The sequence below is a fragment of the Clinocottus analis genome, unplaced genomic scaffold, assembly GCF_023055335.1.
Source record: "Clinocottus analis isolate CAN_PGR_092001 unplaced genomic scaffold, fCliAna1.0.p SCAF_44, whole genome shotgun sequence".
In the NCBI taxonomy this organism is placed as follows: domain Eukaryota; kingdom Metazoa; phylum Chordata; class Actinopteri; order Perciformes; family Cottidae; genus Clinocottus; species Clinocottus analis.
In genome coordinates, this window is record NW_027176198.1 from 699,075 (window position 1) to 766,684 (window position 67,610).

Here is a 67,610-nt window from a genome sequence, read left to right on the forward strand (position 1 = left end):
CCTTTTCGTGGTGCATCATGGGAGTTGACGGCTCCTCTCTGTGATCACCAGATTCTTAGCCGTCAGACACCGAAGTGACTTCATGTTCCGTCCTCGACTGGAGGAAAAAAGATGCGACTGCTTCCTGTCGCGGCGCCCGTCCACGCAAACCCGCCTCACCTCGGCCTCGCCGGTCGGCGCGTTGCGGGGCGATAAATCAGCGGCAGCAGGACGCTGGCAGCCAGCGGCGCGAGGTGCACTCAGTACACTCTCCCAGACTGCACTGGGGCGAGGTCCCACCATGCGCTCATGCCCGCAACGCAACGGCAGCCAAACCAACTCATTAGTGCAACAATCCTCACCACGCACTGGTCTGCGCGCGTGTGTGTGTGTGTGTGTGTGTGTGTGTGTGTGTGTGTGTCGAGCAAATGAGAAAGAACAGGGTGAGATTTCATGTTGTTCTGCAGGGTTTGTCATCACGAGCTCAGAGCGCATTATATTGTTACAAATATCTCTCGTATTCCAACTACCTGTAACATTTTCCGATCTGCTAATATTTTCCATGATATTTTCCCACATTCGCTCAATCACTCCCAACACATTACCCAGTCTGCGCTTGCACAATATTTATTCACGCTTTTTTTTTTTCATAAATACATCCAAAGCGAGCGCCCTTGTTTAATGTGCACGTTAACCTTTATGAAAACAGACATGTTGAGCGCACGAGCAACACCTCGCCGCCGCCGCGAGGACTTTAATGAGGAATGTTCTCTGGCGAGCGCCGCTCGGTGGTCCGTTTACTGACACTTCTCTCTGCCTTTCTGTCCTCGTTAAAGCCTTAAAACGTGCGAGCGGCGCGGCGCCGGCGCTCTGCGACACGACGCTCGTTAAGGAGCCGCCGAAGCGCCAATGCAGCTCCACGAGGTCTGAACCTCAGAGCCTGAAGAGAGTCAAGAGAGCCTGAAGGAAGCAGCTGGGGGGAAGCTGGCTTCACGGCGCCGGTTCAACGAGGGACGGACTCTTTGTTCATGTCTTACAAATATGAATATTTAGTGTGTTCTTGTCATTTTCACCTGATCGATGTGACGGCTACGAGGTCAACGGCCTGAAGCCTCACAGCTCGTTGCAGCCTCATGCAGCTCATCACAGCGCCAGAAAACCATGAAATTCAATGAGATTTTATCTGTAAATATCATTTATTGACTGGACCTCTAACATCAGCTGCAGCTATTGATTAATAACCGATCACTCAGCCGCTTCATGGATGATAAAGAATTACTTTCCAAGAGGTAACTTATGAATTTAAACAATGATGACACGTGAACATCGCCAACAACTTTCAACCTTGTTGGCGATGTGTATATATATGTGTATGTGTATGTGTGTGTGTATATATATATAAATATATATATATATATATATATATATATATATATATAATAGATGTAAAAACAGTTTTCAATATATTAAAAATATATTAAAAAATATATATTTATTTATTTATTTATATATGTTAATATATATATATATACAGTATATATGTATTTATTAAATATTTTTACATCTATTATATATGTATATAAAATAGATATTAAAAATACACAACATATATATAATATATTAAAATATATATTTATATATAAAACATGTCTATAAATACAGAAACTCATCTCCCGTGCGGTGCAGAACGTTCAGACTTCACGTTCAGGCTCCTCCAGTTCTTCTCGTCTTCATCATCGGCGTGAAGGAAACATGGCGTCAGCGCCGCGCGCTTCACTTCCTGTCCACGAGACGTTTACTGCTTTGACCTCCAAACAGTAGATCTTCCCACAGCGCAGCGTCGTCTCATTATAAATAACTTATGATCCACTCCGGCCACAGAGTCGTTCTTGGTAAGAGCGTTTTAATCGCGCCCTCGTCTTTGTGTTTTATCTCCGTGATTACGGAGGTTTCGGAGCGTAAATCACTCCGGCTGCAGCCTCTCGCGGCTGGACTCCATTATTTGGCTCAGTTGGGTTGATTTTAATTGTTGGGACAAGCGAACGAGACACAACGTGGAAACGCATTTTCCTCTTCCTGTGGCTCGAGCTGCGCCTGTCGGCCGGCTGTATTGTTGGTGAAAGTCTTTTCTTCTCTTTAAAGTCACGTCAGCGTCTCTTTATTCACTCGTATGTATTTCTTGGCGCGAGCGCAGCCGAGCAGCGAATACCTCGTTGGTTTAGTCACCGGGCAGAAGAAAGAAATGATTTCTGCTGATGGTTTACGGCCCGCGGGGGCAGCGATCAATGACCCGCCGAGATGCTGCGAGAGGCACTTGACATGCAACACGTTCACGACAACTTGCTCTGGATGCAGCGCAGGAAACAGCTGACGGCTCGCTGCCGGAGGAACAGAAGGACGAGAGGCTTCCAACATTAGTCAACATCGAGAATTTAAACCAACGTGAGCTAATCTATTGGCAACCAGCCATTGCCAACCAGCCATTGGCAACCAATCCATTGGCAACCGAGATAAGGCAACATTAGTTGGGCTAAATAAACGTACCTGGAGGTAAGTTAGCGTCCACTCAACACCAGATATTAATGTTGCTGTCGTCCCTTCCTCCTTAAAGTCCTACTCTCTCTCAACTCTACGTATGAAAGCAGATTCATGTGTGCGGGTTCAGTTTGTGTGTCGGCCAGGTGCATTCTGGGTATTTCAGTGACACCAGGTGGGCTCGGGCGTCGACCTGGTGTCTTGCAAGAGTTTCCACACGTGCAGCTGTGAGCGCAGCACGGAGGATCCATCAGAGCGCCGACCAGCAGCCTGAAAACACCTCGTGAGCTCGACACAAACCGAGCTGATGTTTATCGAGCGGAAGCTGTTTGAATCACTGCAGCCGCGTTCAGGAGAATGAATCCTAACGGCCTGGAAACAACGCCCAGCCAGCTTCCCGTCAGGCCGGTGCAGCGCCGCTGCTTTCCACCCAAACCGCTGATTGCATCGCGGGCCGCTGACTGCAGCCTGCAGGAAACACGGCCGGGCCTCCACGAGGACGCCGGCTCGCTGCAGAGCGCCCGGCGGCTCGTCGCCCGGCGGCTCGTCGCCCGGCGGCTCGTCGCCCGGCGGCTCGTCGCCCGGCGGCTCCTCGCCCGGCGGCTCCTCGCCCGGCGGCTCCTCGCCCGGCGGCTCCTCGCCCGGCGGCTCCTCGCCCGGCGGCTCCTCGCCCGGCGGCTCCTCGCCCGGCGGCTCCTCGCCGGGTTGCATTGCCGCTCTTACCTCTCGGCGTTCCCGTCCAGAAAGCGGAGACTCTGCAGCGTCTGGCCGCCGGCCGGCGTGCGGTTCAGTGTTCGCAGGAAGCCGAGCTGCTCCACATTCTGGCGGGTAAAAAATAATGAGAGGCCGACGGGGACGGAGGCTGCGGTGGAGAAACGCCGAGGTGAGGGAGGGGGAGCAGAGAGGAGAGCTGGAGGGGAGACGGGCGAGGAGAGAGGAGGAAGGAGAGGAGGAAGGAGAGGAGGAAGGAGAGGAGGAAGGAGAGGTCGCGGGTGACGGACGGGCCGCGATGACGTCTGTTAATCCTGAGAGATTATTAATATGCCGGTAAGGAAGTGAACCACCGGCTGTCAGACGACTGAAGAGCTTCTGCTCAGATTGAAGCTGTTGGAACACGTTCAGTCGCTTCTGTTGCTTCACCACAATCACACAAGCTGGTCGGTTGTGTGAGGAAGTAAAATATATATATATATATAACTATATATATATATATAACTATATATATATATATATATATATATATATATAGTTATATCAGTGTTGGTCGTTTGGTAAAAACTAAACGGTGACAAACATGAACTGAAGCAAAATATATTTTGGTTGAATTAAAACATTTTGTGACTTTTGTGAGTTTCAATAAGTTCACGACGCCCAAGAGCAAGTTTTTATTCATAGATTAAATGAGAAAAGCATGATATATAAATATATAAATAAATATATGAACAAATTTACAAAACCATCTCTTCACATCTTCAAATCTTTTCGTTCTGCAGAACTCAACCTGCTCTTCTGTCGTACCGACCAATCGCATCGTGACATCCACCTGTCAATCAAACCTTTGGTCTGAGGTGTGTGTGTGTGTGTGTGTGTGTGTGTGTGTGCAGCCGTCCAGACCTTTTCTTGGCCGGCGTTGTGTTTTGGAACAATCTCTCTCTCCCCGCTGACATCTCAGGACGCTCTGCTCCTCCTTCTTGTTCTCTAAAAATATAAACAAACGGAGGAAAAACATTATTTTATTTGTGCTTTTTATTTTTATTTTTCCTCGAGGAGGTAAACGTTGCCGCAGTAAAGTTTCATGGAGGTCATGATCGCGGCCGCGTGGCGCTGCGGGTCGGCGGGTCGAGTCCGGAACCGATCGCCACGTCGACCTCCGACCTCCTGACATGTAAATGCATCGCGCCTGGCTCGACAGGCCCCGCCCCCCTGCAGCGGAGGGGGCGGGGCCTCTGCATAGTTTCCACTCGCTTGTTACACAAATAATTAAGGGCATGTTGTTTGAGGGGTCCGGCTCAGCTGGGCTCTGAGGGACCACCGAGCCGGCCCGCCGCCGCCGAGGGAACCGTGGAGGCCGCGGACCGGGCGCTCGATTCCCAAATGTTACGTTTGAAGCTTCGGGAAAGTCGCTCTCTTTGTTTTTCATTCATTTCTTCACGGGTTCGGGATCGGGGTCACGACCCCGGCGAGGCAAATACCTCCAGGACGCCGCGTGTTCACTCGTTCCATCCGGGGCGAGACGCTCTGGTTCGGGCGGCGGCGGCGTTCTGGAGGGAAGAGCGCTCTGCTGCTAGTTAGCATCCATGTGTAGCTCCGGAGGACAAGAGCCGGACCTCACACACACACACACACACACACACACACACACACACACACACACACACACACACACACACACACACAGACGCTGATGGCGGCGAGAGGCCAGCGAGCCGCTCGGCATCCGCGTTGCGTGTCTGTTTTCTTCTGCTTTCATAAACTCGTGCGAGTGAGCCGAGGCGCGTTGCCGCCATGTGTTCTCTCCCCTCCTCCTCCTCTTCCTCCCCCTCTTCCTCTCCCCCCCCTCCCCCTCCTCATCCCACGCCACACATTGGCGAGCGTGGACGTCGGCGTGCCGGGTGGAGGCCGCTCAAACGGAGCCGCTCGGCCCCCGCGGGGCGCCGGCGGACTCCTCTGGCTACTTTACCCGCAAATATGTTCCCCGTCCCGTCTGGCGGGAGGACGGCTGCTTTCAACTTGCATTTGTTTTCCCTCCTCGCACGTCTTCCAGCGCGCCGCTGGAACCGACGCCGGAGTCATCGCTTCCGAACGCGTTCGTGTTTGTTCTTCGTCGTCTTCTGGCCTCGAGGGGCTCTTCCTCCGTTTCCTCACACGAGCTCCTTCGTGCAACGCCAGAACTCCAGAAGACGACCTGCAGACGACCTGCAGACGACCTGCAGACGACCTGCAGACGGCCTGCAGACGACCTGCAGACGACCTGCAGACGACCTGCAGACGTCCCGATGTCGCCGCCACTCGCTGGACGACCACACAGCCGGGCGGTTAGGAGGGGAACGCTGATCACATCCAGATGCCTCTCTCTCTCTCTCTCTGTCTCTCTCTCTCTCTCTCTCTCTCTCTCTCTCTCTCTCTCTCTCTCTCTCTCTCTCTCTCTCTCTCCTCTCTCTCTCTCGTCTTTCAGGATCGGATTCTTTTTCAAAGCTTCACGTTATCAAATATTTTATCAGTCGTTTTGGAATTCCTGCTGAAGAGAAAAAGTTTTCTCCAAGATGTTTAAATGATTCTGTCGTCGGTCCACCTGCGACCAGAAGACTTCTCTTTCTCTTTTCTTTCTTTCTCTTTCTCTTTTCTTTCTCTTCTCTTTCTCTTTTCTTTCTTTCTCTTTCTTTCTCTTTCTCTTTTCTTTCTCTTCTCTTTCTCTTTCCTTCGCCGCTGCAAAGCTTCACTCGTGTCCTTCTTCTTTCTTCCCTCCCTGAAGTGCTTCCTGGCCCGTGAGGTGTGCCGCCATGGATCGTGTTTAAAGCTGCCTGCTGGGAGCTCGTTAGCCAAACACACTAATTACATGGCAGCCAGCATGTTAGAGCCCTCTGGTGAAACACACACACACAGTTAGACACACACACACACACACTCAGTTCGACACACACTCCAGTGAGTGGACTCCGTCTCCATCGGGGCGGTTCTTAAACGGCGGCCGGACAGCTGGAGCTCCTCACGAGGAGCGAGTTCCTCCTCTTGCGTCCTCACGTCGCTCGCACCGCGAGGACGGCGACCTCGCGCCGCTCGCCGCCCGGTCGCTACTGAGCGTGTGCAGCTCTCTGTGTTTCACGGTGAAACCAGGAGACCCCCTGAAGGGCCGCGTGTCGGCGGCCGAGAGGCTTCAGTCCAGCCGGGGTTTTAGTTTTGGACATTTCACGTCGAGGCCGGGGGCTCGATGCCGCCCGGTGGGGACGGTCTGTAGGTTAAAGCTGAGAAACCCAAAACGCCTGGAAGTCGCTCCGGGACGAGATGCACGAGTGTGTGTGTGTGTCTGTGTGTGTGTGTGTGTGTGTGTGTGTGTGTGTGTGTGTGTGTGTCTGTGTGTGTGTGTCTGTGTGTGTCTGTGTGTGTGTGTGTGTGTGTGTGTGTGTGTGTGTGTGTGTGTGTGTGTGTGAGTTTGTGTGTGTGTGTGTGTGTGAGTTTGTGTGTGTGTGTGTGTGTGTGTGTGTGTGTGTGTGTGTGTCTGTGTGTGTGTGTCTCTGGGCCGCACACGCAACAACAGCTCTTGAATTCCTCGCTCAGAGGAATGTGGATTCAATTAAGTTCGTCTGAATGACTCAGGAGCGCTCGGCCTTCTGATCACTATTGTTTTGACCCTGAATTCCTTCCTGTGTGTTCAGCGTTAACTCTGGCAGCAGCAGCATTAGCAGCAGCAGCATTAGCAGCAGCAGCAGCATTAGCAGCAGCAGCATTAGCAGCAGCAGCATTAGCAGCAGCAGCATTAGCAGCAGCAGCATTAGCAGCAGCAGCAGCAGCATTAGCAGCAGCAGCATTAGCAGCAGCAGCATTAGCAGCAGCAGCAGCAGCATTAGCAGCAGCAGCATTAGCAGCAGCAGCATTAGCAGCAGCAGCAGCAGCATTAGCAGCATTAGCAGCAGCAGCATTAGCAGCAGCATTAGCAGCAGCAGCATTAGCAACAGCAGCATTAGCAGCAGCATTAGCAGCAGCAGCAGCATTAGCAGCAGCAGCATTAGCAACAGCAGCATTAGCAGCAGCAGCAGCAGTAGCAGCAGCAGCATTAGCAGCAGCAGCAGCAGCATTAACAGCAGCATTAGCAGCAGCATTAGCAGCAGCAGCATTAACAGCAGCATTAGCAGCAGCAGCATTAGCAGCAGCATTAGCAGCAGCAGCAGCATTAGCAGCAGCAGCATTAGCAGTAGCAGCATTAGCAGCAGCAGCATTAGCAGCAGCAGCATTAGCATTAGCAGCAGCATTAGCAGCAGCAGCGTCATTAGCAGCAGCAGCAGCAGCTGCAGCAGCAGCATTAGCAGCAGCAGCAGCAGCAGCAGCATTAGCAGCAGCAGCAGTAGCAGCAGCAGCAGCATTAGCATCAGCAGCAGCAGCAGCTGCGTCATTAGCAGCAGCAGCAGCAGCAGCGTTTTAGGGATTCAGGTCGTGCGTCCTCAGAGAAGCGATTCCTCCTCCTGGTACTTTTCCTACGTGCAGGCCGAGCTTCAGGCCGAGCTTCAGGCTGCAACACAGGCCGCGTGTTGTCGGCGGTCGGCATCGGGTTGTTGTGTTTCTGTGTTTCTGTGTTTCTGACATTCAGGCGTTGTGTTGCCAGCACACAGGCACGCCTCGAAAAACACTTGTGGTTGTTGTTTTGCGTATGAACACACAGCTGTTTAGCGTCAACAGCGTCACGTCCAACAACACGCTTTGTTACATTTGGCTCTCTGGATTGACTCACTGCAGCTTCCGTACTCGTGGTCATTCATCCGGCGACGTGAGAAACCACTAAACCGTGTTTGTGTTCGAGCTGACGAGTAAACAAGGAGAATCACTGCAAACAGCACGAGCACCAGAAAACCATTTCTAGAGCTTTCTGTTGATTGTTCTGCAGCTTTTCAAGCTTTCAGTCGTCGTAGGAACCCCAAATTAATTACAATACTGGTGTTTATTGTTTGTATTTGTTCAGCAAAGTCTTGGGAAAAAAATGTATATCTGCAAAAAAAAAAACACTTTTAAAATATATTTTGATGGTAACTATGAACATCCAGCATGATGTGAGCCAGATTCCCCAAAAAAGCCTCCTGGAGCGTCAATAAGACACCTTTTTGGAAAGATTAGGACCTAAAGAATCAGAACCTGCAACAAGAATCACAATAAAACAAAGTCTTGTCCTGTTAGGAAGGAGCTTCAGTCAAAAAACTGTGTCGTTCGGTTCAAAAATGAGAAAAATTAAAGCCATAAGATTGTCTGAATGGGGCATGCTGGGTATTAAAATGGGAGGATTTTCACGCTGTTAGCTTTGGTGAGTCATGGTCTGAAGAGTTATGACACTTCCTCCCTTTCAGAACAAGAGCTCGTGAGCGGTGGGCGGGCCTCAGTTCCTCCTCCGTCATCCTCCTGAACACTGTTTCCTGTTGCAACCCAACATGAAAGAGAAGAAGAAGAAGAAGAAGAAGAAGAAGAAGAAGAAGAAGAAGAAGAAGAAGAAGAAGAAGAAGAATGTCCAACGTTCTCGCAGCACGACGTTCACTCGATGCCGCTGGCAGGAGAAGACAAACATTTTCTTTTCATCCAGAAAATGACACTCCTTTTACATTCTCTCCATCCGGTGTGGATGCTGGAGACCTTCACCTGACCTTCACCTGACCTTCACCTGACCTTCACCTGACCTTCACCTGACCTTGGCCCTCCGGCCTCTCACCTCCACATGATCCCTCACAGCTGACTCCGATAACAGCGGAGCTAAAAATACTTCCGGGGGGTTTGAACCCGTCAATCAAAACGCATCTTTGTCTATTTTCTAATAACTGGCGATCAAAACAATCCGACTCTCTGAACCTTTCACGTCTCCTTCTCCACGCTTGTTTTTCCATCGTCCAATCTCGCCCGATCGGAATCATTTCTGCACTTTTTTCCTCCGTTTCCTGTTTGGGTTTTCTGGCCTCGCCGCGTTAACCACCTCAATTACTCAAAGGAGTGTTGTTGAGCGTTGGAAGGGCTGTGAGGACGAGAGGAGGCTGATAGCATGACGGAGGTGCGTGAACGGATGATTCTGTTGTTGCCGGGGGAAAAGTACAACAAACAAACCGCTGGAAAAAGATGTTTGCGCTCTTTTCTCTCTCTCTCTCTGGTTTGAGAGCAGCAGACGTGATCAATGACAAAAGGTGTTAAACTTTCTGGATTTCCTGGTAGAGGGAATATTTGGACGGCGGACGTGGAAAAATCGGGCTCTTTTTTTCCACTCGGCTATCACACCTGATTTATTTGAGATATTCCTGGAAGGTCTTGCCCACGTCGGGGGGCCGTGAATCACACCCCGGAGAGACCGAGCGTTTTTCCAGATATTATATTGAAACCGCGAAGAGGAAACGGTTATGATTAAAAATAATAATAAAACGTACAATAGAGGAGGAGGAGGGAGGGAACGCAGCCAAATCAGACCCAGCTGGAGCGACGGCGAGTGGTTCACACAGCGGCCCTGAAACGGACCAGCGCTGCAGAACAAGCCGGCCGGTTACAAGTCATCGGCTTCACCGGGTCCATGCGATGACTTTGGAGTCGTGGTCGCGTCGTCCAGAGAGACGAGGCGCTTTGTTTTGTCCACTAAACGTCAGAGCAGCCCGGTCAGCTGTTCAGACACCTGAAGACGTTCAGGACTCGTGTGACGAATAAGAGCTCCAACTCGTCACGGTTGAGAAGCGAAAACCAGCCAACGTTTTGTTCTAGAAAAAGCTAAAACGATTGATCGATTGGTTGAACCGGTTGCTTGGATTTCATGTTGATTGACTGGATTAGTTGACTGTTTGTTCTCCAGGTTGTGTTTGTTAGTTTATCAGAGCAACGGAGGAAACGAGGGCAACGAGATGGACGAGATGGACGAGATGGACGAGATGGACGAGATCCATGAGGTCAACGAGATCGACGATCAATATTCTCTGTCTCTCCATCGGTTGGTTCAGAGGGAGGAAAAGGTCCTGAGATGACTCTCCAGACTCCACACGAGACCAAAGACCAGCTGAAGAGATCCAGGATTCAGGATGCTGGTTTTTAAAAAGCTTCATGGACCAGGAACATCCAAGAGGTTCTCAAGACGCTCGTTCAAACGGTTCTGCTCCTAAAAACAGCCAACAATGACAAACTGGGTGTTTTTTCTTCCTTTGCTGAAAGTGACGTTTCTGGAGAGTAAAACATCAAACGCATAATGAGCCGCACGCTTTGCCGTCAGCGCAGCAAAGCGCCGGCCGCTCGCTGGGCGTCAGCGTCTCTTTGTCAGCTTCCCATCAGCACTCGCCGAGGCCGGAAGCCGCCTGGCGGCACCAGACGGTCAGTTCCACCCGACTGACTCCTCCAGGAAACGAAAAGGAACCGCGGGCATTGATTCCCAGGCATGTGATTGGAGCAACGCTGCACTGCACCCTGGGAAGTGGCGAGTGGACCCATTGTCCTGACGGATGAGGTCCTGAACAACATGACCTCATTCCCTCTCTGGGGAGGAGGCGGCACACCGGCTTCTGGGTCCAATATTCTGACACAGCAACTACGAGGAAATACTCAAATCCTACATTGAGAATAAATCCACGCTGACGAGGAACCACAGGAACGGAGGAAGGTCTTCATCTCGGCCTCAGGACGCTTAAACGAAGCGTTCGTCCATTTTATTTCAGAATAAAGAGAGACTAACTCCACCAGGAGTGCAGAGGTCAGACATTTGACCTTCAAGGAGGCCGGGACCCGACCTCTGATGTGACGAAGTGGAGAAATTATAGTGATTAACAAGATTATAACCACGACATGCAGGGGAGGAAAATATTAATATGCAGGCATCGTCACATGAAGCTATTCGGTTAGTTTATTTAAAACTTGCACCGCTCTGATGGAGGCCGCCGTCTCTTCGCTGTGTTCAGCAGAGGGAGCAGAGTCGCTATCGAACTCATGATTCATGTTGTCCGTGCGCTCAGCGGCCGAGCGGAAAAAGCTGCCCTTGTTTTCCAGATCGAGGGAAAAAGGAAATCAACTCGCGACCTTTCACAGCGGAGGGAAATAAAATAAAGACGAGGACGAGGAACAACACAAACAAACAGCAACACAACTGAAGTAACAGAGACCCGTTTATCACGTGACCTGTCCACCTCAGAAGGACATATTGTACTTTTTACTGCATCTCAGAGGTACACATTGTACTTTTGCCTGTACTACATGAACGTAAATATGTGCGACAAATGAATAAGTGAATTTCTTTAAACTTGACTTCTTTAAGCGTCGACCTGCACTCTGACCTGGTTCTATTTGGGGGTCAAAGGTCAGAAGAAGGATGTTCAGCGTCGTGTTTCTCTGGGATCGGACTCCATGAGCTTCACCGTGACATGATTTGAGTTTATGGAGGTGCATTTGTGTCTTTTTCACCCCAGCAAATTTCTTGTTTGTAAGTAAATTATGTTGAAAATCTTTGCTCTAAAAAAAATACATTCCCAAAAAAAAGAAAATCTCCAAAAAAAAAATCTCAAAAAAAATACATTCTCAAAAAAAAATTAAAAAAATTTAGACAATGTATTTTTTTTTGAGAATGTATTTTGTTGATTTTTTTTTTTTTTAGATTTTCTTTTTTTTGAGAATTTTTTTTTGAGATTTTGTTTTTTTAGAGAAATTTTTTTTTTGAGAATTTTTTTTTGAGACATTTTTTTGAGAGAGTATTTTTTTGAGAATGGATTTTTTGGGATTTTTTTTTTTGAGAGCTTTTTTTTAAAATTGCGAGCAAAGATTTTTGAAAAAAAAATACCTACAAACTTGAGTAAAAAATACACCGATCTACCTCCATATATGTTCGTTTGGACATGTGAGGAGCGTCCGTGTCAGAACATTCACGTCAAAGCCGTCGTGTGTTGTAGATCCGATGGAATCCTCCGTCGTTCAGTCGTCGTCTCGTTTCCTGGGATCTTGTTTCCCATCCAGCGGCCCGGCGGGCGGCTCTGAGAGAAAGTATCCTCGCATGTGATTGTGGTAAATTCCTCAGCGTGACGGGCGGGCATGTGCTTTGGACCCCGATCCGACTCCAGACTGATTTATTGGAAGCGAGCGATGACTCAGATTTTCCTTCATGTGCGAAGAGATCCGCGGCGCTTCCTCCGCAGAAGGGTGGTCTCCTGCGTGTTGTGCGAAGCCGTGTGATCGGTGCGACGGCTGCGTGGCCCGAGCCCAGATACAGTTGGATGTGTTCAGCTCTGTCTCGACTCAATTACTACGGCGCAAAAGGCTCGCTGGAATGCCGGATCCAGGGAGGCGATCGGGGGGGTGGACGCCGGCTCAAAAGAGGCGCCCGAGCAGCAGGTAAACAATCAAAGTGCTTTTGGAGGACGCGGGACCGGGACTCGACCCTGAGCTCAGCTGCGAAGGCCCCCGACCTCCTCGGGCCTTCAGGGAGGAGGAGGGGGGGAAGGTCAGTGCCAGGGGCCGAAACCAGTTCTGTGACCCCCCACCACCCTCTCTCTTTGGGGGCTTGTTGTCTAGCCTCGGGGTAGGCAACTGTATCAACACCATCCGGGGCTCCGCGTGGTCTCGTTTCAACCCCCAGACCCCTCTGAGCGGCCGCCACGACCGACTGCGAGCGTCGAGCAAACACACGGGGAACAAACAGCAGACGCTGAGTAGCTATCGCTATCGGGGTCAGGGGGGGGGGTCAAAGGTTGAAATGCAGGCGGCACCGACCCGGGTGTGTTTTTGAGAGGTGTAAAACGAGAGGTTTTCTAAAGGGACTCTGGCGCTCGGAGACACTACCGCTGTCGTCCACAGGGGGCGACAGAATACACCTAAAGTCCCCTCATGAAAGCTCCTTCTGCCTGAGAAGATAAATGACATAATGTTTTGATTTGTGTCATCGGACGCAGGCGCCTGTCGAACTATGATGGACGGCGACATGTTTTCTGAACATGGCCCTTTGTTATAATCCACATCGAAATTATTGGACGCCGATAGTTGACACAACACCGGCCCCGGGGCCGCGTGTTTCTATTGTAAGCCTGCAGCGCTATATGTTCAAAAGGAAATCTGTCAGCGTGGGCAGTATGGTGACAATAGAAACGGCACGCTGGCCTTTGCCGGTAAACACACAAGCCGGAGTGACGGGACGGCACCTCGTGTGTTTTGGCAACACGAGGATCAGCGTGCGGCATCGGGCTCCTTCCACTGCAAATGTATTTTGGTGACCCTCATGTGGGGCTTCAGAGCGTGCAGGAGGCCCGAGCTGCAGCAAAGCTCTGCTCATGTCTTGTGTTTTATTGTGAAAGGTAAAACCTGCTCTGCAGAATGCATTTAATTACCTTAGAGCTTTTATTTTTGGGTGAAAGGGACTTCTTGGGATCAGGTCATGGAATTCCTCTTCACACCAGAGCTGCGAGTGGATCACCAGAGGCCGACCCCTCTGGTTGTATAGAAGTCTCTGCTTCATGTGTTAAAGCTGCATTCTCTCTCCTGACCACCAGGGGGCGACTCCTCTGGTTGTATAGAAGTCTATGCTTCATGTGTTAAAGCTGCATTCTCTCTCCTGACCACCAGGGGGCGACTCCTCTGGTTGTATAGAAGTCTCTGCTTCATGTGTTAAAGCTGCATTCTCTCTCCTGACCACCAGGGGGCGACTCCTCTGGTTGTATAGAAGTGTATGCTTCATGCGTTAAAGCTGCATTCTCTCTCCTGACCACCAGGGGCGACTCCTCTGGTTGTATAGAAGTCTCTGCTTCATGCGTTAACGCTGCATTCTCTCTCCTGACCACCAGGGGCGACTCCTCTGGTTGTATAGAAGTCTCTGCTTCATGCGTTAACGCTGCATTCTCTCTCCTGACCACCAGGGGAGACTCCTCTGGTTGTATAGAAGTCTCTGCTTCATGCGTTAACGCTGGTTCCTTACACAACTGCTGCCGCCTCAACGGGTCATTAAAGTTCCAGTATTCACCACAGACCCCATTTGTTTGTGTTCTCGGGTCTATTTTTTGCGCAGTGGTTGCGTGTAAACTCGTAGCCGTTTTGACAGTTTGGTTTCCTGTTCTAAAAAAAAAATCACACGACCCGCTCCGTGACGCGAAAAAGAAAGTCCCACAGAGCAGCCTGACGACGAGACGATGCAGATAGCCTGATGATGGAAATAACTCTTGTTATTGGACAGACGCAACGATCCAGAAGGTCATTAGAGACGCGTGTCATTTATTGTCTGATCCCGTTTCCATTTCTAAACCTCATCGATGTGCGAAAGAAAACAAAAGTATGATTTCCGTGAGAACCTCTCAAGGTCGGTATAATCAGAAAACGCTGCTCGCATGAGTCTCTCATTCAGGGTGTTGTCTTAATCAAGTTAATACTGGAAATATTACAGTCCATGTAAATGTTTGTAATGTCTGTGTACGGACGCCAAGAAAAGGTCTGATTTTTGGCCAGGTTTTTTTTTTTTTTTTTTTGTCGTGTCCAAGACGAGGCTTTGGGAAGTCGTTAAAAAAAGCACAGAATATGATCTATTACACGGAGGAAAAGCTTTGAAAAGACGCTCCGACAATGAGACAATAAAATACTTAGAAAGAGAGAGAGAGAGAGAGAGAGAGAAAGAGAGAGAGAGAGAGAGAGAGAGAGAGAGAGAGAGGGAGAGAGGGAGAGAGAGAGAGAGAGAGAGAGGGAGTCTGGCCTGCCGCGTTGCGTTATTCAACACGTTTCCTCCTGCTCTCACAGCTGTGCAGGTCATTAGCAAACAGTTGCACGGGAACCTCGGCTGCTGCCAAGAAACCTTCTGCTCGCAAACTCCTGCTGTACGTCCCGGGGTCACGGCGGGCCTCCAGGCCTCTGACACCAGAGCTACCGGCGCCGACGGATCCCAGAGGCCGGACGGGATGGGAGAAGGCACCGGAGGAGAGGCCGGCCTCCCGACCGGGAGCTCGGGTCAGCTGCCGGCTCGAGGTCCGGCTCCGGTTCCCTCGGGGCCGGCGGCCCACGGGCATGAAACCCCACCGTTCTGTCCGACGGCCCGTTGTCCTGAAAACAGACGGCCGTTGTTCCGAAAAAGGTTCCATTTCTCAGAAAATATAGAAACAAACACACCTGCGCAGCACATGGCTCATTATTGTGCAAGATGACGTCGTCGGACCTTCCCAGTCACAATATTTATTCCTCCTGTTACGGCACAGCGGCGACTCGCCTCTGATTGGCTTAAATTCTGTAACCGAATCTGAAGCAATTTCACTCCTCACGATGAAACCCAACAAGCCAAACCAACGTGTCGACCTGTCAATCACCTTGTAGCCCCGCCCCTAATGCGCCCTCTGACTCGAAATGACTATAAGTTACCCTGGTGGTCAGGAGAGAGAATGCAGCTTTAACGCATGAAGCATAGACTTCTATACAACCAGAGGAGTCGCCCCCTGGTGGTCAGGAGAGAGAATGCAGCTTAAACACATGAAGCATAGACTTCTATACAACCAGAGGAGTCGCCCCCTGGTGGTCAGGAGAGAGAATGCAGCTTTAACACATGAAGCAGAGACTTCTATACAACCAGAGGAGTCGCCCCCTGGTGGTCAGGAGAGAGAATGTCCGAGGAGACCAAGTTAAAAACCAAAAATACATATTTGAAAGAAACATTAAAGATTCTAGAAACTTCCGGCGTGAGCTTCTTGTGTCGTGAGTCTTTTGTCTTCTTGTTTTTGGTCTTTTGGACACCACATGAAGCTTTTTGGGTCAGAAACCCGACGCCCTGCGACAGCGAGCGCTCGGGCATCTGGAGCTGCGCTCGCTGCTCTCTCGTGTGTCAGGTTTCCATCTTTGTTTCTTTCGCTTCGCTTTGCTTGCATCTGTACGGAAGCCGACCGTCAGGGAACGGCATTCAAGACAACAGGAAGGACTCAGAGTCCATGGAGGGGTCAGGCCGGCCTGAGGGCAGAAGCAGGTGTATCGCCGCCCTGTTTGGTAAACAGCGAGCTGCGATCTCTCCGCCTTCCCGTTCCGCTGTCTGTTTGAGGGTAAATACCTCCATGTGGCCCCGCAGAGTAAATAAAGCCGCGACGGAGCGCCGTTTGCTCCGGGGAGCCGGACCGCCGGACGAGCGCAGCGCTCCCATTGGTCCACAGGAAACGTCCCGGCGTCCTCGTCCATCACCGCACCTCATTACGGAGAAATCCAAACAAACCGATGTTTGGGTGTTTTTCTTACACCCGGACTCACAGATGTGTCCGGTCGCATGCGAAGTGACATAACGTTGACGGCACATGCGCCTTCGCGGTCAGATTACACTTATTTTCCATGCTGCTCATCCCTGTGATGGATTATCCGCCTAACTCGGCTGATTATGAAGCCACGTTCAATGCATTTTAATCGCAGGCCTTTGAAGTGGACTGAGCCTCTTTATCCTGGTGCACCTTGCAGGGTGGCGGCGGGCGGAGGGGGGGGCGGTGTTTTAGTGACAACGAAGGACAAACAAGGCGGTCGCGCTGCAAGCGACTTACTGCAGCGAGGAAAGAGTGTGCGTTTCATTAAGGCGTCTTAGATTTTCCTAAAGGAAGGAAAGAAAGGAAGGAAAGAAAAGAAGGAAAGAAAAGAAGGAAAGGGGGTCGCGTGCGTATTTGGGCTACGATGCATGAATTAATCTCCGCTGGGAGTCTGCTTGGAGGGTTGAGGAGGAGGAGGAGGAGGAGGAGGAGGAGGAGGAGGAGGAGGAGGAGGAGCGAGCACAGCCCGGAGCCTTCCCCTCCACCCGGAGGAGCTCTCTACCTGACCTCCTCGTCCAGATGATTACCTCCTGAGAGGGAAAGAAACATGGAAAACTCTCTCAGTGGAAATAAAACATATATGTTCTCATGAAGTCATCCAGCGAGTTAACGTGTTTGGATTTAACTTAAAGGACATTTTATTTGATTAAATTGCCGTTCCTATACTGGAACTTTGTCGTCTCTGTTCGAAAAGCTCGTTTCTATTTCAGTTTAGGCTTCGAGGGCTGAAGAGTGTGTGAACTTCTGGAGTCCAACCAGCTGCAACCAGCCGAGTGAGAATTCACTTCATGAACGAGGAAAAAACTGACAACGTATCGAAAATCTAAACGCTCACTTTGTGGCCAGAAAACTTGTTAAAACGTACAAAAGTGACTCAAAAAAGTCTCTGCTTCATGTGTTAAAGCTGCATTCTCTCTCCTGACCACCAGGGGGCGACTCCTCTGGTTGTATAGAAGTCTATGCTTCATGTGTTGAAGCTGCATTCTCTCTCCTGACCACCAGGGGGCGACTCCTCTGGTTGTATAGAAGTCTATGCTTCATGTGTTAAAGCTGCATTCTCTCTCCTGACCACCAGGGGGTGACTCCTCTGGTTGTATAGAAGTCTATGCTTCATGTGTTGAAGCTGCATTCTCTCTCCTGACCACCAGGGGGCGACTCCTCTGGTTGTATAGAAGTCTATGCTTCATGTGTTAAAGCTGCATTCTCTCTCCTGACCACCAGGGGGTGAACTGGCCACGTTGCTTCAGAAGAAGTGCTCGGTTCCTCCAGACGGGGACCTGAACGTCTGAAAACCTAATTTATGGTCCAAAAGCCTGAATGTGAGCGCGGTGGTGTTGCGAGAGGAAAAGCAGGTTCTCCAGAGTCATTAGGATTCGTTCTCTGGTGGCTGTAAATGCTCGTACACATTTCTCTGCAAATCAGTCAAAGTAGTTATTTCAGTCTGGAGCGACCGACATCCTCCAGCGTCACGCCACATGGAGGAAAGGATTTCTTACGAAAGAAGGAAAAACAAATAAGAAAATTGAGAAAAATGTGGAGCAGATTTCCTGCGACGCGCCTCTCCCACAAGCTGCTTCACACGTTGTTTTCATGACTAACACGAGGAAGAAAAACAGCTAAAAAAAACGCACTTTCTCTTTCTTTTGCCGTGTTTCCTTTCTCTCTCTCTCTCTGCCGTCGCTGGCCGAGCGAGTCCTGCAGCAGAGAGATAGACTAAGCACAATTAGGGGGCTTGCATTCCTCTCGTTTTTTCTATAAATACTCTGCACATTTCCTCTCTTCTGTCTGTGACTCTCATTAAAAGCAGTGGAAAATCGGCCTCGCGTGGTCGAGAGCTCCTTTCACTGCTCTCGGCCTCTGAGAGGCGACACACTGGGTGGCAGCGCCGGCGGCCATGTGGGAGGATCAAGGAGCCCTTATAGGCCGCACTGGAGGTAGTGGAGTCCAAAAAAAAAAGAAATGCTAATTCACCTGCAACACGTGGGGGTTTGCACTCGAGCGACCGCTCCGCTAGCCCCGCTAGCTCCGGCTTCACCGAGTTCACTGAGTTCGTGTGAACTTGCAGAGCTGAGAAGCTTCTGAGTTATTAAAAGTTTAGTGACAAGATACTTCACGATCTTTCATGACATAATTAATCATTTTTCATTGAGGCAAATCTGCCCGATTGGTATTTTGAAAATTCCAAGATGGCTGCCAACTTGTTCTCCGGGAGCTGATCCGTGGCGGCGTTGGAGCGATGCTGAATACATGATGATCGTCTCGGTGGTGACGGTACGAGCAGTGAAGCAGTTCTTTCAGTGACAACAGTGAAACATTTAGCTGTTAGCGTAGCTTTTGAAACATCGGTCACCTGTCGAGGCCGTTGACCTTGAAGTCTTTTGACCTCGCTTCACATCTGCTGGCGTCCAGTCGTCGTCCTCTGAGCGCTCCGCCTCGCCGGTTCCCATCGAGCCGGACGTGACGCACGCTTACGGTTTCATCGCTTGTTCCCTCTCTTGTTCCCTCGCTTGTTCCTTCACTCGTTCCCTCGCTCACTTCTTCTGCGTCTTTCACGGCGGCGCGTCGCTGCACTTTGATGAACTGCAGCCGCCGCGGAGCGCTGACACCAGACTGCCCGTCCAGACGCCGGCGCTGGCAGCAGGAAGCAGCTACCGCTCCTCTTTTATGAGCCTCCACTAACGCTGCAGCCGGCTGGAGTCATTCTGCTGTAGTATAAGTGTGTGTGTGTGTGTGTGTGCTGTAATATTTAAGTAGCTAAAAGAAAAAAAGCTCTCCGTGGTCTTACAAATTACAACTTTTAATGGGACGGAGGCGGCCTGACAGTTGGCTGACTCGGCGCGCTGCAGGAATCGGAAGCAAAGAATCTTTTTCTTCGTCGACGCCGATTGATTTCTGTCTCTCTCTCTGCGGCGCCCGGCGGCGACCTGCACACGACGAGGACGAGGTGGAAAATGTGACATCGACGAGAAAATACCAGAAGTGGAGGCGAGCGCCTGCGGTCGGCCATGTTGTTGAGGAGCAGCCGGGTGGCGAGCGCCGGCCTCTGCTCTCTGCTCGTGTTTTGGTGACAGGATGTCAGAGGATTCTGTTGCATCTTTATAAATATAGATGTGTTTTTCTCGTGGTTTTTCATTCTTCCCGCCTCGGCCAATGAAGGTCCTTGAGTTTCCACCGCGTAACGACAATGTTTCAATTTGTCTAATCGGAGTATTTAGGCTGAGTAAACTATCACCGCTCAGGATTCCATCTGCAGCCGCAGCGCAGCCGTGAGAGCGCCCGCTCATTCAAGACATTTGGTGTGCGGTCGACAGGGAGGGAGGGAGGGAGAGAGAGAGAGAGAGAGAGAGAGGGAGATAGAGAGAGAGAGAGAGAGAGAGAGAGAGAGTGGGCGGCGGCCAGCGGGATGACAGCGAGGTTGGAACGCAGCGAGCGAGCGAGAGAGAGAGAGAACTCTTGGCGAGAAGCTTCAAACCACACGCCGCTCGCGTGATTGTGGCTCTCTCACCGACTCCTCCGCTTCTCCCCTTCCTTCGCTTCCTTCCTTCCTTCCTTGCAGCTCTTCTGAAGCACCTGCACGCCTCGCCGCTCGTGACCTTTGACCTCGGCCATAGAGAGAGAGTTAGATCTGAGAGACGGAGGATAAGAAGTGAGGTCTTTCTTTAAGAAACGCTCTGCAGGCGTTGAAAAGACCTCGGGGTGTAAACCGGTCCCGACTGGAGGAGCAGCGGGTCTTCAGGGTCCAAACTAGAACCTTCAGACACTTCATCTGCTCGCTGATGATCCAGATCAGCAGATATTTGATGATAGCAGCGAACGAGGATGCAGACTTTCCTTCTTTGACACAACAAACACACTTCATGAGATCTTTTGGAGGGATTCTTGAGAATGAATTCTTAAGTGTTATTAATTTGTTATATTGAGCCCACCAACATGGCGGTTCATCCCAAACGGGTTCACAGCTGCTCCGGTTCAACAAAACCGCCACCAACGACCACGACTCCACTTCCCCTCGACTGACTTCCTGCATCGATTTGGGATCGTAGCCGGCCTCATAAAAAGTGTGTGAGGGCTCTGTGGGGGGGGGGATGTGAGAGCCAGAACCCGGACCGGGCCAGCAGCGTTTTTATGGTACAGGTTTATAATGAAACACTCCTTGAGCCGTTCTCCCACAGCGCTGACGTTATCCACTGGACACACGCGCTTATTAAAAGCTCACACTATTTATAAAGTGTGGGAGCATCAGCGGAGGCAAGGCGGCGATGGGGTTGAGAGGATGTGTGTGTGTGTGTGTGTGTGTGTGTGTGTGTGAGAGAGAGAGAGAGAGAGAGAAAGTGCTCTCTGCAATGACCGCAGCCCGGGGGTTTATCTGCCTCGCTCACTCTGAGGGGCTCCGAGCCCATGACTTGCTGTAAAGAGCAGATGTTTTGAGGTCAAAACACTCGGCCCGCCTCCCTGCGAGCGCCGACGCCGGCGGGCGAGAGTCACTAATGAGGGAAGATGTGGGGAACGCGGGTTCGAGCACCGTCCGTCGGCGCTGCCGTCCTTCGGCGCTGCCGTCCTTCGGCGCTGCCGTCCTTCGAGCGCCGAGGATTAGCCCGCGACTCCCTGCAGAGTCCCAGAGTCTGACCTGTTGGGATACGAGTCTTTACAAGGTCACCTTCTATTTTATGTGTTTTAATCCTTCACATTTCTACGTAAGTTAAATATTCTAGGCAGAAAGCTGCATTCTCTCTCCTGACCACCAAGGGCGACTCCTCTGGTTGTATAGAAGTCTATGCTTCATGTCTTAAAGCTGCGTTTTCTCCTAAACTTCACGCTGACTTTAATCTCGTGTCGTTTCTTGCGCTTCATCTCAGAGCGTCGTGTAAAAGAAGTCGTCGTCATTTGTTCGTTATCCCGACACGTGAAGGAGTCGATGACTTCATGCCTCACGCCGGCTTAAAGGGCCGCTCCGTGATTGGACGCCGCCATCTGTCGCTCCCTGTGAGGACCGAGTGTCAGCAGCAGCTCGCTGAGCTTCTGCCGCCATCTGCTGGTGAACCGGAGGAACATTCCCCTTTAATTTGGTTTGAAAACCAGTGATTCAACAAGTCGACCACATGTGGCTCCCCTTCCTTCCAACACACTGTTCTCACGAGCAGATTTCAAATAAAACACACGTGTGTGTCAGTTTCAAGATGATAAAACGTTGAGTCACTGAACAGAATGATCTTCATCATCACGAGGAGTCAGAGTTCCTTTATTGGCTTTTAAGTGCTGAGCTGCAACGCTCCATAAATACATCCTGATCAGGAGGTTCAGTACAGAGGGAGATGAGAGGGTGAGATGTGTTGAGGGTGAGAGGGTGAGATGTGTTGAGGGTGAGATGTGTTGAGGGTGAGAGGGTGAGATGTGTTGAGGGTGAGATGTGTTGAGGGTGAGATGTGTTGAGGATGAGAGGGTGAGATGTGTTGAGGGTGAGAGGGTGAGATGTGTTGAGGGTGAGATGTGTTGAGGGTGAGATGTGTTGAGGGTGAGATGTGTTGAGGGTGAGATGTGTTGAGGGTGAGAGGGTGAGATGTGTTGAGGGTGAGAGGGTGAGATGTGTTGAGGGTGAGATGTGTTGAGGGTGAGACGTTGTGGGTCAGGAGGTCAAAGTGCAGCTCAGGCCGACGTGTCGAACAGCTTCTCGATCATCTCCTCCACTTCCTCGGGCCGGTACTTGTTGTACTTCTCGGGGTTCTTGGTGAACGAGATGTTGGCGCATCTACAAGAGACGATTAAAGGAGAGTGAAGCCGGAGCGTTCTGATTGGCTGCCAGGTTCAGCGCCACACATCATTTATTGATCAATAGTTCAGGACGTCGCTGCTGGAGTTCAATGAGACTCTGAGACTGAAGTCGACCGCATGGAGAAGATGAACAGAGACAGTTTGTGTAGGAGAGGGTTTTTCTTGTTTTTTAGTAATTTTTCTCTTGGACAATCTTTTGTAATAGTGTGTGTATGTAAATATTACGTTGTGTGATGTGTCCCTTTGGGGATCAATAAAGTATCTATCTATTTATCTATCTATCTAGAAGTCTGACAAAGTATTTTTTAAAGTCAGTATAGTAAATAGAAAAAAAAGTGTGAAAACGTAAAAGTAAAAAAATTATAGATTATATTTTAAAGACGTCATAAACGTTATAGAATAGTACTTGATAGAATGCTATCGTATGAAAGGCATCTACTTCAAAGTGCCATGATATTGTGTGTCTTTTTTTTCCTTTTATGTCTTTTCACATGTATTTATGTCTTTTTTATGTCTTTATAAATCTTTAGTCTGTCTTTTTTATGTCTTCTTTTTCATTTCGCGTCTTTTTATTTCTAACATTTTTTTTAATGTATTTCTTACGTCTTTTTTTACGGGTTTTTTTTGGATCTTTTTAAAACTTAAAAAAAAAAAATTCTGGTATTTTTAAGTATTTTTTATGTATTTTTGTGTTTTGTCTTTTTACATCTTTTTTACACTTTTTATTCGTCTTTTTAAAAGAAATTCAACACTTTTTTTTTGTCTGTTCTGGTATTTTTTCTGTTTTTTTTTAATGTCTTTTTACATCTATTGAAGTCTTTTCATGACATCATCAACGTGGGCCGACCCCAACCCGCCGCTGGCCCCGGCCGGCTCACCTGTGCAGGAAGGCCCTGTAGGCCTCGGACACCACCCTCCTCTGGGCCTGGCGGATGAAGTCGCGCTGCTCCTTGTCCGGGATGGCCCAGCCCTTCTGGATCTTACACAACTCCTCCAGCCCGTCGTTGAAGCCCTGAGGGGAAGACGCAGAGCGGTCGGTTCCTCTGCGTTCACGCCGCGTCGCAAAGATATTCCACAACGAGACTCTTCCCTCACCTTGAACTTGTCCTTTATCACCTGTCGCTCTTTATCCTTCAGCTGGAGGAGAAAGAAAAGACTTCACAATCAACACTTTCCACGCATTCAATGCAAGATGCACATGTTCATAAGACCTTCAGGGGACAGGTGTGATGTTTGAAAGAGCTGGTCTACCGGCGCCCGATGGGTCAGTTAGTTTGTGTTCTTGAGTGATTCTGGTGTTTCAAACGGTGCGTTCAGGGTCAAAAGTCTCTCAACAGCACAAACTAACGACCCGGCCGACGCATCTGCAGACCAGCGACTCCCATGTGGTGCCGGGTAGAATTGCTGTTTTTGTCAACGGAGTCTTGTGCGTTTGAGGAGAGAACAAGTGTTCTTCTGGTTCTCCTGTCTGTCTCCAGACTCCATCTACGGCAGGAGAACCCTGACTGTGCAGGAGAACCTCGTACAAAATGGCTGACCTTGGTGCCGGGCTGGAAGACGGGCATGTTCCTGCTCGTCAGGTGCTCGGTGACTCTCACCCAGCTGCGACAGAATCAACACACGAGCGGTCAACGTGAGCGGCGGCGTTGCACAGAGACAGAAGTAAGAGGTGACTTTAGAGGCGTTCACCTGTGCTGGTACATCTGGATCTGCTGCTCGATCAGCTCCCGGTACGAGTTCTCAGCTTTCTTCTGAGTCACCGTCACCAGCTGGATCAACTCGGACCTGAAGACATTAAACCAGAGACGTAAAGCACTGGACACTGAACCAGGTCAAAACACTATGAAGGAGACGGGTTGAGGAACAACAGATGATTCAGGACTCTGGACTAGAAGGACTCTGGACTAGAAGGACTCTAGACTAAAAGGACTCTGGACTAAAAGGACTCTGGACTAAAAGGACTCTGGACTAGAAGGACTCTGGACTAGAAGGACTCTAGACTAAAAGGACTCTGGACTAGAAGGACTCTAGACTAAAAGGACTCTGGACTAAAAGGACTCTAGACTAAAAGGACTCTGGACTAGAAGGACTCTAGACTAAAAGGACTCTGGACTAAAAGGACTCTGGACTAAAAGGACTCTGGACTAGAAGGACTCTGGACTAAAAGGACTCTGGACTAAAAGGACTCTGGACTAGAAGGACTCTGGACTAGAAGGACTCTGGACTAGAAGGACTCTGGACTAGAAGGACTCTAGACTAAAAGGACTATAGACTAAAAGGACTCTGGACTAGAAGGACTCTGGACTAGAAGGACTCTAGACTAAAAGGACTCTAGACTAAAAGGACTCTAGACTAAAAGGACTCTGGACTAGAAGGACTCTGGACTAGAAGGACTCTGGACTAGAAGGACTGGGGTCTAGAAGGACTGGGGTCTAGAAGGACTGGGGTCTAGAAGGACTGGGGTCTAGATCGTACTTCTCCAGAGACTTGAGGATGTAGTTGTAGTTGTTGTGCAGGAAGATGGCGCTCAGCGCTGAGTCCTCGTACACTTTGGACTTGCTGAGCAGGTTCAGCTGCAGGTTTCCCAAAACTTTACCTGAAAGGACAAAGTGAGCGTCAGAAGAGGAGGGGCTAGAAGAGGAGGAGGAGCTAGAGGAGGAGGTAGAGGAGGAGGGGCTTCTTTACAGAGAAGAGAAGAAGCGAGAAGATGAGGAGCGAGAAGAGGGGCTAGAAGGGGAGGAGCTAGAAGAGGAGCTAGAAGGGGAGGAGGTAGAAGAAGAGGAGGAGCTAGAAGAAGGGGAGGAGCTATAAGAAGAGGAGGAGCTAGAAGGGGAGGGGCTAGGAAGGGAGGGGCTAGAAGGGGAGGAGCTAGAAGGGGAGGGTTTTCCCTCACTTACAGATGTAGGCGCTGAGGAGCCGCTTGTTGAACTCGGAGGTGTAGCTGCTCGCTGACGAACTCGTCTCTGCAGAGAAAACACGGCGTCAGAGACGAACGGCGCTTCATTTGAATCACACGTCGTCTCAGGCGTCACACATCCACTTTAGTCTCTTTAGGTCAAAGGGTTCGTGCACGACATGCACGACACAGCGGAGTGAAACACATTCAGACTCGTCAGCAGGAGGCCCGCGGGGCGCCGGGTGCTTACCTCGGGGGTCTAAGGGGATATTGTAAGTGTCCCCCAGGACTTAAAGGGCAAGGCAGAAGAGAGAGAGAGAGAGAGAGAGAGAGAGAGAGAGAGAGAGAGAGAGAGAGAGAGAGAGAGAGAGAGAGGCACAGTGCAACACAAACACACAAAAGAAACGTTAGAAGAGATTTGTTAGTGCAGAGTAAGCAACCAGTCATCGGCCAGACAGCGAGGAGACGAGGGGGAATGAGACGAGGGGGAAGGAGACGAGGGCGGACGAGACGAAAGGGGGAAGGAGACGAGGGGGAAGGACACAAGAGGGAAGGAGACGAGGGGTAAGGAGACAAGAGGGAAGAAGATGAGAGGGAAGGAGACAAGAACACGTCAACAGAAGCATGAATTGTCCAAACACTTTGACAGAAGTAGAAGAAGAAGAGTCACAGAACCTCTGATGCTCACAAGCAATCTGCTGATATTAGAACTAAAGGACACGGCACCTCAGGATGGAGGAGGAAGACGAGGAAGACGAGTAGGAGGGAGACGAGGAGGAGGATGTACCTTGTGAGGCCAGCATGGCGCCAGCCGTCTCGTGGAAGTCCAGCAGCTGCTGCAGGAACAGGATGGCCTGCAGGGGGAGAAAAGAGAAAGAGAACCGCCTCAGCTCATTCATTAAACAGAGCGCCGTTAGCCCCGCCCCCTCCCATGTGACCGAAGGGAAGAAGTGGTCGTTTACATTGCTGGTCAGCTCGTGGACGGTCCCATCCTTCGGCATGTTGTACTCTTTATCAGGATCGTTCTGTCGGGGAACAAAGAGAGAGAGAACGCTCAGCAGGCGTCTCCTGAGAGACGAGCAGCAGGGCTTAAAAACGCAAAGTTCTCACCTTGATGCTGTCTGCGAACTCCTCCAGAGCTTTGGCTCCGATCGTCTCCATGGAGGTGATGAGGGTCGGCAGCTTGTTCTTGGTGCTCGCCGCCGTTCCCTAAACACACACACACACACACACACACACACAGTGTTACATCTCATTCAACGTTCATTTAAAGGCCACCGGGGGCGGAGTCGAGGACGACCTGCAGCGTGGAGTCGAACTCGGACTTGTTCATCTTCAGGTGCCGCAGGATGGGGAAGATGGTGAGCACGGCCGAGTAGTCGTGACGCATGATGGCTCTGCGAGCTGCAGACACGATGTTGTCTCCCTCCAGCATCAGGTTGTCCAGCGCCTCCTGTGGACAGGAAGCGGCATCACCGGGGTGCGGGTCCTCTGGTTGTATAGAAGTCTATGAAGTTGCACATTTTTTTGCCTCAAAGGTTTCTGTCACTGTCCGTCTCTCTGACCTGAATCAGCGAGTCGAAGGTCTTCTTCTGGTGGTGCTCGGGGATGATCTCGGCCAGCAGGGCGTACTCGCTCTGGGCGAGCTTCACGAAGGCGCTGATGCAGTGGATGTACGAGTCGATCTCGATGTCCAGCACGTCGTCTTTCCCTGAGAGCCACACGGGCAGAGAGGACGCCGTCAAGCTCGCCGAACCGAGACCTCGTCGCTCGAGACTCTGGAAGTGTGTGTGTCTGTGTGTGTGTGTGTGTGTGTGGGTGGTCGTGTTCAGGTGCCGGTGTTGTGGGTTAAGTGAGATCTGTGTGTGTGTGTGTGTGTGTGTTCCTTCTCTTTGCCCCTCGTGTTTCCCGGCACTCACCTGAGGCGGCCCCGTGCTTCTCGGTCAGAGCGTCAGACAGGTGTTTGACCCGCAGGTCCAGATCTGGTGGGTGGGGGAGGTGGGGGTCGGGTTTGAGGGGGGGACACGGACCGGGTCAGACCACCACGGTCCAGACCAGGTCCAGATGGAAGACTGGAGGGGGGGGGGGAGGGGGGAGGCAAACCTGAACCTGGAACATCTGCACCGACCACCACCAAGCACCCAGCAGGGGGGGAGCAGGGGACACCCACATGTGTGCGTGTGTGTGTGTGTGTGTGCGTGTCATCTTAGTGTGTGTTTCATGAGAGGAAAAGCTTTTAAAAATAAATTAAAAACCCGTCACAACAGCTTTTGATTCAGCTCTAACTTCACACACACTTTCCCACTTTCCTGGCGTTAAAGGGACCGTGATGTTTAGAAGTGTGTTTTGCAGGAGCTTCTCCTCCACAGATGGCGAACCGGCATTTGTTTATGTGTGAACTACATTTACAGTATTTTCACCTGGTTGTACCTTCCTGACGTGGGAACTGAAGCCGTGGTCTCGGCGCTTTCCACAGCCAACCAGACTCCATTGATAAAAACGATCATTTTACCTCACTGACTCAGGAGTCGCTGGTCTGCCGCCGCCTCCATCAAGAGCTCGTTTGTGGGTTTAAGTGACTTTTTTAAAATCCGATCTCACCCATTGAGACGCCGAAGTCACTCAATGACACAAACAAACTACCTGATGGAGGAAACAACAGACCAGCAACTCCTGTGACCTGTGAGGGAAAATTAGCTACTTTTATCAATGAAGTCTGGTGGCTTTTTTTTTTTTTTTTTTTTAAATCGTTGTGCCGACTGCCATCTACTGTGAATCAAAGACAGACTGTGGACAAGTGCCTCATTAAAACAACACTTCTAAACTATCCCTTTGAATATCACAAAACACACATTCTTCATCGTCAAAAATTAATACATATGCAATATAAATATATTTTACTTTTTAGCTCTAAAGGACAAGGGCCAACATGGAGGCAGATTCTGGGGGAATTTACTCCAGAAGGTCACAGATAATTAATATAATTTTAATGTCAAAGGGTAACAGGCTGCATAATTTGTTCGGGTTTGTCAGATATTTATGCTTTTTTATTCAACAATCTGCATTAGCTTAAACAAAGCTGTTGCGACGCTCGGTGAGGAGGTTGAGGCGCGAGCGAGGAGGGAGGAGACACCGAAGAGGAGACCGGGGTGCGTTACCTTCCGAAGGAGTGAGGTTAGAGCCCCCCTTTTTCCCATCCAGCCCATGCTGTGAGTACTGTTTCAGAAGGTTCTGAGCCTTGCGAATGGTCCCTGGTCCCATAAACACAGAGACAGAGTCCAGAGGAGGAGGAGGAGGTCCAGACAGCCCAGAAACAGGAAGAGGAAGAAGAAGAAGAAAAAGAAGAAGAAGAAGAAGGGAGAGCTAGGAAGTGAAAACATTGAAACAGACACCAAACACCACCACCACCACCACCAGCAGAGGGCAGCAGAGGGTTGTATGTATGGAGGAGGGGGGGGGGCGCTATCACCAGGATGAGCGGCTAAAGCTACGTCAGGAAACACTGGTGCTCAGACACACAGCGAGCGGGAGAGCAGAGGGGACAGGTGGACAGGTCAACAGGTCAACAGGTCAACAGGTAAACAGGTCAACTGGTTAACTGGTTAACTGGTTAGGTCAGTGACAAACACACACACATGAACACACAACACAGCCGTCACAATTCAGACATCAACCAGCATTAATATCACGGTGAAGAAACATCTGCAGCAGCGGTTCCCAACCGGCTTGTCCCTGAAGCCCCGCCCCCTAGGTTACATGCATCAACCCGGAGGGTTAAGAAAAGCCCCTCCCACTATTTTCTGACATCATTGCCTAAAAGAAGGCGACAAAAAAGGGATTCAGGGGATTATATCAGTTAGTGTTTCCTCAGTTTTGTCAATTTAAAATGTTTGGACCACATCTGTAATATATATATGGAAGCCCATTTCCGCCACACAAAAAAAAAAAATTTTATTGCCCCCTTTTTGGTGGGTGGGTTCTAATTTTTTTTTTTTTTGGTCCAATTTTTTCTTTTTTTGTCCTGATTTTTTTTTTTTTGGGTGCCGGAAATGGGCTTCCATAGTAATATACAAATTGTAAAAAAAATATATATAATATTAGACGAGCCAGGTTAGATAAAGGTTAATAAAGTCAAATATATCTGATAGTGTGCTCAAATACCAGCTTCTCACAGAATGTTAATTTTCTGAGGAATAATAAAATAGATCTTCTAGTATTACATACTGACCTTTGTGTGTAAATGCTGCAGTCGGTGGGGAACCACTGGGCTACAGTACATTCATAATCTCTGGGTTACAGCAGGATATCTCTGGTTAGTGCGTTAGGGGCACGCAGCACATTTAAAGCAGCATCAAAGACTTTAAAAAGACTTCTGAGTCTCTTGAGGGCCGAAGACGACGAGCTGGAATACAAAGAGGACGTAGAGACGCTGTATACGACTCTGGTAGAGGCCTGTCAATCACCTCCTAGCCACGCCCCTAAAGCGTCCACTCCTTTATGGTCCGTTTGACTCTAAATGACCATAATTTACATGAAGCATGAACTTCTATACAACCAGAGGAGTCGCCCCCTGGTGGTCAGGAGAGAGAATGCAGCTTTAACACATGAAGCGTAGACTTCTATACAACCTCGAGGCCAACGTCTACGTAGGTAAAAGGTCCCGGACCTCTAAAAAACACAGACTACAGGTTCTGCCGTCCGGCTTCTGGACACTAGACACGGTGGGGCGACCCGGCAGAAGCAGAAGCACACTGAAGCGTTGGTTTACCTGGGATGTAGACTGCCGTCACGACATCGGCGTTACAAGAGAGGGAAAGGGGGAAGGGTTAGTCGCAGCGGACCGTAGAACCAACGACAGTCCGGTGAGCGAGAACACGAGAGAGGAGGACACGCTGGACGGAGATCTGAACCAACAACACACGCACACACACGGGGAGGCGGCAGCGTCGGCTGACCTGGTCTCTTCGGGGCCTTCTTGGTGGGCGTGTCCTTGCGCTTGGTCTGCACGGCGGGCGAGTACAGGATGCCAGAGGAGGCACTGTTCTTACGGAAGTGATCCTTCAGGCCTTTGATGGAGCGATCCAGCTGGTTGGACCGGATCTGGAAGTAGACGTTCATGAAATCTGCAGGAGGGAGGAGGAAAGAAGAAGAAGAAGAAGAAGAAGAAGAAGAAGTAGAAGAAGAAGAAGCAGCTTATTTATCATATCCGTTTTAAAAAAGAGGGAGCCGGAGGAAGAAGGGATGGAGTGATGGAGGTGAAGACGCACCCTGGTTGCGTCCGTACTCCACCAGCCAGCCGGCGATGCAGATGATGTCCTGCAGCACGGCCTCGGGGAGGTGCTCCAGCACCACGTCCTCCTGCACCTCCAGCTCCTCGTCCCCGCTGATGGCGTCCAGGATGAGGATGGGCGGGACCGGCTTGCTGTAGCGCGTCAGCAGGCTGCGGAACTCCGCCTCCAGCAGCTCCTTGCCCTTCTCGAAGCGCGCTTTCTGCAGGGAGGCGGGCCATGTGACACGGTAAAAGGCGGTGTCATTTCTGTGGCTTCATTCAAAATGTAAATAACGATCGCATCACTGCACAAAGATTAAAGTTAGAAGAAAAGACCGGAAGCAAGGGGAAAGTGCCAGCCTAGCCACACCTAGCACGTTTAATCTGTAGCAAACGTAGCATCCATCATCTCACTCTCAGCAACAGGCTCTGGAGCTGCTCCTTTAAGAGAGTATACATACATATATATATACACATATACACATAAAGTACACAGTACCACTGTGTTGAGCTCGGGGCTGTCCGGGTTGTTATCCTGGAAGTACTCCACAGCTTTCTGGATCTTTGCAATACAAGCGAGGTACTCGTCCAGTCTGCCCGTCGGCCTGCAACAGAGAACAGAATAAAGACCCAAAGTCAACGCTGTCCTCCATCTTGTTTAAGGCGCTCCACCCGTCCCGCAGCTCACCCCTCCCTGATGATGCGGTCGGTGTCTTTGGCCACGTGGTAGTAGCTGATGACGTGGTCCATGCAGGACAGCGTCTTGTCCACGTTCTCCTGCAGGCGCTGCAGGTTCTCCGTCTGCTTGTGGACCGGGATGATGGAGTTCTCCAGCTGCATCAGGCGGCTCTCGAACGACGACAGGATGGAGACCTGGGAGAGGACGAGAGACGGCAGAGGAAACGAGGGACTCACCTTTACTTTGGGAAAGGAAGGATGTTCAATGAAGAACTAGAGAAGAAATACTTTAAGAGACTTTTTACAATCGTTTTATGTCAAAAAAACTAATAAGAAGGCAATTTTGCGTCTTTTCTCTTACGTCACACAGAAAAACACTTATACATTTATGGGATACATAACATTCTTGTTCATGTGTGTGTATATAGTGTGTATGTGTGTGTGTGTTGGTGAGCGAGTGTGTTTAAATACTGTATATATATGTTTGTTCTTGTGTGTTTGTGAGTAAGTGATAGTGTGTGTATGTATACTGTAAATGTGTGTGTGTGTGTGTGTGTGTGTGTGTGTGTGTGTGTGTGTGTGGTCTCACCATCCCCTTGGTCTGCGTGTCGCTCTTCTCCAGGTTTTCTCGGATGAACGACAGCGTCTCTTGCTCCTGTGACGTCACGCAGCAAAAGGAAGTCACATCGTTATAAAACGCGTCAGAAGCAACAACGTGAACACACAAAACGTTATGTTGTTGTTGTTGTTATTGTGATGGACGGGTCACGAGCGTCCCTCCTTCCTCTCCGCGGCACCGACCTGCTTCAGCTTCTCCTCGATCTCCCGCTTCCTGGAGGACGCGTCCTCCGGCGGGGCCATCCTGGAGCTGATCCCCATGGGGGCCCGGCCGCCGGCGCGCTGAGGCCGGACGAACGGCTCGATTTACGGCTTTAAAGCGTCCGACAGCGAAGACCTCCAAAGCTAATGTTGTGGACGACTAGCTTGAACGCCGCCCTGTCAAGCTCTGGGCAGGCTAACGGTCATAAACCGGGCTTCCGGTTAGGATTTCAAAATAAAACGCACTGCTAGCGAACACCGCCGCAAATTTAACTGAATAGACGTCTAGATATCTACCAATAAATTAGTTTCTTCCTCTGGTAGGTTTCTTTTTCAACGTTTGTGACGCTAACACATTACATTTTAAATGATTTACTACTTTAATCGAGGTAACTGATCCTTTTTACCACCAGAATACAGATACAGTGCCCGCATATGTATTACTACAATAAATTAAAGAGGATGAACCATGTTCTGACCAGAATACGTGTGCTTTGCTGTATTACGTTCATCTTCAAACATACCTCTAAATAAAATGCTTAACTTCTACATTGTTCCTGAACAATTAATTAATCGGTCTTTTCTTTTGAAAGTAAAATCTTCTTAGTTCCGGTCTGTGTGTGAACTTCTCTTCCGGGTCCGTCTGGTGATCCTGGGAGCGTTTGGAACAACGTTGACGTCATGTTTGAATACGATACTCTCGTTTTTTAAACTAGTTATTCATAAATGAATCTGTTTAATTCTTGAAAAATAGTTTTAAAATACGGATCTACCAACTAAAAAGCCCTTTACATGCAATGACGTAAAGGAACCGCTGGGGGTCGCTGCAGGCAAGTGAACGCCGATGAAATCACGTGTTTAAGTTCAGCTCAATAGTATGACATTTTTGTTCATCCAGTTTATTTTCATAAATAATAAGTTCATTAAGAGGCAATTGTGACATCAATCCAGTGGTTTCGTTTATTTATTTATATGTTAAATGTCCTTTTTGTCCGTTTGCTCAATCAGAACAATCACATAATCTGCTTTTATTAACTGTTTTTTATTTTACAGGTTAATGTAGAAAAATGCTGTTAAAAAACCTCCTTTTCCAAACACACTTGAGGAAAAAAAAGGAAATGTACTTACTGGACCAAAACAAAAATGACAAAATCTCAGTTATGTTTTTTAGAGTTATTCATGACTTTTCTTTTTTTCCATGTTTATTAAACTATGTTCCACAAGTCAGGACTTTAAATTTCCCGACTTTCCCTCGAACCAAAGCTGAAGGAAAAGAATCAGCTTCAGCTCGTTGTAAAATGAACTATTTAAATAACAAATGTATTTCCACCAAAAGAAGACGTTCCACATAGAATCTTTACGTACATATTTACAAGCTCCCGCAAAACTTTACACAACCTCTCAGTTCATACAAACTAAATGTTTGCACAACATCTTTTTTTTCTTATTATTTTCTTTTATAAAGATTGAAGTTAAGAAGCAAATAAACTAAATGCGTCTACAGGATGCGTCTACAGTCACTCACTGCTCACCACGCTGTGGTTCACTTCACGCTAAAGTATCAGGTAAAGTACGTCAGGGTAGTACTAAAGTATCAGTTAAAGTATGTGACGTGATGATGTATGTATGTATGTTATATATATATATATATATATATATATATATATATATATATATATATATATATATATATATATATATATATATATATTATAGCATTAAGAATAATGCAAACATGTTTAAATCCTAGAGTTGGCTTCTATGAGTCCTCTTCTTTGGACAGCGCCTAAGGAGGAAGAACACAAAGATGATGATGATGAAAGTGATGAAGATGATGAAGACGTCACACACTGATCCGTCGTCCTCTCAGCAGCTTCACCTGTTTAAGGAACTGTCGTCCGAAGTAGTTGGTGGCCATGTTCTTTAAGCTGGTCTTTGCTCCCACTTTACATCGCACGTACCCGTAGAGGTTGGCCCCCTGCAGCACCACGCCCATCACCACCACCGGCTGGCACCACCACAACAACAACAACAACAACAACAACAACACAGGCAGTCAGTGCATCAGATGTTTATCATCAATAAATCTCATGAAAAGATCAAAACCAGCAAGAATACTGAGTTCAGACACACGTGTGTGTGTGTGTGTGTGTGTGTGTGTGTGTGTGTGTGTGTGTGTGTGTGTGTGTGTGTGTGTGTGTGTGTGTGTGTGTGTGCGTGTGTGTGCGTGTGATGTCTCTTCTTCCTCTGAGCCGTTAGGCTCCATTAAAAACTCATCAATGAGCCTCACAGCACACTGAACTTCATTCTGACTCAATCTCACGTACACAGACTCCCCAGAGCACCAAACGCGTATTAATCCGCCGCTGAAAATAGTCCCTAGACAATAAAAGTCTAAATAGAAACTACGTCCATCAGGGCGGCGCACTCACCACCCATTTGATCTTAAAGGAGAAGAGGGTGCTGAAGGCGAAGACGACCCACAGCACCGGGCAGACGATCAGTCCGATCCAGAAGATTCTCGACTCGGAGTCGGACGCCTGCTGCTTCCCGGTGCCCTGAAAGCAAAGCAGATGTTATCCTTCAGGACGCTGGACAGGAAACGCATCACAACCACGAGGACGAGGGTTTACCTTCCGGGCCTCGAACACCCAGTGACTCCGCCCATCGTCATCCACCTGGTTCCACCAGCGGAGACCCACCATCAGCCTGCCAGTGATGTTCTGTACACACACACACACACACACACAGCTCTTAGCTCGGCTTGGAGGAGACAGGGTGCATCTTGGGAGCAGCGGTGAATGCGCCTCACCTTGACAGTCCAGAAGTCACATGACAGCAGCAGGATGATGGCCACCATGCAGGCGATGAAGCTGCTGCTGAATATCCCACACAGCAGGTACACCAGCACGGCGCTGACCCGGAAGAACAGGTGGAAGAACGAGGCCAGCGGGTGTCTGAGGACGTCGAGTGTGTTTCACGTACAGCAGAATGAACATGATAATAGACTGTATTTATAATAAATATGAGTTTATTGTCTGGATTATTGGTGTAAAAAGCCTCAAAGCGAAGTATTCAACTCCAAATGTATGGAAGTTATGAACATTGATCATTTTACAAATTCAACTTACATTTTATACAACTCAGAGGTACTTATTGTACTTTCACTTTTGTCTTTGAAGTATTTATATTACAGTGAATGAGCCTTTAACTTACTTCAGGTTCTTCTTGGACTTCTTCCCCGCGTCCTCCTCCGCGTCAAACAGAGACACGTCTTCATCGTTGGGGTCCTGAGGGACGATGAGGAAGCACACACACCCTCAGAGACACACAACACAACTAGCTACACAACGAGAAAACATAACACAAAGCGACAGAGGACACAACTACACAACTACATTGAGAGAGAGGACGCAACTGCACAACAAGACAAACCCTCAGAGACACCACAACTACACAAAGAGGGGAAACAACTGCACAAAGAGACACACCCTCAGAAATAACACAACTACACAACAAGAAAAACCCTCAGAGACAACACAACTACACGACACTAGTACATAACTACACAACGAGGCTATTAAGTGTCGTGACTTCAGACGCGTCATGTTGCTAAACACAACTTTAGTCTAATAGCTTGTTAGCTTAATGAAACAAAACAAATAAACAAACGTCAGACAAAACATGGCGACGTTACGTTTCTCAGCTCGAGCGTAGTCAGTCGACGTAAAGTACAAGTTTATTAGATCGTTTCACGGTTATTATAATGGTATTAATATAAAGTAGCTAGCTAACTTTAGCTAGCTTTGCTAACAACTTAGCAGCATCAGCGTTAAAGACGTTCAGCTCAGCGTGAAACATTTTATTCACGAGTTCATCTGTTGTCTTCAGTCTGTTTAGAAGAAGCCTCGACGGACGTTTCGCACATTTAACGTTGTGGATAAAAGATAAACACTCAAACGTGTCACTTACGTCCGTTAGCATGTTGAGGTCTGAGCAGGCTCTTTACAGGCTCGGCTGCGAACACGTCACCGGGCACGCTGGTCACGTGACCGCAATGTGCCCACGTCTGGGGTTACGTCATGGCGCTAGATCGGATTACTATTATATGATTGTTACGCAATACCTCTCAGAAATTTTTTTAATATATATATTATAATTTATTAAAAAAATAGCAAAAATTATATAATATAATACAAATATATATGATGAAAAAAAATTGAAACTTCACAAGTGCGATGAAAAAAAAGATTTCCACATGAATTAGTTCATGTGTCTTCTATCTGCTGGTTGAACTTATATAGAAACAAGCTTACCATCAGTTTGCTGCGATACACTTTGCAATGAATTCTTCACCTAACAGATTTAGACTTTGCTGACGTCGACTTTATTTGATCATTTTAGCCACGACTTCTGATGCTTGCAAGAGCCAAAATGACCTCCCAGCTTATCCACACAAGTGTCTGTGGTGTGCGTGGCAGATTTCTTGATCATCCACAATACAATTAACAAAGAAATCCGTAATAATAGATGTTGAAACAATCCCATTCAATGCCGTGGTGTAAGCTTGAACAAAAACAAAGACGCTTTTGGTATTTTGCAAATGAAGAGAACGTGTTTTATTTGCACACAGAAGACACCGAACACCTCTGAATTCACAGTGACATGAAAAGTAACAGAAGTCCTATAGGTTCACAGGGCTATAAATACGACTTGAGCCCAAATATACCCAAGGTAAACATGCTCTATTCATCACATTACTTTTACAAATACTTTATATTAAACAGCTTTAATATGGGGAGAACGTCCACATTTTCCATATCCGAGGGAGAGAACCTTTTGAAACAACAATAGTCGCATATCGTTGAGCTGATGGAGAGAAAACCAGCTCCTAATCGCAGCTGTGCTGCTTCGCCATTTTAGAAACGATAACTCCGCTTGCGGGCGAGGTGGGCGGCGAGGGGCTCTTGAGCCGCAGCGGCTCGCCCGGCGCCACCAGCGCCACGACGTTCTCCTTCTTGGACAACCAGAAGGCCGGGTAGATGGGCTCCAGGAAGTCGGCCTTGTACTCGTGGATGAGCGTCATGGCGTCGTCCACGCCGTAGAACGCCAGCAGGCCTCGGGTGTAGTCCACGTAGACCCCGATGCGCGTGAACTTCTCCACGGGCAGCGGGGTCTCCACGTCGCTGTGCCAGGCGGAGAAGGTGCGCCCGTTCCACTGGACGCACCAGGAGAAGTTGTTCCCCGTGATGCAGCTGTTGCTCTCGCTGCCCTTGCGGTCGATGCTCTTGTAGGTCAGGCCCACGTGCGTGCCCTCGCCGCTGACGTCGGCCTCGAAGTAGTGCCGGCCCAGGTAGAAGCTCTCCGTCGCCAGGACCTGGCGCCAGTTCTCGAACCTCTCGGGCTGGTCCGGGTACGGATGCTGCCAGGGCGTGGTGTTGGTCACCTTCCTGTTCTCCTCCGTCAGCCTCAGGAACTTGTGAGCGGTGTCGCAGTCGAAAGTCACGTGGGCGACATCTGGGAGAGGATTGTGAAAGAGTCTGTTTAGTCACGTTGTTTGTTTTCAATCTATTCATAGATAATACTCAAATATTACATCACACATCATTTAGCTGAGGCTTTTATCCAAAGAGACTCACGATAAGTGCATTCAACCGTAAACAATTTCTTCAATAAAGTTAAACTACAAAGTGCTATCAGTAAGCATTATATGTAAGTATCATGACCATACAAATATACACATTAAAATATGAACAAAACACTCACACTTAAGGAAGTCTGCGTGTGTCTTTGGCTCCGGTAACGTCATGTTGTGTTTGGCTGCAACAATTTCGTGAACGGTCGTCTTTATTCCCATTTTGTCTGCGAGAGAAGAAAGACTAGTTTCAGCCTCTGGTCACAGTCGCCGCACAAACAAGTGTGTGTGTGTGTGTGTGTGTGTGTGTGTGTGTGTGTGTGTGTGTTTAAGTTTCTGTGTGAGTCATGAGGCTCTCAGGTGGTTTGTACTGTAAGCATCTGCATTCAGGCACAACAACAAAAGATGTGACACACAGGCTGCAAATTCTCCACTCAAGTGAACTGGTTCCTTCGAGTCTCTCTGTAACCTGGAGGATTCCTGCAGCGCGTGACGGCCGTGAATCACCTCCGACGCCCAGAAACTATTTACTTTTTCTGCTGTTTGTTTTTTTGCCCATTCATTTAATTGTCCTGCTAATGTCACTCAAACTAGCTTCAATGCATTCAGTTCTAAGTGATTTAACTGAGTTTATGTCAGATTCTTAGATTATTTTAACATTGTTTGTGACAAGTGGGGTCAAACTAAGCTAGATAATTTATGTACTATTACTATTATAATTTACTTAGTTTGCCGTTAACACAAGTCATCTGTACTAATTAGCTAGCTAGCTTCTAGCAAACAATTCAACTATCTAGCTTAATAAAACTAGCTAGCTTCTACAAACAATTCAACTAGCTAGCTTAACAAAACAAATTAGCTTATTGGAAACAATTCAACTATAGCTCAGGCGGTCACGCAGAAATCCCCCCCGTGCTTCTTCCTCTCACCGCTCGTGCACGTCTCTTTGACCTTCTCGATGTAGGACGACACCAGCATGGCGCACAGCTCCTGCGTGGAGTCCACGATCACGCGGCTGAAGGAGTTCAGACGGTCCGTCAGGCCGATGTAGACGCCGGGCAGAGAGATGTCTGTGGCCTCCTTCTTCCACTCTGAATACTCCTGGAGCACGAACACATAGGCCATTAGGCACACAACACACACACACACACACACACACACACACACACACACACACAGTTAGCTAGTTTTCTTAAACTATCACGTTTAATTGTTTGCTAGAAGCGAATTGGTTTCGTTAAGCTAGCTAGTTTAATTGTTTGCTAGAAGCTAATTAGTTTTGTTAAGCTAGCTAGTTTAATTGTTTACTAGAAGCTAATTACTTTTGTTAAGCTAGCTAGTTTAATTGTTTGCTAGAAGCTAATTACTTTTGTTAAGCTAGCTAATTGAATTTTTTGCTAGAAGCTAATTACTTTTGTTAAGCCCGCTAGTTTAATTGTTTGCTAGAAGCTAATTACTTTTGTTAAGCCCGCTAGTTTAATTGTTTGCTAGAAGCTAATTACTTTTGTTAAGCTCGCTAGTTTAATTGTTTACTAGAAGCTAATTACTTTTGTTAAGCTCGCTAGTTTAATTGTTAGCTAGAAGCTAGCTAGCTGTTTGTGAAGAAATAATTAGTACAAATGACTTGTGTTAACGGCAAACTAAGCAATTATTTTGCTTATTTACCTGTAAGAAGTCCACGTCGTTCTTGTTCTTGGAGAGCTTCTCCATCTGGCCCTGCGTCTTCTTCAGCTCCGTGCACCTCTGCTCCAGGTGCACCCGGATGCCCTCGGCCTGCCGCAGCGCCTGCTTCTCCTCGGCCTCCAGGATCTCCGTCACCTCCCGCTTGGCGCGCTCCATCACCGCCTGCAGCTCCTCGAACTGGCTCTCGATCACCGCTCGCACCTCCGTCACCGAATTCTGCGAAGGGGCAAGAAGGGAAGGGGCAAGAAGGGAGGGGGGCAAGAAGGGAGGGGGAAGAAGGGAAGGGGCAAGAAGGGAGGGGGAAGAAGGGAGGGGGAAGAAGGGAAGGGGCAAGAAGGGAAGGGGCAAGAAGGGAGGGGGAAGAAGGGAAGGGGCAAGAAGGGAAGGGGCAAGAAGGGAAGGGGCAAGAAGGGAGGGGGCAAGAAGGGAGGGGGGCAAGAAGGGAGGGGGGCAAGAAGGGGGACGTTTCAGAGTTTGAGATGAGGTGGGGTGGACGGCGGCGTTCTCTGCATTCCTGGAGGAGGCGATGCATGTCTAACGCACCCGGCAGGTAAACAGGTGCAGGAATGCGCGGCCATGGTAACGTTACATAACCACATGTTGACACACCGCCGCATGGACACCATCCACGGCCTCGCGGAACCAAACCTCACCTCAGGCTGCAGCGGCTGCGACAGTCATTAATGTAATAGTTCAATGTTGCTGGTGAATGAGTGAATGTAAGAAAACATGTGATCTCAGCCAGCCAATCAGAAGCGGTTCCCCGTCCTGTGTCACGTGCTCGTGAGAATAAACCGCTCGTGGTTTGAGGACTGCATTTGCAAAGGTGTGCCAGCAGAAATAGATTAGCAAAAGAAGAAGTCGTTGCCTTTCTGGCCAGTTGCCCGTGAATCGTTGCAACTGGCAACTTCTAAACTGGCTCACTTCAGGAAGTCACAGAGTTTTTCAGTAGCGACTAAATCTAGTACGATAAGAAGTACGATTTAAAGACCAGTTAGCTCGCTGGTTTGTTCATTCCATAGCTGGATAGTAAACATGCCATTTAACGCAGAATGGGCTTTTATTTTGGCGGGACATTCTTAAAGAGACAGGCGCGAAAAAAAACGGGGCGTTCCCAGGTATATTCACACAGACGGGATGAGAAAAATAAATCGTTTTTGGGAACGTTAGAGCGCGTGAACCCGTTCTGCTGGAAACCAGAGTGACGCGTCTCCTCTAATTCAGAGTTGTGAGTCACTGGTGTGTGTGTGTGTGTGTGTGTGTGTGTGTGTGTGTGTGTGTGTGTGTGTGTGTGTGTGTGTGTGTGTGTGTGTGTGTGTTTACCTCGATGGACACCGTGTTGAGCTGCAGCTTGTTGATGGCGTTCTCTCCGGCCGTCACCGTCTTCAGCATCTCGCCGTGCTTCTCCCTCAGTTCCTTCTGCGGACACGAGGAGAGAGAACAGAGTTCAGCGTGAAGGACGCAGATTAAAGCGTGTGGAGAGCATGTAGCATGACGTAAGCATGTAGCATGATGTAGACATGCGGCGTATGTCAGCATGTAGCATGATGTCAGCATGTGATACTTGAAGCAAACATGTGGGCCGTTTCTTCAGAAAAGTGTTTTTAACCCAGCTTCCTGTCTTCTCTCTGTGGAGGAGAGATATTGGTCCCACTTCCTGTTCCTCTCTGACGTTTGTAGTTTATTTGAAGCGTGTTTTGTTGGTCTGAATTCCTGGCAGGTCGAGGCGGCGCCCCGCTCTCCAGGAGGATTCCTGTGCGGTAACTTTCGGCCCTGAAGGGAAACCTTTTGTCTTCAGGAGCAAAACCTTCCAGTGGGTTTCAAACCAGAACGCAGACTTTTATTCATGGACCGTCCTTCTGGGATTCCCTCCCTCCTCTTCGTCACAACAACCGAACCACTGATATATTTAGCAGATCCAAAGTTCACAAGTTTCAGTTGTAATCGTAACGTTCATGATTTCCACACAAAGTAATGGCAGCAGTTCAAAAGCAGACGATCTTCAGCTTCATTTCCTCCAAATGTTTAATCTCCTCCGTTCAGAGAGAAGTTGTTTGTGAGCTTCTGCGCTCAACGTCAGTGGAAGTTAAATGTAAAAGAGATAAGTCGGTGAGGTGTTCAGAGAGAACAACATCTCCATAATCAGCTCTGTGTTTCTGCCCCAACAGGCCTCCAGCGCGACTCTGACGCGTTCGGTTCAATCTCGGATGATTTGTAGTTTCACACGAGGCCGAAGAAAAAAACCTCTGCAGCTGAAAACCTAAAACCCTGAAGCGGTGAAGCGTGAAGCGGCACTGTGACACATGTTGTTGTTGTTATTGTGGGTTTTAAAAGCTGCTCATCGATCTGGGCGGAGACATTAGCTGAGGTTTATGTTCATGAACATTATGTTTGTGTCGCAGATTGAACAGAATCCTCTGAATCCTCAAAGACTCTTCAGGTCGTCTGGATGAAACTCATATTCTGTCCACTGCAAAACAAATTTTAAAAAAAACATTTTGAAACCAGATTCTGAAGTTTTGACTCTCCAAAGACGGCAGCTAAGCCCCGCCCCCTGACCTCAGCTCCCTGCAGCCCACACTGCCACGACCTGCACTTCATCTTTGTCAAAAACTGGTACAAAATGTGAGAAGAGTCTTCTGGGAACTCGTGTGATGTTTTCCAGGACGAAGAGTCGACCTGTCGCCTCCAGTCGACTCTTCTTCTGAGAGGCGACGCCGCCGGGTTGTTCAGAAGCGCTTGAGCTCATCGCTCGTAAACCTCGTGGCGTCTCCCTCCTGCTCGCCGCCTCGGCCTCCTGACGCCGTTAATGAAGCCGCTGCAGGTTCCCAGACGGCTGGAGGATGAATTATCTGGTTCGTCACGCCGAGCGAGCCGGCGGCTCGAGGCCCGTCGCGGCGGCGCTGAGGTCAGAGCGACCGCCACGCCGGGTTTAAGAGCTCAGCCGTGATCATCTCGTCCTGTCAGTCTCACATGACTCTGAGTTCAGACGGATTACTGCAAACTAACGAGTCTGCAGTCGTGATATTTTGACTCTTTTGATGTCGGCCGACTGTGTTTACTCCTTAAAGCCTCTAACGGGCTCACATTCACCACCAGATCTATAACACATGGAAGAGGATGAAGCTCTCTGGGTCACATGGGACTGCTGGCCAACCAGCGGTTATATAATAATCATACTGGAGCATTAATGTCAGGAAGATGACAAACATGGTGCCAATAATGACTCAGGATGAATAAAGGAGCCTGAAAATCTTAAAAAAATGGGAAACAATGTAACAACAACGAGGTATTATCTCAAAATAATGTCAAAATGTGACATTATTGTTAGATTCTTTATCATTTTAATGACTTCTGGAGGATTTATTAGTGAAATATGATCGTTTAGTCATTTGAAGTTTGTGGACTTATTCAAACTTAACAGTCTTTTAAAGAAAAAGTAAAAGCACACGTCTCTTCTCACAAAGGTTACGGCTCTCTAGCAATTTAAATGAGTTAAATGTGAATCTGTGCATGAGGAGAAAACACAGTTTAACTTCTGATTTCAACACAAAAAGGTCCTTATTCTGTTTTTTCTAAAGTTAAATTGTGTTTTCAGGAGCTTTCAGGATTTCAACTGAGAGAAAACTGAGTCAGGAAGAAGAAACTGATTTTCTTTCTTGTACTTTTGATTTCAACACAAAAAGGTCCTTATTCTGTTTTTTCTAAAGTACAAGAAAGAAAATCAGTTTCTTCTTCCTGACTCAGTTTTCTCTCAGTTGAAACCCTGAAACTCTCCATCTGGTTATGGATCAACACATCACATGTATCACATGTATCACATGTATCACATGTATCACATGTATCACATGTATCACATGTATCACATTCACAGTAAGAAGCAGTCTCCCTGCGTGGACTCGCCTCTATCCGCCGCCGGGCCTCCTCCACGGTGACGGTGTTGTGGCCCCGGTGCTCCTCGGCGACGCAGTCCTGGCAGACGCAGCGCTCGTCGGCGCAGCAGAAGAGCTCCAGGGGCCACTTGTGGCTCTCGCAGGTCCGCCGCTCGATGTCCCGCAGCGGCTCCACCAGCCGGTGGTTCTGGAACTTGGGGTTCTCCAGGTGCGGCCGCAGGTGCGCCTCGCAGTACGACACCAGGCAGGTGAGGCAGGACTTCAGGGCCCTGCAGGGGCTCTCGAAGCAGGAGTCGCACACCACGTCGTCGGGCCCCAGCGGCGGCTCGTCCGGCTGCGGCGCCGGCTCCTCCTCCTCCTCGCCGCCGCCGCCGGGCTTCTCGGGGTCCTCTGACTCCTTCAGGTCGTCCAGGATCTTGGTCTCCTCCGCCGCCGTCGAGTCCGGCTCCTCTTTGCTCCGGATCACCGCGGGCTCGGTCCCGTTCCGCTCGGGGCCCCCGGGCGGGCCGGGCTTGCCGGGGCCCCCGGGCAGGGGCCCCTCGCCGCCGCCGCCACCGACCCCGTTGCAGGAGCCGCCCACGGAGCCGACGGCGCTCTGCACACCTGAGCCCGGCTGCTGGGAGCCGGGAGCCGCTGCAGCCGCTGTGTCTGCCATGTCTTCAGCTGCTGTCACTCTCTTCCTCTCCTGCTCTCTCTTTTTATCTCCTCTCGCTCTCTCCCTCTCTCTCTCTCTTTCTCTCTCTCCCTCTCTCTCTCTCTCTCTCTCTCTCTCTCTCTCTCTCTCTCTCTCTCTCTCTCTCTCTCTCTCTCTCTCTCTCTCTCTGAAGAGAAATAACTGGCTGAGCCACTTTTAGTAGTTCCTGATCTCACTGAGGAGGCAGGACGGCCACACCTCGAGGATGTGAAGCGGCCTAGAGTTTCAGTAAGAAAAGCTCTGTCTCCGCCCCCTTTTTACAGACACACACACTCACACACACACATGCTCACACACACACAGACGCACACACACTCCCCGGCAGCAGAGAGCAGCCACAGGGTGGAGCCCCCGCCAGCGGCTCAGTGGTGTAGAGTTGCACATCCCCCATCATGCATTGTGTTCTTCAACATGTGGAGTGTAACTTTTTGTTGTTGCTGTGCAGATGTTTGTCGCCTCCTCGGCGTCGGGAGGCGCAGGACGCCGTCATCTCTCCGGCTTCCTGTCTGACGTCACGTGAGCTCCAAAGTTCAAGAGAGAAACAAACACAGAGAATCAACAGATGAGTGATTCAACAGACTCACTGTGACGCGCCGCGGGAGTCATGTGATCAATCACATGCGGGCTCAGCCAATCAGAGACGTGGGCGTGGCCCCGCAGCTTCCAACACATAAACAATGAAGAAGCACTAAAGTACTTTATAGAGAGAAAGAGACGTTTAAAAAGTAATACAAGGAATGTTAAAGGAGCAGCCAGAGGATTATATCTATAAATAAAATAACGACGTCATCCTCGTTTGTTTATCAGTTACAGATGTTCTCAATAATCAATACCTTTAATTAACTTAATGAGGTGATACAACATCAACAACAACGTCAGTCTGTCTCTCTGATAAACACATGATGAGGTCATCGCTCTGTAGGATTTTTATTTATTTATTTAAACACATTGGACTTTTCCACAGATTCAGAAGCAGAATATTTGGATCGATTTGACTTCAAAATGCCAATAAGTTATTCTTATTGTACAAAAAGTGCTTGAAACAGTCGTGAAGTGCTTGTGAAGTGGTTAATGTTGTATTATATATATGTATATATGTATATATATATATATATATATATATATATATATATATATATATATATATATATATATGTGTGTATATATTTCTGTTTTTTATATTCTACTGTTGTGCTTAGTTTTTCAACCTTTGACATGAAATCATCATTTATTTTTTTTCTGCAAGAAATGAGTTTCTCAGACTTTGATCCTCTGAATGCAGTCGAAACCAGTCGAAACCAGTTGAAACCAGTCGAAACCAGTCGAAACCAGTCGAAACCAGTTGACCTCTTCTTCATAACAGACCTCAAGTCTCACAATCGAGTCTTTTTGGTTTAAACTCTGATATTTATCAAAACACCTCAAACAAAGAAAAGCAGGATTCATTCATCTCCTCGTGTGAGACGACAACGAATCTTCCTCTCGTCCTCTCCCTCTCGTCCTCTTCCTCTCGTCCTCTTCCTCACTGCACCCCCACCAGCTCGGTGATGGGCGGGACGAGCACCATGAGCTCCTGGTAGCGGTGGAAGAAGAGCGAGAGGCGGGACAAGTAGCCGTCCTCGTGGTACGGGAGCCGCCGCTCGCTCAGGTAGCGCGACACCACGGGCTTCACCTGCAGGGCAGCACAGAGGTCAGACAGAGGTCAGATCACAGAGGTCAGACACAGAGGTCAGCTCACAGCGCCGCTGGACCTCGCCACAAGAGGCCGCCAAAGGTTCCTCACTAGAACGCCTCAACTGTTCGTATTCAACGGAAGCTAATGAAGCTTTGGTACCTTCAGGCACATGTTGTCGGACAGCGAGGGGAAGAGGTGGTGCTCCACGTGGCAGTTGATGAGCGAGTGTCCGAACAGCCGGTCCAGCAGCGGGTTGCGCGGCAGGTTCAGGACCCCGTGAGTCATCTGGTAGATCCTCTTGGGCCGGCTGGTCGGGGAGAACATGTCCAGGCCGATGTGCTGCCGGCAACACAGACTCAGTTTGGTTAAAAGAGTTAACAAGAGATGCTAACAGAAAGCTAACACAAGAGACGCTAACAGAAAGCAAAAGTATATATACATATATATATAGTTCAGGGCTCCAGGACGGACCGGGTTCCCATCACGACCCCCCAGAGAGAACAAACGTTCTCGCTCTTGTTGGACCCTTCACATGCAGAACCTGCGTTCTCTCATCTTTCTTCCACACTTTGATCAGAACAATGCACAATGAGCTGGAAAGCGGCGCATGAGTGGCTCCTTTCATGTCCGGCTGGTTCCTGACATGAGCGGCCTTCACCTAATCGCCGGGAGTCGAACCCGCGGGCCCGGCTCCGTCTGGAGGGGAAGCTAGTGTTGAAGAGCACGTAGTCTTCACCCACATCTCCTGTGTAGACATTTTGCCTTTTTAGCTAAAAAGCTTTTTGTCGAATTTTTTTGTGCTTTTTAGCGTTTTTAGAGTTTTTAGCGTTTTTAGCATTTTTGCGACAAAAAGTTAAAAAGCAAAAAAACAACAACAATTTTTAGCTTTTATTTTTTTTTTTGATTTTTTAGCTATTTTTAAAAATAGCTAAAAAAGCAACTATTAAAAAAAATTTTTTTGTTTGTTGCTTTTTATAGCTAAAAAAAAAAAAAAAAGCGTGGCTTTTCCGTGGCTTTTTTTGGGGGTCGGATTTTTTGCCCGTTGGAAAATTTGCTTTTTCACAACCATTTGCGTCCGTTCATCGACTTTACATGAAATCTACTCGCGGCACTAATTCTCAACTCTTCTGGTGTGAACGCAGCTTATGAGGATTCCCATCAGCCTCAGCTGCACTTTTATGTCGGTACATTTGTCTTTAAATGGCCGTATCACACAAACGTATCTATCTCTAGCGTTAGCATGCTAACAAGCAGACGCTCTACCTACTAAACGCCAGCCTGTTAGCGTGTAGCCTGCAGGCCGCCTGCGTCCCGCTCACCTGGAAGATGTTGACGTGGATGTACGGCACGGAGAACATGGCTCTGCAGGCGAGCATGCACAGCAGCGCGCTGAGCGGCGACAGGAAGCCGGACACGTGGATCAGCAGCCAGTACTGCGAGTACAGGCCCAGCGACACCATCAGCACGGTCCGGACCACCAGGGCCGGGGCGTGTCCTCTGAGGTGAGCTGCACACACACACACACACACACACACACAAACCAACAGAGAATCACACGCATGAGAATAAACTCACAGGGACGCGAGAGCGGCGAGGTGACGGGGCGGCTTGAACAGGATCACAGCATCAGAGGAACCGCTCTCAACTTCACGCCGATAATCACATTTCATGTTGAAGTATGCGAGCAGACTTATTCAACCCGTCCGTCTCTTCTCCTGCGGGCCTTCTTGCCGCCTCCTTACCGAGTGCGACCAGCGGGGTGATGATGGGAATGGCCAGCGGCGCGACGAACAGGTAGACGGCGCGCGGCAGGCAGGGCACCTTCCACACGCTGGAGTCGCCCAGCCCCACCACGTTGGTGTGCGCGTGGTGCATCTTAATGTGGCCTTGAATGCCGGCCTGCGCCGAGAACGAGCCGCAGATCTGAGTGGACGAACACAGGGACACATGCTGATGTTTGTTTTTCAAATGAAACATGCAAATAATGCAAACGACCAAACATGAGACAACGGCATCGGCAGGCTCTGTTCCTGTGTTCCTGCGCTGTTTGCTGTGATAAGCAGCCGCAGCCAAAGCACGAGGTCAAAGAGCGGCGGCGCTGTTTGTTTCTGCTGAAGAGCCTCGACAGTTCACTGACTTCAGCCGAGAGGTTATTAGATGTCACAACACGCGGCTGATTCACAGCCTCAGACACGTCATCCACTCTGTAAAACATCTGTTCCTGCACCAGCCGGCAGTAAAAGTTACGTCACCTTATCTGCAACTTTTAAGATGGTTTTTGCTTTTTGACTGTATTTTTAACGCTTTCAAATGAATTGTTAATACATCTTGTTTTCTTCTGCATTATGTTTTGATGTTTCAATGGTTTCATGTGAAGCACTTTGAGTCTCCTTGTTGTTGAAGTGTGCGTCACAAATAACTAGCTGTTTCCCTCCGTTTACAGTCTTTGTGCTAAGCTAAGCTAAGTGGCTGCTACACGTTTGCAGCGAAACAAATAAATGTTCCCCAAATTTAAAAAATAAACGGGCACTTCTGTCTGAGGCGGCGACACAGCGGCAACAAATATGAAATATAATGTTTTAGTTTCGCCCGTCACGTGTTTGTGTTTCGCTGCGTTGCATCAGAGTCCCTGCTGCTCGCGCCTTTGCCGCTTTGCCGCTCGCCGCTTTGCCGCTTTGCCGCTCGCCGCTTTGCCGCTCGCCGCTTTGCCGCAGCGCTTGGACGGCGGCCCTTCCGGGCGTTGAACCTTCCTCACCTCGATGAAGAAGACGGCCCAGAACTTGGCCCAGGCCGGCGACTCGCTCAGCGACCCGTGGCTCGCCAGGTGCGTCCCTTTGAAGGTGATGACGGCGTGGGCCACGCCCATCAGCAGCACGCCCGCCGAGAACCACACGACCCGAGAGGAGCTCAGCAGCAGGAACGCTGCCGTTCAGAACAGAGGATTCTTATCAGCGGCGTGACGAGTTTTCACCTCATATACTTTGCATAAAGAGCCGGGATGTGAACCTGAAGCCGTCAACAACACCACTAAACAGGATGTGGGTCGTTTTTCAGCTGAACAAGAGGAGTCTGCGGGTTCAGTTACCTACTTCTCATGTATTTAAGTATGTTATGGTATTGTATTGTGTCGTGTTGTGCTGCAGAGCTTTGCACTAAAGTGTTTGTTGTTGCATTGTATAGGTTTTTGCCCACTAAGTAAAGGCTTTTAGGCCTCTAAGTAAAGGCTTTTAGGCCTCTAAGTAAAGGCTTTTAGGCCACTAAGTAAAGGCTTTTAGGCCTCTAAGTAAAGGCTTTTAGGCCTCTAAGTAAAGGCTTTTAGGCCTCTAAGTAAAGGCTTTTAGGCCACTAAGTAAAGGCTTTCAGGCCACTAAGTAAAGGCTTTCAGGCCACTAAGTAAAGGCTTTCAGGCCACTAAGTAAAGGCTTTTAAGCCTCTAAGTAAAGGCTTTTAGGCCTCTAAGTAAAGGCTTTTAGGCCTCTAAGTAAAGGCTTTTAGGCCTCTAAGTAAAGGCTTTTAGGCCTCTAAGTAAAGGCTTTTAGGCCTCTAAGTAAAGGCTTTTAGGCCTCTAAGTAAAGGCTTTTAGGCCTCTAAGTAAAGGCTTTTAGGCCTCTAAGTAAAGGCTTTTTGGCCTCTAAGCAGACTGAAGTGGACTTTTTTAAGGATCATACAGCAGTGAGGATCCTCCGGCTTCAGGTGACACATTTCCCTCCTAACTCAATAAAACTTTATTATTCTGCACCTCGTATTTCAGAGCGGACTATTTGGAGGCGATAAGTCAGGCGCTCTGTGATACTCGATGACAGACGCCTCCTCGGGGACTAAACCCGGCCCGGCGGTCAGGGATCGACGCCGTGACCCCCTGAGAGGGAAACTCACCAAATTATGCAAAACTGAGAGAACGCTGCGATAATGCAGACACAACGAGCTGTTAGTTCTGCGTCAGGATGTCGTTAGACAACGACTCGGCTGAGAGGAGGACATTTGAGCACATGTATAATATTACAAACTTCATAATAATGTCAATGAAATTCGACTGCTTCTTTCACAGTAAACTGCATTTTGGGAGTTCTGACTGCAGTTTGAAGACTTCACTTTGAAGACTTCATTTTTCATTATTTGCTGACATTTTATAGACTTTAAGAGAACAATATAGAACAACAAAGGTAAAAAATCACCATATTTGTAGACATTTTATCTTGAAATGTCCCTTTGGACTTGTGCAGAGTGTTATCAGCCGGTTTATGATCGTGTGTTGAAAAACATAATTATCTCGCTGAAGGAAATTGCACATTTTGCTGCACTGTAACATACAATATGTTCTCCATTCAAAGTGATGGAAGTCGACCCTGTGACCTTGTCAGAGTGAAGGTCACAGGGTCGGCGCTCTCACCGGGGGGCAGGCAGAGGAACGCCGCCGCCAGGATGCTGCAGTCCACCCCTCTCCGCTCCCACCAGCTGCTGCCCTGCACCGCCTCCTGCACCAGCCGGGTCAGCTCCATCATCGGCGACTCTCCGTCGTCCTTCCTCGCCTCCGGCGCCTCCTCCCCCGTCCTCCTGCGTCCTCCTCCTCCTCTCTCCGGCCCGTCCTGCATGCTGGCTCCCGGTGCTGCTGCTGCTGCGTGCTCCTCCTGTGCAGTGCGCCGGCGGGCTGAGCGCAAAGTCCTCGGGTCGAAGGGAGCGTTGCAAAATCACCTAGAGGCAAGAAAGAAAAGGGAGAGCAATGTGAGCGAGGGCCAGCTCCTCCTCCTCCTCCTCCTCTTCCTCCTCCTTCACCTTACTTGGATTTATTGTCCCAGACCCTCAGATGTGAGCTTTGTCCCGTGACATGAAGGGAAAATCCTCAATTTTTTCCACACGGCCGCTCTAAACTGCAGCCGGTGAAGCTCCACTTCTCCTCCTCTCTGGTGTCTCATGCATTCTGCATGCCGCTCGCCCTCTGCTCTAGTGTTTCTCTCCTCTCCTCCTCCTCCCGCTCCTCCCTTTCCTCCCTCCTCCTCATCCCGTAACCTTGGCACATGTCCTGGGAAAAGAGAGGGAGAATGGAAGAGTAACAGCAGTCCATTCTTCCCAAAGGGCGAGAGGTTCAGAGGGGAAACGGAGGAGATGCTGCTGTGCAAGAATGTGCCCGATTATATATATATATATAAATATATATATATGTGTATGAGGTGTCAGTTGTTTTCTGGAGAGAGGCCAGTGTTCGTGACCATGCAGGTCACAGTATCCTCTGTGTGAGTGTTTGTTCACTCTAAAGGACAGCCGATCCTGCCGGGAAGGGAACATTAGAGCCACCAGGCTGTCAGCCAGCTTCTCCCAGCTCCTCCTAGCTCCTCCCACATCCTCTTAGCTCCGCCCACATCCTCCCACATCCTCTTAGTTCCTCCCACATCCTAAATCAATAATATTCACACGCAAAAAACAATAATAATTTCACTTTAATATAACAAAAGATACTTACAGTTGTTGTGGAAACATCTTCAAATACAAAAAACTTTTTAAAATCTTTTTTACCAAAACAAAATGAACATTCATGCAAACTCACATGCAGACAGACAGACAGACAGACAGACAGACAGACAGACAGACAGACTTGCAGTCGCCCCGGTTAATGTCAGATAACAGCGTTATCTGCAGGCGCTCACACAACCTTCCGCTGTGTTTACTGTGTCATATTGTTATCAGTCATATTGTTTATGTGCCGTGGAGTAAAATAACATGTTTAAAGTGATACAGCTGCACAATGGAGACATAATAATAAACAGGGTATTCAAAGGGTACAGTCACTGATACATTCATTGACACATGAATTAATACAGGATGCAACATAATCACGTGTTTGTACATGTGGCAAAAACTTTCCCGTGAAATGTCCATGAGGTCTTTTCCAGGTTATCTCCTCTCACGCTACGTGGGTTCATGATGGCGTCACGTTATCCTGGAAATAAATAGAGGAGAAACAACGTTACGCATGACTTTACTCTGATAAAACAACATGCAATGAAACTTAAATGACTCTCATCCCCCTCGTTGTATCACGGCTCGCCACTAGATGGTGCCATTCAGCCGGGAAAAAGGGCCTTGACGCAAAACCCACGCAGGTGTCTCTCTGCTCTGCTTTAGTTTATCTGGTGAGAACAGAGAGCGGTGTCTTCCTTACAACACTGACCTTCAGAGCTCGGTGTCCTCGATGGCCTCCGGGTCGTCTATGGCGTCCAGGCGTCTCCTGCAGGCCTCCAGGAGCTTCTTCCTGGGGCCCAGAGGGACGTGGATGCCGGCGAGGTCCTGATCCGAGCAGAGCAGCAGCGCCGGCAGGTCGATCTTCTCCCTCCCGAAGATCTGCATGAACTCCCCGAGGCCTTGAGAGGCCAGGAAGGTCTCCAGAGGGCTGTTCTCCTCGTCCAGCCCTCCTTCCTCCTCCTCCTCCTCCTCCCAGGGCGACTCCTCTCTCTCCTGCAGGCTCAAGGCGCTGCCCACGCTGTCCTCGTCGAAGCTCGGCGAGCGCCGGGGCAGACGCCCCCGCAGGCGGACGTTGGGCGCCCGGCCCGCGGGCTCGCTCCCCACCACGCTGCCTTCGTCCCGAGCGCCGGCGCCGAACGCGCCTCTGCTCAGGTAGGTCCTCCTGAACACCATGGTGCCGAGCCCGGGCCGCGTGAACAGGGAATCGCGCCCGGAGTCGCCGCTGGTCTCCGAGCACGCCGCCTCGTGGAGGCCCGGGTCGCTCATGGCGCGGGAGACGCCGTCGTCGTCGCCGGGGAACATGTCGCGGATGTCGAGGCGCGAGCGCTCCCTGGGGCCGGCGGACGCGCCCGGCCTCAGGAACAGGACGTCGTTGCCGAGCTGCAGGCCAGACAGCGAGCGCACGCTTTTCCTCCCGTCCTCGTAGATCTTGAACGTCCCGTCGACCTGCTTCTTCTTCTCCAGCTTCCTCTGGATCTTGGCCTTGCCCTTGGCTGTAGAGTACAGGGTGGCCTGGAGGGAAGCAGAGACAGGAAGTCAGTTTTATTGTCAAGTCTTCACATGTGCAAACAGACAGAAGATTGAAAGTCTTCTGTCCAACATGAAGTGAATAGTAATAAAGTGCAAAACAGATCTTTAAAAAAAGAGAATAACATAAATTAGGAAAACAATAAAAGACTGAGTCTGAAGAATTACACTGTAAAAAACAACAACTAATTTTACAGAAAATAACTAAATTTTTACAGTGTTTTTTTCACTTTTTCAATTATATACAAAACTCTGTAAAAATTTTATATTACTGTATTATTAATTCTTTTTTTTTTTTTTTAACCGATTTCTAAAATGACATACAAATGCATGTGGGTCCTTTATATTTGATCCAAAAACCCTTTATTTGAATTCACAACTTTATCTAAATTTTAAGGTTTTTGTTGTCAGTAATTTTACTTTTTATTAACGCTTTTCTTTTACAGTGTAGTAAAAACTTCTGTAGCTCATAAACAGCGTTCAAAGAGACTCCTCCAGGAAATAGAAGGTTTCTTTGTCTTTCTAAATAATTAAAATATGCTCCTAAGATGAATAGTCAGTAAAGTCAAAGAACACCTGCGAGTATGGCATGTTGGAGGTGACGGTGTTGAACGTGCTGCCGCTGGTGTAGCTGGAAAAGCTGATGGCGTCCATGTTGTCCAGCGCCGCCGCCGCCGCCTCCTTGGTGAACTTCCTCTCCATGTGCTGCCGGTGCTTCCTCTGCAGCTTCTCGCAGTCTTTGATCCGGCGCTCGGCGGCGCGGAACGCCCGGTCCTTGAGTTTGCCGACCACCTTGGGGTTGAGGGCGATCTGCTTGGCGGCGATGGAGTCCAGGTAGCGGACGCAGTCCATGTGGCCCTTGGCGGCGGCCATGTCCAGCGGCGTGTGGTAGTCGTTGTCCAGACACCACACGTTGGCGCCGAAGGCCACCAGGAAGGACAGGCAGTGGTGGTGGCCGTTGGCGGCCGCCAGGTGGAGCGGCGTGTTGCCCCAGATGTCACACCGGTCCGGGTCGCCTCTGGAAGACAGACGCAGCTCAGCGTGACGGCCATTTTGTTTTCAATCTTCTGTAGTCAAAAGGTAAGAATGAAGCTAAGAGATCAAAGCATGTGTTTCTGTCCCTGTCGGCTGGTAATGAAGCAGAAGCTTCAAAAGCAGAGGAGGACTCTGGGTAACATGACCATCTGCAGCTCTGACTCAGGGATGAAACACAAACTCTTGTTTACCAGAAACACCCACGAGTTCAAGTTCCAGCCGCTCAATGTTTACTGCACTGTGAGCGACTTTGTGTCTGAGTTCATGTTTCGATCTCTATTTCAAGTCTTCTTCAATACAGCGTGATGTTCATTTAGTACATTATGGTCTGTCAGAGTCAAACAGACCATAACAAGGGGATGCTTTAGGGGGCGGGGCTACAAGGTGAGTGACAGATCTCTATGTCGCACTTCCTCAGTCCATATACGGTCACTTTCTGTTCACTGGTTGCAACAAAAAAATATGGCGACGGCCGTAATCCAATATGGCGACAGAGCAGCGGGCGACGCCCACTTCATTTAAATCTCACCCGATTTTGGAAATATGAGAAGTTTGTTTTATTTTGTTGAATAAAGAAGAGGTTTTTGTAACGATTCAAAAGAAAGACAATGAAATCATGGAAGATTCTCTTCTCGCCGTGAGGAAGACATCCGTCACGCTGACCTTTCCCTCTGGCGGCATCAAACCCACGGCGCTCCGCTTCGCCGCTCCCCGTAAACCCGTCATCGTGGTGACGGACGACCTCCACCTTCGACCTTTATCCCCCTCAGTGTTCCCTCTCAGCTTCTGAGTAACTGAACCTCATCGTCTCCGCTGCGTATGTTCATCTGTGACGTTAAAATATGAAGTCATCACCCTCTGACCTCAAGGACACGCGGTGACCTTCCTCTGTAATCAGGCTGTTAAAATGTATTTGATGTGCAGTGCGACGACATCACAGAGGAACATGCTGTTCATCATGTGGATATTAACACATCACTGAGGGATGATATACAACGTAATGTGTGTTTTATGAAGCTGTATTCTTGAGAGTTTAATAGGACAATTTAATATTCATGAACAGCAATCTTCTTCTTTTATTGATATTATAACAGTCAACAGAGAAATATCCTGTGACTTTTGTGTTCATTTAGGTTTTTGGTTGATAAGAAAAATCTACTCAAAATTATCCAAATTATATATATATATATATATATATATATATATATATATATATATATATATATATATATATATATATATATATATATATATATATATATATATATATTATCATAACCCTCTCTTGTATTTTAATATGCACATTAAACAATTCTTTATTATACATGTGTAAGTCCAATATTTACACCCCGGACTATTACAATTCTACAAAACCCAACAACATATATATATATATATATATATATATATATATATATATATATATATATAATATATATATATATATATAAATATATATATATATATATATATAAATATATATATATATATATATATAAATATATATATATATATATATATAAATATATATATATATATATATATAAATATATATATATATATAAATATATATATATAAATATATATATATATATAAATATATATATATAAATATATATATATATAAATATATATATATATATATATATATATATATATATATATATATAAATAATAAAAATACAAACAAGCGATGGTTAAAAGGAGACGTTTTCACGTTCGCTGAATGAGTTCATATCATAATATATTATTATACAAAATAGTAAGTTTCACCTTCATAATAAACTGGAAGCTTTAATAAATGTAATAATTATATATAATATAATATAAGACTCCATTATAAAATAATATAATACACATAGAAGTTGTCTTCCCCTTACTGTTTAAGACTATTAAATAATAATATCATTTTAAAAAACACACAAAAACACACTGGAAATATAAATCTCTATGATATGATAACATAATACAATAAAAACAATAGTTTTCCACCTCACTGGGAGCTACATACTGGAGTAAACCAGTAGTGTTGGACCCTACTGGGAGCTGGCTACATACTGGAGTGACACCAGTAGTGTTGAACCCCTACTGGGAGATGGCTACATACTGGAGTGACACCAGTGTCCCGGGACCCTCGTGACTCACCCTCTGCTCACGATGAGCCGCAGCGTGTCCCGGTTCCCGCGGTACGCGGCCCACAGGGTGGGCGTCATGCCGTCCTCATCCGGGGCATTCAGCTCCTTGCGCGTGGCCTCCTTCAGCGCGTCCAGGAAGCCGTCCCGGGCCGCCCGGTGGCACCGGTCGTCCATGGCGGCTGGCCCGCGGCTCTACGCTCGGCTCGGTCCCATGGAGGTTCTGAAGGTTCTCGAGGTTCTCGAGGGTTCCGCCTCGGTGCCCGGGTTCTCGGTGTTCGGGTTCTCGGTGTTCGGGTTCTCGGTGCTCGGGTCTCTGTGTTCAGTCCGGAGAGGCGGCGGGTCCCGAGCGGGCTGACAGGCTGGTTGCTAGGAGACGGGCACGCGGTGGGCTGGTGGACGGGAAGGGGCGGGGCTATGACGATGAGACACGCCCCCTTTATTGTATAGCGCCAGGCCAATATAAAAAATTATAACTGAAATAAAACAAAAATAAAATAAAATAAAACAATATAAATTGATGAAAAATAAAACTTAAAATAAAAAACAACAAATTAAAAAAAAATCTTGTAAAACATATAAAACAAAAAAAATTCAAATCATATATGTTATAATAAATTACATTTTGCAATGTAATTTATTATAATGTTTCGCATATTCTCCCCATTGTTCCAGGCAGCCACTGATTTATATTCTTGTGTGTTTGTAAAATAAATGTAAATTATTTGTTACATTCATATGCAGATGGCTTTGAATCATCTGCAACTTTCACCAAAAATAATGCAAATGTGTATTTTATATTAGGGAACAGAATGGAAACCAGAGCCGGCCTACCACAGCACATTAAAGAAACATTCAAATGCAGAAACAGAAACAAAGCAATATGGTTATGAAGTACAATACACAGAGACGGAGCGAGCTGAAGCCGCTGATCAGCTGACGGATATCAGCTGCTATGAAGCTGCATTCATGAGTCAGTTCCTGCAGACTGCACGCAAACACTGACTTCCACAGCCCGGGGGCCCGGCTGGTAAACCTTTTCAAAGTAAAACTATAGCTGCAGCGAGAAGGAACATTATCCTCTAAGTGCTTTCACTCAGTCTGCATTGTTTCCACGTGGAACTGGACACGATCAGTTGAAGCTAAAGAAACGGTTCATTATGTCTGCTCCGTCTGTCTGTGTGTGGTAATTCATGTGTCAATGAATGATTGATGGATTGGTGCTTGTAATCAACTCATTAAATACCCTGTTTAATATGTCTCCATTGTGCAGCTGTCTCATTTTAAACATGTTATTTTACTCCACGGCACATAAACAATGGTGACTATTTGTCTGAGGACACAGACGGACTCTCTGCACACATTAAGCACAACGTGAGGTTATGTGAGCTGTGTGTGTGTGTGTGTGTGTCTGTCTGTCTGTGTGTGTGTATGTGTGTCTGTTTGTATGTCTGCTGTATTAATGTGCGTAATCTCAGAGTGATGGAGCTGCTAGGGGCCTCAAACCCATCTCTCCTTGGTGGGAAGACGGAGAGATTGTTATATAAAACTGTAAATTCTAGCTTGTTTCATAAAAAGAAAAGAACCAAACTGCTGTATTTGGATGTATTGAACACCATAAATAATATACAAGGGAAATATATGTTTTGGTGTATGAGTATATCATCTAATTAGCCCCAAATGGATCCAATGGCCCCAATGGGCCCATTGGGGCTATTGGACCCCAATGAGTCCTCTCCTGAATGTTCTCTGTTCTAAACCCTCTCTAACTTTGTTGTGCTTCACTTTATTAAAGTCCTTTACAGAGAGAATGTTCACGTGTTGAATCTTCACATGTTGTGTTATGGTTTGTTAGAGTTGGACTTTACAGCTGCATGATTTCAAACTAATAATCATCCTGAAAGTCATTTTTTTAAGGGCGGACCTGAGACCTTTTAATTTCTTTCTCTGTGTCATCTTCATTTCCTCTTAACCAGTAACATGTGTACCTTTTATTAGAACACTAACACTATTAAACAGTCCTAGTGGCTGCAGAGATACACACTTTTAGTTTGTTAGACATTTAGAGGACAGAATTGGTTAGTTTCCTTTAGCTTTGCTGGAGTGGCAGCAGGTGAAACTAAGGTCGGCGTGGAAAGCAAACACAAGGTTGTTGGTTTTCCTGTGCAAGGTGTGTCGGCGCTAACTTTCTGGATCGTGACCGCTCCTGTGCAGGTACTAGGAGGCGGACCCGCTCTGTGACTCATGCCTCCACATGTTGAGCTGCAGCTTTCACTCGAAGGGCGTCGAGAGAGAGACCTGCAGACCGGACGGAGTCCAGGAAAGAGACCAAAGAGGATTTAAACTAACACCATGAATCCAGATCCTGGAGCCCCGGGGGCCGGTTCCTCCTGGGGGTCACCCGCCGGGAGTGAGGAACCAGTACAGGGCTCAGACCACCGGATGATCCAGGAGCCGGAGCCGACTTGGGCTCCGAGTGGGAGGAGCCTGATATCCGGCCTGCTGGGCCTGAACGTGGTGCTGCTGGGAGCGGCGCTGGTGGCCGGCGGGGCCCTCAGACCCGAGGGCCTGAAGCACCAGGAGCCCCAGGTGTTCCTGCTGCTGCTGATGGGGGTGAGCTCGGCTTGGATGCTGTGGTACCTGCTGTGGGCCAGGAAGCAGCCCGGCATCTGCCCGCACAAAGACCACCACGCCGGGGGGATCCCCGTCACCGGTGAGTTTTGTGACCTCCATGTGAGCCGCTCGCTTTGGGACTTTTCCTGACTCCCCCCTTCCTCTCTGGTCCAGTGGTCCTGATGCTGTTCGCCGTCTTCAGCCTGCTGCTGTGCGTCTTCAGGGTCGGGTACCTGGTCAGCATGAGGGACTGCAAGCCCGCGGCCAAGGTGCTGGCGCCCTTCATCGAGGCGCCCTTCCTCGCGCTGCAGGTGAGCACATCATCCTCATGTTGCTGTTCAAGTTGTAATTTATCTGACTGTAAATTCACAGTAAACTACTGGCTACTAGTTGTTTTACGTTGGCAGTAAGGTATTGCATACTTTTCACAGTAAATTATTGTGAAATGAAATCTGTTTACTTTTATTATATTGCTCCTATTCAGCAGTATGAAGCTGTAGAATTACTGTAACCCACATGACAGCTGACAAACGACATATTTAAAGTTCCCTCAAAACGCCTCAATTTCAATCTTTTTTATCTGCAGGTTTTTGACATTTCATTATAAAATACAATCTTCTAACTCTTTAAATGATTGAATGCACATGTTTTCTTTCCTGCAGTCGTATTTACTGTGGGCTCACTCCAAAGACTGCATCCACAGACACAAGATCATCACCAGGTGCGTCTCACACATACATAGAAACATTAACATCTCCAGCTGGTATCATCTGACGCTCCTCGTGGTTCTGCTGCTCCTCGTGGTTCTGCTGCTCCTCTTGGTTCTGACGCTCCTCTTGGTTCTGCTGCTCCTCTTGGTTCTGACGCTCCTCGTGGTTCTGCTCCTGCAGGTCCGGCTTGATGCTGCTCCTCTCGGCCGACCTCCTGCTGTGGCTGAACGCCGTGACGGAGGACACAATCCACGAGGAGATAGAGCTGGAGAAAGCAGACGGGCTGGACTTCAGCAACACCAGCGCCTCGGAAGCAGGAAGCCCCGATGTGGCAGGTACTTCAAAAAAAAAAAACTTGTCAAAAAAATATTTTTGGGCAAAAAATAATCCAATAAAAAACATTTTTGTCAAAAAATATTTTTTGTCAAAAAATGACAGGCCCTTATTTTTGGAATATTCCAATAAAATTTTCCAAAAACTTGTAATACAAAAAACAATCACCTTAATGTAAGGAATCTGCTGCTGAAATTTGTCATTGAAAATATTTGCCAAAAATAAATAAAAATGTTGCATTTTTTTTAAAATATATATATATATATTTTTTACAAATTTCTTAAAATGTTGTAATTAAAAAAAAAAAAAATTCCCCCAAAATTTTTGTGAATTTTTTTTTTCTTGACAAATATTTTTTTGGACAATTCTTTTTTTGATAAATGTTTTATTGGAAAAAGAAAATTTGACAAAAAATATTTTTGGACAAAAAATACTTGGAAGGTGACGATATTTAAACAACATTTTCAGAAAAATGCTGGTGAAATTCCACATTGAAATCTATCAGTTAATAATTTTCCCTTCTCCCAGGGTCCCTGAACTCAACCTTGTGCAGGTGCGCCGCCAGCGCCGCCTGCCTGACCTTCCGGAAAGGCTTCGAGGTGCTGTACCCCTTCAACATGGAGTTCTACCTGATGGCCGGCTGCATGCTCTACGTCATGTGGAAGAACGTGGGCCGGCGGGTGAGTCCGGGCCACCGGCCGCACGTCGCCCAGAAGCTCACCCTGCAGGTGGTTTACCGCGGCGGCGTCCTCTACGGCCTCGTGGCCGGCGCCCTGGTGCTGGCGGCGGGCGTGGCCGTCTTCATCCTCTACCAGGTGTGGGTGAGCCGGCCGCGGCTCCGCCCCACCGCCTTCCTGGTCTTCTACGGCTACCACCTGGCCGTCATGCCCGCCATGTCGCTGTGCTGCCTGGCGGGGGTGCTGGTGCACCGGCTGGAGCGCAGGGCGAGCGAGGCGGGACACAACCCGACGCGCAGCCTGGACGTGACGCTGCTGGTGGCGGCGGCGCTGGGCCAGCTCGCCCTGTCCTACTTCTCCCTGGTGGCGGCCCTGGCGGTGGGCACCGGCGACGGGCACCTGGGGGAGCTGGACCTGTCCTACTCGCTGCTCAGCCTCCTGGAGCTCATGCTCCAGAACATCTTCATCATCGAGGGGCTCCACCGGCACCCGGACCCGCTCGCCAAGAGGAAGCAGCGCCGCCGGAGCATATTCACGGTACGTGCGCGACACTTTTCCACAATAAATATGATCGTAAACCATAAGTATGACTAGAAGGGACTCGAGAGTGACTTGGGAGCGCACCCCGAGTTTTGAAAATATGCAGTTTCAATATTTCTTTGACAATTAAAAAAAGAAAAAAAAAAAAAGTACTTTTTTTTTCACAAATTTCTTTTTTTTAAATATTTTTTGTCAAAAAATATTTTTTTGTCAAAAATATTTTTGGAACAAAAAAAAAAATTTTGGACAAATATTTTTTTGACAAATGTTTTTGGGAAATTTTTTTTTACAAAAAATATTTTTGGACAAAAAAAAAAAAAAATTCAGAAAAATGCAATAAATATTATCATAAACCATAAGTATGACTAGAAGGGACTCGAGAGTGACTTGGAAGAGCACCCCGAGTTTTCGTTTCATATTGATAGCATGAAGCTACACAGCATCAACATACAGTTTTGGAATCCAGCAGTAACTTATGGCTGAAAGAAGATTAATCGAACCTGTTTGGATCCTCTGGCTTCCTCTCAGTCTGAAGAAGACCGTTCAGAGACCAGGGAGGGAGTGAACATCCCATGTCGAAAATCCTAAATTAAAATAATTATAAATACTTAACTTCACTCAATCAAACCCAAACGTCACACACGTACTCCTAACATATGGAGCTGTGCTATACATTACATTCAGCATTCATTAATATAGGTACAATATGAAAACACTACTTTTTTATATATATTTGTTCCTTTTCTGTGTACTTTCATAAACTGATATACCATCAACACATACATGAACTTATTCTAGCTCAAGAAAAAGCCGGCGGTTCCGATCCAAGAAGAGAGGAAGACCAACACGTCCCTGCTGGATGGGAACATGCCAGCTGCTGCCAAAGAGCATGCTGGGAAAACCCCCTGGACCAAACGAGCGATTCAAGAAATCTGTGCTTTCCTCATCCTGTCTAACGTTATGGTAATATTCAATGTTTATTATGGGATTTAAGCAGCAATTCAAGCTCCTCTCTGCACCACTAACGCCCCGTGTTTCCTCTCCTTGCAGCTGTGGGTCATCCCCGCCTTCGGCGTCCACCCTCAGTTTGAGAACGGCCTCGGCAAACAGTTCTTCGGCTTCTCTGCGTGGTTCGTTCTGGTGAACTTGGGTCAGCCGCTGAGTGTTTTCTACAGGATGCACTCGGTGGGCGCCTTGATGGAGCTGCTCATCGCTGCCTGACTACATAACACTACATGATATACACATTTATCAATTATTGTTGCTTATACAGTATGATTAGATCCCTCTGAGGCTGTTTCACATGGTTTGTCCCAAAGAGGCGTCAAAGTGAAGCCAATGCTGCATTCTCTCTCCTGACCACCACGGGGCGACTCCTCTGGTTGTATAGAAGTCTATGCTTAATGTGTTAAAGCTGCATTCTCTCTCCTGACCACCAGGGGGCGACTCCTCTGGTTGTATAGAAGTCTATGCTTCATGTGTTAAAGCTGCACTCTCTCTCCTGACCACCAGGGGGCGACTCCTCTGGTTGTATAGAAGTCTATGCTTCATGTGTTAAAGCTGCATTCTCTCTCCTGACCACCAGGGGGCGACTCCTCTGGTTGTATAGAAGTCTATGCTTCATGTGTTAAAGCTGCATTCTCTCTCCTGACCACCAGGGGGCGACTCCTCTGGTTGTATAGAAGTCTATGCTTCATGTGTTAAAGCTGCATTCTCTCTCCTGACCACCAGGGGGCGACTCCTCTGGTTGTATAGAAGTCTATGCTTCATGTGTTAAAGCTGCATTCTCTCTCCTGACCACCAGGGGGCGACTCCTCTGGTTGTATAGAAGTCTCTGCTTCATGTGTTAAAGCTGCATTCTCTCTCATGACCAACAGGGGGCGACTCCTCTGGTTGTATAGAAGTCTATGCTTCATGTGTTAGAGCTGCATTCTCTCTCCTGACCACCAGGGGGCGACTCCTCTGGTTGTATAGAAGTCTATGCTTCATGTGTTCAAGCTGCATTAATTTGTTGTGAAAGAAATTAATTGTCAATAAATGTCACATTTCATGTTTTCGTCAGATTTATTGACATTTGGCATCGCTCATAATACAGCTGGATGTGACACTCAGTAAACGCTTTGACACATTCACACATTTCTTTTTTGTCTGAACACTGAAAATCGTCAAAACGAATCAAGAGTTCAAGATCTTCGCTGCTTGTTTCCTTTAAACACCAGAAATCGGTGAAATGTTCCTCCGATCGCGGTTCAGGTGCGAAGAAGGTAAAAAAATAAAAAATAAGAAAAGGTCAGATCTCGTTGGGGAGTTTGTCGGCGTGAACGAGCAGCGGCTCTAAATCCTCTGGATCTCAAAGAGCCGGATGTCCGTGTCGTACCAGATCGGAGGATCCACGTTCCTGCGGCAAAAGAAGGAAAAAAAACCTAGTTATTTAAAAAGAAAGACCAGTTAGAATCCGTCAGACCTTCAATGCAACGCGTGAAACGCACCGTAAGTAGATGACGCCCCACATGTAGGTCCGGAACCACATGGCCGTGCCGGCGTTGGCCTGGTACTTCCGGATGAGGATGGGATGGGGGACGGGCAGCAGGCCCACCAGCGTGCCGTGCTGGAGGAACTTCAGGATCTCCGACTCGTCCGTCAAACCCCTGAAGACGAGGAAGGGTTAAAGCTTTCAGTCCAGTCCTGGTCCTCTACAAGACCTCAGTCTAGTCCTGAATCAGAAGACAGACTGTCAGACCCCGCTGCAGTAAAATTAGAGGTTTTCTAAAAGGACCCTGGTGCTCAGAGACACTACCTCTTTAGTCCACATGGCGGCGCCAGAAACAACTACATGAAAAGTTCCTCCTCATGTTTTCGTTTCCTGATGTTGGTCATCGAGGATCAGGATCAAATCATTTTCATAACCAGTTAAAGGTTCCTCACAGTAACTTCATATGATCTCTTACACAGATGAAAACAATGAAAGAAAAATAATCAAGAGACCAAATACGACAACAAAGACCCGGAAAAGATGAAAAATGACCAAAGAAAACACTTTTTACAACCAAAAGAGACAAAGAAACCTTCAAAAACTCAGACAAAAAACAAAAGAGACACAAAACAATCTAAACGTTCTGCAAAACGACTGCAAAGAGACAACTAACGACCAACAAGAGACATGTTACAACCACAAAGAGACACAAACAACACCCACAAACACAATAAAGAATGCCCCGAATACACAACTACAAAGACCACAAACAAAAGAACAACCAAAAAAAGAGACTCAAAATGTCCACAAAGAGACAAAACGACATAACAACCATATGAACGACGGAGTTATGAGCAGCAGAGCTCTTACTTGTCGATGCAGATCTTCTCCACCTGCGGGACCAGCACCTGCAGCAGCCGCATGATGGTCTGCAGAGGCAGCTTGGCCTTCCAGGACGCCGCCCAGTCCGCGCTGGCGCTCCACGCCGCCGCCGAGGACGACGACGTGCTCGACAACCGGCTCCTCGCCGCCTCCGCGTGGTCGACCTTTTCAAAATAAAAGCGCGGAGGGGTCACTGACTGCAGAGAGAGGAGAGCGAGACGGGCGAGGAGGCCGGCGTACCTCGTGCTCTGCGTTGGACTCGGCGTCGCTGGCGTTCGCCAGAGGCATCATGGTGCCGTCCAGGCTCACCTGGGACTTCTCCGTGATCTTATCGATCCCTGAGGGACGCCAGAGAAGAGTTTCAGCACATTCACATTATTTGTGTCAAAACCGTCTCGCCGTGCAGACTAGAGGCGCTGAACAGGAGGCTGCACAGCTGCTACAACAGGTCTAAAAATAGCAAAAAAGACGCAAAAAAAAAAGAAGCAAAAAATATGCTGATTAATAGCAAAAATATGCAAAAAATAGCAAAGAATATTCTAAAAAATAGCTAAAAATATGCAAAAAATAGCTAAAAAGATGCTAAGAAATAGCAATATGCATCATATTCTATATATCTATCTATCTATATATCTACCCGTACCTGGCGTGGCCTCCAGACTGGTCTTGAGCGTGCCGGGCTCGGTGGGAGGAGCCGACGGTCCGGTTCCCTCCGCGGCCTCCGTCTCCGTGGAGTCGCTCCGGGTCGCGCTGGACTTCTTCCTCCTCTGCAGCGCCTTCTGGACGGACGCCGCGTCGGCCGGCAGGTTGGCCAGCTGGTGGAAGACGTTGCGCTTCCTGATGACGGCGTACACCAGGTTGCAGTTACCTGTGAGGGAGGCGCCAGGTGATGGGGGAGGAAGAGGAGGAGGAGGAGGTTCGTTCTGGCTTCACTCACGCTCTTACTGGGTTCACACACATTCTGACCAATGGATTTACATGATTTTTTCACCAAATTTCCAGACTTTTCCATGATTTTTAACTAATTTTCCTTGACTTTAAACCACATTTTCATGACTTTTCACCACATTTCCATGCCTGCCTGCTTATTTCTTGAGCCTATTTCTTTTAAAAGCAGATTCATTATTTCAAATGAACGTCATGAACAAATGAATATTACACATTTACACAACTTTTACGACACTTTTGGGATTTTAAACCTCCAGGACTTCCCCAGGTTTCCCATGAGCGTATGAACGCTGTCTCACCGTCAAACTGGTACTGGATGATGTTGTTGAAGACCTCCAGCAGGAAGAAGACCAGGTGGTGGTTCTGCTGGCCGGAGAAGAGGAACCAGGGCGAGGAGAAGGCCTCCAGCAGGTGCAGCAGCTTGTTGGCCGCCAGCATGGACAAGCTCTTCAGATACGGAGAAACTGACGGAGGAAGCGGAGGCTTTGAGAAACAAAACACTCCCCCGTTTCGACCACAAGAGGGCGGCGTTGCGTCCTGGACACTCACTGTTCACGATGATGGTGAGCAGGCAGTCGAACAGAGGCTGCAGCCGCTGGTGTCCGCTGGTGATGATCTTGTGGAAGATCTAAAACACGAAGGGAACGATTAGAGTCGCGGCTCCAGAAGGTTGACGGGACAGCACCGAGCTCAAAGCGTGACGTCACCAGAACGAGCAGGTCGGCGTGGGTTCCCGTGAACACCGGGATGTCCGACGGGACTCGCAGCGCGTACGGCTTGTTCAGGCGGACGCCGAAGTTCCTCTCGCCGCTCAGCAGCAGCAGGATGAACACGCCGATGTGCATGAGGCCCACGCGAGCTGCGGGCGACAACTTTATTATTCACAACGCCGAACGCCTCCACGGCGTTTTGATGAACGAGCCGCGTGACTCACACTGATCCGCTCTGGCGTCGTTCAGGCTGAAGAGGATGGGAACCAGCACGTCCAACACGTCGCTGCTCTTCAGCACGAAGAACAGGAACTTCTGGAAGACACAAACACAAACTCAGTCAGCGCGCCGAAGCTTCAACTCTTCACTCACATAATAAGCTTTTGAGTTCTTTAAGATTTCAAGAAACATGGTAGCGCTGCTGCTAGCTCCCCGCTAGCTGCCACTGCTACTGTCCGCATCCCCGCTGCCCTCGTTGGGCGTCGAGCCGGGGTGGTTATCGGGGAACTAGCAGCAGCGCTAGCTGGCTACAGCTAGCTACAGCTAGCGGAGACACCCACCGAAGATAGAACAGTTGAAAACACAACTTTTACGGTACTCATTTGTGGTGCTATTTATCCATCAGTTGTTTTGGTAGAATTAGCTGAGAGTTGGAGATGAACGAGTGTGACGCTCAGAGTTCAGCCTCTGCTAACCAGGATGAACTAAATGTTGTCGGCAGGTTTAGTCTTGGATGAAGAAAATAGTTCCTCTGCGTTCCAGATCCCTCCGTATTTATAAAATAAGGTGGCGTTTTCTAGCCAGCATGAAAAGAGATGACGCTCCGCACCTTGTTGAAGTCGCATAACTTCCAGAAGAGGATCAGCAGCTCCTGGTGGAACTGGATCTTCTTGGCGGAGTGAGGCAGGTACGTCTGGACCAGCGGGTTGTTCATCAGCCGGGCCAGACCCTTCAGGATGAAGCTCAAGTCCTGAGGAACAGAGCGTAGGGCACGCGTTAACCCCCGACAGAACCGCCCTCTTCCTGCTAGAAGGTCTGGCTTCTACGTCACCTCTTCTCTGTGTATCCGCGAGAGATAATTCACAAAGAGGTTATCAGGTCCTGCCGGCTGAAGGAGAGAGAGAGAGGCGTTAAAAACAAAAACGCTGAGTAAGCGTTCAGCGACTCCATCAGTGAACTCGCCTCCGTCTCCTCGGCGCCGGACGCGTCGGCGTCCAGGGCCTGCAGGGCGGCGCTGAAGGCCGAGCCGCCCTCGTGCTCCAGCGTGACGATGAGGATCTGCACCGCCTGCTCCACCAGCAGCTCCCGGTGGTCGGAGAACAGCAGGTGGTTGTACGGCACGCCGTAGCCGACGGGGTCGTAGGCGCACACCACGTTGAGCAGGGAGGTGAAGAGAGGCAGCGCGTGTCTGCAGGGACGGGAGGCGGGGCACACCACGCGGCCATGTTAATGCAGAGCAGAAGGGGAGGGGCCTAGATTTACAGTGCACATTATTTGTTTCAGATTTTTGTCGCCTTTTTTTACCTTTTTAATTTACTTTAACATTGTCCTCTTATTGTCCAGCCACCACAGACAATTGGTTTTGCAGTTAATATTAACATTTTTAGTTAATATTCAACCCACCAGTCAAGCAGGGTTCACACACATTCTGACCTCCATGACTTTAAACAGTTTTCCATAACTTTTTCATGACTTTAAACAAAATGTTAATGACTTTTAACCCAATTCTAATGACGTTTAACCAAATTTCCATGACTTTTAACTCAATTTTAACCACATTTCCATGATCACGCTGACCTTGGACCTCCAACAATCTAATGATGTCATGCTGGAGTTCCAGGTGGGCTTTCATGCAAAATCCAGGTGTTCCTGAGATATCGCGCTCGCCTGATGAAACACAGACCTCTTTGTAGTAAAAGATGCAAATACGGTGAAGACGATATGAGGGACTCGTGTTACCGGTTCTCTGTGGAGCAGAAGAAGGACACCCAGGGGTTGAGGCTCCGCCTCTCAGAGGACGGAGGCAGGTACATGGCCTCAGACAGACAGGTGAGCAGCAGCTTCAGGAGCTCCGCCCTGAACGGAGGGGACCACAGGAGAAGTTACCTGAC

At 48.4% G+C, this 67,610-nt stretch overlaps 7 protein-coding genes across 14 annotated transcripts in view; 1 reads left to right on the plus strand and 6 right to left on the minus strand.

Moving 5' to 3' along the window:
* Positions 1–21,669: 21,669 nt before the first annotated feature.
* On the minus strand, positions 21,670–32,087 carry exoc7 (exocyst complex component 7). 8 transcript variants are annotated; one of them, XR_011079915.1, is made up of 22 exons: positions 31,865–32,087; positions 31,653–31,718; positions 31,074–31,258; positions 30,885–30,990; positions 30,384–30,606; positions 30,072–30,239; positions 29,885–29,896; positions 28,275–28,367; positions 26,682–26,827; positions 26,417–26,569; positions 26,227–26,325; positions 26,079–26,141; positions 25,904–25,970; positions 25,367–25,405; positions 25,118–25,183; positions 24,696–24,816; positions 23,910–24,005; positions 23,759–23,822; positions 23,316–23,357; positions 23,099–23,232; positions 22,024–22,197; positions 21,670–21,943 (listed from the first exon to the last, which is right to left on the minus strand). XR_011079915.1 is itself a non-coding variant. In XM_068599190.1 (21 exons), the coding sequence occupies exons 1-21, from the start codon at positions 31,940–31,942 to the stop codon at positions 22,095–22,097; spliced, it is 2,124 nt and encodes a 707-aa protein (XP_068455291.1). In that variant the 5' UTR covers positions 31,943–32,087; the 3' UTR covers positions 21,670–22,094. The 8 variants fall into 8 exon arrangements, 6 of the variants coding, with proteins under 6 accessions (XP_068455291.1, XP_068455292.1, XP_068455293.1 ...); XR_011079916.1 differs by lacking the exon at positions 21,670–21,943 and adding an exon at positions 21,980–21,999 and having other exon boundaries at positions 22,040–22,197; XM_068599190.1 differs by having other exon boundaries at positions 21,670–22,197.
* Positions 32,088–33,605: 1,518 nt separating this feature from the next.
* On the minus strand, positions 33,606–35,915 carry tvp23b (trans-golgi network vesicle protein 23 homolog B (S. cerevisiae)). The gene is made up of 7 exons (XM_068599305.1): positions 35,855–35,915; positions 35,099–35,172; positions 34,695–34,839; positions 34,516–34,605; positions 34,315–34,440; positions 33,762–33,890; positions 33,606–33,668 (listed from the first exon to the last, which is right to left on the minus strand). Exons 1-7 carry the CDS (start codon positions 35,864–35,866, stop codon positions 33,642–33,644), a joined length of 603 nt encoding a protein of 200 aa, XP_068455406.1. The 5' UTR covers positions 35,867–35,915; the 3' UTR covers positions 33,606–33,641.
* A 554-nt stretch (positions 35,916–36,469) lies between these two features.
* trim16 (tripartite motif containing 16) lies at positions 36,470–43,768 on the minus strand. The gene is made up of 6 exons (XM_068599307.1): positions 43,104–43,768; positions 40,524–40,619; positions 39,183–39,416; positions 38,447–38,618; positions 37,649–37,744; positions 36,470–37,399 (listed from the first exon to the last, which is right to left on the minus strand). The coding sequence occupies exons 1-6, from the start codon at positions 43,746–43,748 to the stop codon at positions 36,774–36,776; spliced, it is 1,869 nt and encodes a 622-aa protein (XP_068455408.1). The 5' UTR covers positions 43,749–43,768; the 3' UTR covers positions 36,470–36,773.
* A 1,179-nt stretch (positions 43,769–44,947) lies between these two features.
* Positions 44,948–50,357, minus strand: fads6 (fatty acid desaturase 6). The gene is made up of 7 exons (XM_068599318.1): positions 50,241–50,357; positions 49,853–50,154; positions 48,218–48,384; positions 47,205–47,385; positions 46,782–46,969; positions 45,622–45,801; positions 44,948–45,459 (listed from the first exon to the last, which is right to left on the minus strand). The coding sequence occupies exons 2-7, from the start codon at positions 50,052–50,054 to the stop codon at positions 45,310–45,312; spliced, it is 1,068 nt and encodes a 355-aa protein (XP_068455419.1). The 5' UTR covers positions 50,055–50,154; positions 50,241–50,357; the 3' UTR covers positions 44,948–45,309.
* A 144-nt stretch (positions 50,358–50,501) lies between these two features.
* ush1gb (Usher syndrome 1Gb (autosomal recessive)) lies at positions 50,502–55,928 on the minus strand. Its single transcript, XM_068599317.1, has 4 exons — positions 55,627–55,928; positions 53,023–53,464; positions 51,629–52,431; positions 50,502–51,397 (listed from the first exon to the last, which is right to left on the minus strand). The coding sequence occupies exons 1-3, from the start codon at positions 55,788–55,790 to the stop codon at positions 51,631–51,633; spliced, it is 1,407 nt and encodes a 468-aa protein (XP_068455418.1). The 5' UTR covers positions 55,791–55,928; the 3' UTR covers positions 50,502–51,397; positions 51,629–51,630.
* Positions 55,929–57,965: 2,037 nt separating this feature from the next.
* LOC137801890 (proton channel OTOP3-like) lies at positions 57,966–61,707 on the plus strand. Its single transcript, XM_068599322.1, has 7 exons — positions 57,966–58,326; positions 58,401–58,537; positions 58,889–58,947; positions 59,117–59,271; positions 59,798–60,483; positions 61,285–61,449; positions 61,537–61,707. The coding sequence occupies exons 1-7, from the start codon at positions 57,966–57,968 to the stop codon at positions 61,705–61,707; spliced, it is 1,734 nt and encodes a 577-aa protein (XP_068455423.1).
* Positions 61,708–62,571: 864 nt separating this feature from the next.
* hid1b (HID1 domain containing b) overlaps positions 62,572–67,610 on the minus strand; it is a 10,395-nt gene continuing 5,356 nt past the window's right edge. The window contains exons 6-18 of the mRNA XM_068599312.1: positions 67,459–67,575; positions 66,682–66,907; positions 66,551–66,607; positions 66,329–66,469; positions 65,724–65,814; positions 65,497–65,648; positions 65,339–65,417; positions 65,089–65,253; positions 64,485–64,709; positions 64,082–64,179; positions 63,830–64,005; positions 62,976–63,134; positions 62,572–62,884 (exon numbers count right to left, since the gene is read on the minus strand). Coding sequence (XP_068455413.1) covers positions 62,821–62,884; positions 62,976–63,134; positions 63,830–64,005; positions 64,082–64,179; positions 64,485–64,709; positions 65,089–65,253; positions 65,339–65,417; positions 65,497–65,648; positions 65,724–65,814; positions 66,329–66,469; positions 66,551–66,607; positions 66,682–66,907; positions 67,459–67,575 — 1,750 coding nt within the window. The 3' untranslated portion in view covers positions 62,572–62,820. The remainder of the gene's footprint in view (positions 62,885–62,975; positions 63,135–63,829; positions 64,006–64,081; positions 64,180–64,484; positions 64,710–65,088; positions 65,254–65,338; positions 65,418–65,496; positions 65,649–65,723; positions 65,815–66,328; positions 66,470–66,550; positions 66,608–66,681; positions 66,908–67,458; positions 67,576–67,610) is intronic.

Coding starts and splice junctions, on each gene's coding strand:
- tvp23b (XM_068599305.1), bottom strand. Junction 34,441..34,515: donor GGGTGTTCGAGGCCCGGAAG/GTAAACCCTCGT, acceptor CTTTGCTTTCAG/GGCACCGGGAAGCAGCAGGC. Junction 33,891..34,314: donor CCTTTAAGATCAAATGGGTG/GTGAGTGCGCCG, acceptor TGGTGGTGCCAG/CCGGTGGTGGTGATGGGCGT.
- ush1gb (XM_068599317.1), bottom strand. CDS start 55,790: ATGGACGACCGGTGCCACCGGGCGGCCCGGGACGGCTTCCTGGACGCG. Junction 53,465..55,626: donor CGGCTCATCGTGAGCAGAGG/GTGAGTCACGAG, acceptor TCTGTCTTCCAG/AGGCGACCCGGACCGGTGTG. Junction 52,432..53,022: donor CCAACATGCCATACTCGCAG/GTGTTCTTTGAC, acceptor GCTTCCCTCCAG/GCCACCCTGTACTCTACAGC.
- LOC137801890 (XM_068599322.1), top strand. CDS start 57,966: ATGAATCCAGATCCTGGAGCCCCGGGGGCCGGTTCCTCCTGGGGGTCA. Junction 58,538..58,888: donor CGCCCTTCCTCGCGCTGCAG/GTGAGCACATCA, acceptor TCTTTCCTGCAG/TCGTATTTACTGTGGGCTCA. Junction 60,484..61,284: donor GCCGCCGGAGCATATTCACG/GTACGTGCGCGA, acceptor AACTTATTCTAG/CTCAAGAAAAAGCCGGCGGT.
- fads6 (XM_068599318.1), bottom strand. CDS start 50,054: ATGCAGGACGGGCCGGAGAGAGGAGGAGGAGGACGCAGGAGGACGGGG. Junction 47,386..48,217: donor GGGCCGTCTTCTTCATCGAG/GTGAGGAAGGTT, acceptor TCGTCCACTCAG/ATCTGCGGCTCGTTCTCGGC. Junction 45,802..46,781: donor TCCACGTCAACATCTTCCAG/GTGAGCGGGACG, acceptor TGTTGCCGGCAG/CACATCGGCCTGGACATGTT.
- exoc7 (XM_068599190.1), bottom strand. CDS start 31,942: ATGGGGATCAGCTCCAGGATGGCCCCGCCGGAGGACGCGTCCTCCAGG. Junction 26,142..26,226: donor AGTTCGCAGACAGCATCAAG/GTGAGAACTTTG, acceptor GTTCCCCGACAG/AACGATCCTGATAAAGAGTA. Junction 24,817..25,117: donor GCTCCTCAGCGCCTACATCT/GTAAGTGAGGGA, acceptor TTGTCCTTTCAG/GTAAAGTTTTGGGAAACCTG.
- trim16 (XM_068599307.1), bottom strand. CDS start 43,748: ATGGCAGACACAGCGGCTGCAGCGGCTCCCGGCTCCCAGCAGCCGGGC. Junction 39,417..40,523: donor TCAACACGGTGTCCATCGAG/GTAAACACACAC, acceptor GCCCCTTCGCAG/AATTCGGTGACGGAGGTGCG. Junction 37,745..38,446: donor CAAAGAGACGTGCACGAGCG/GTGAGAGGAAGA, acceptor CTTCTCTCGCAG/ACAAAATGGGAATAAAGACG.